Below are 68115 nucleotides of genomic sequence, written 5' to 3'. Positions count from 1 at the left end.
GATTTAAACAGTAAGGTCAGTAGGAACTGTATAATAATATACATCTGATTTAAACATCATTGACAAATACAAACAAGTGGCTGTGTATTTTTTGTAACATGAAGGTATATTGTAGAACGTTATAGCCTATCATCATTGGAGTTCACACAACGGAACGGTTCACATATATATAACATTCTGTATAAAAGAAAAGTAGCCTACAAAAAACAAACAAATAAAACACATCCTATAGGCTACAATGAGGATGCAATCAGGGGCTGCTTTGTAGGCCTATTATTTTATACGAGCGCGTCTCCTGGCATTCTTCTGCGCAAAGTCTTGTATAACAGTCTTTAAATCTATACTGCGCGCGCGTCGGCTCTCAATACTAAGGACTGCTAACCCAGACAGTCTCTCTTGCGACATTGTGCTCCTCAAATATGTCTTTATTAATTTAAGTTTTGAGAAAGATCTCTCAGCACTGGCAACAGTCACGGGTATAGTTAAAAACAATTTCAGTGCTGTGGCAACATCGGGGGTACTTGGCAAAATGGACTGATTTTCAATGAGCAGGGTTTGTGCAAGGTCTTTGATTGTTCCACGCTCAATTTTCTTTATGGTAGGCCTAAGAGCATTAGGGACAGGATCTGGAAAGCAAACTCGGCTGACAGGTCGTCTTTATACTGGCTTGATAAAGCACTTGCGGACTCAGACAAATCCTTGTCTGCTGCGCGCAAAAGTTCACGGGGAAGCAGAAAAGAAAATCGCTGTGCAACTTCGCTCATTCCAACAAATCGATTTTTGAGTTGGGCAACGACAATATCGATATTTGCGTAAAATATCGCCACTCTAAAATGCTCCCCTGTGTCTTGGAGCCGCTGGTCCTCGCAAAGCTCTGAAAAGTGCCTCTTTGTACGCCTTGCGCGTCTGTCTTTGAAGAGACTGTGGACACCCCATGAGGATGCCAGGTCTTGCGCTTGCGCTTTTAAGCCATCAAACTCTCCTCGGAGTTGGGCAAGTGTATCGGTTGCGTTACCAAGCATTGCTGTCGCCTGTAAGAGGTCCACGTCTTTGCGCTGGAGAGCTTGGGACACAATGTTGACTGTTTCAAGGACCTTGCCCTGTATTACAGTCATTAAAACAAACTCAAAGCTCTCCATGGCCTTTTTCAAGCCAGTCGCCTCTGCACGTTCCTCGCTTTTTTTGGAGAGCAAGTCTATCTTAGTTAGCGCTTGCATAATGTCAGCATAACGGAACCGCAATGATTGGACGGCGTCTTCTCTTGATGCCCATCGTGTCGGGCATAGTCTCTTCAGTGTAGGCTGGCCAGCCTTGGGCACTGAGAGGTGTGTTTCCAAAAGCTCCCATCGTTTGAAGCTTCCACTAAAGAATACATATAGCCTTTCAACAGTGTTGTAGAAGTCTTTTATCTCAGGTATATTTTGGCATGCGTCATTGAGTACAAGCAGTGGCGGCTGGTGGAAAATATTTTTGGTGGGGCTATGGAAATGGTGACAAAACCATACTAGGGCATTTAAAATCAGGAGACTAACTACGAACATTGTGTGTGTGTGTGTGTGTGTGTGTGTGTGTGTGTGTGTGTGTGTGTGTGTGTGTGTGTGTGTGTGAGATACTTGCCAACCCTCCCGATTTTCGCGGGACACCCCCGCATTTCTCCCGATTTCTGACTAAATCAGATTTACTCACCACTGTTTCCACTCGGACTTTAATAGAGCTACACCATTGTTTGGTTTCCATGGTAGCGCGTCTCTTTAGCAGCGCGCGCAACTCAAAGTCTGAGAGGGTGAGGAAGATGAAAACTGAACAAGAATCGACAACTCGAACCTCTGATCACTCCTTTCCTGTAAAATACAGGTCCAGCCCACACATATGCTCCATGGTGCCACAGGCATTGCCCTTACAACTACAATAAGCATGCAAATGTTAATCTACAGCTCCGGCGATCCACTAGCACCGGAGTCTACACCTGCAGAAGCAGCCATCCCTTACCGTCACCTTGGATACGAGTCTAAACAACTCACAGGTCAGGGCGCTGAAAGGGCGCCCTTTGAGCATCAGATCTGACGACGATGATTGGCTGAAATTATGTTTCGGCGGCATAGTTTACAGATAGCAACAGTCAGCTTGTTGGCTGCAACTGCTCTGGCTGAGGGCTCCTTTCTACCGCCCGGACGAGCGGCCAGGCAGGAAACATGTGACTTATCAGTAACTTTAGACATCGTAAAACAATTTTAAACGAAATTTTATTGTGGATTATACATTTTACTGATACCAACTATATCATATTTACCTTGTTCTTTAAAAATACAAGTACAAATAAAAAAAATATATTTTTTGGAAATATATATTTGTATTTATTTTTAATTTTTAATAACAATCAAACATGTGGCAAGACGGGGGGCGGCGCCCCTAGCGCCCCTATGGGCCGGCCGCCACTGAGTACAAGGTTTAAATTGTGCGCAGCACAATGAATGTACACTGCGTTGGGCTCTTTATCCCTTATGCGTTTTTGTACACCGGAGTAGACACCACTCATATTGCTAGCCCCGTCATATCCCTGTCCGCGGCACTTCCCAAGTAGTATCCCCTTTCTCTCCATCGATTCGAGAATTTCTCTCTCTAGACCTGCAGCAGTTTGGTCTGTGACTGCATGGAAGCCCAAAAATATTTCGTTTATTTTCACCTCTGTAGGGTTTCCATTTTCATAATTTGCTATAGTAACATATCTGAACACTTGACTCAGTTGGTCTACTTTTGAAATGTCCTGGGTAGTATCCATTATAATCGAATAGAATTCTGCATTCTGTATATCTGTAATGATTGTGTCCTGCACTTTTTTCGATAGCAATGAAATTATTTCGTTTTGAGTTTGAGGACTTAGGTAGTGCACCTTCTTTTTGCTTTCAATAAGCCTTTGCAGAACTGGATCATAACGCGCCATAAGTTCTATGGTAGATACAGTTGCGTTTTCTCCTGGAGGCCAAGGGAAGCCAGGCTTCCCCTGTTTTTTCGGATTGTAGTTATAATTTTAATAAATAAATGAAAGCACTTCGTTTAGTTTCGGAAATTCTTTGTTGTGTGTTGCTGCCGGCCCGTCTCTCCCCCATTCTCATTGAGTATTTTACAAAGAGTGAAACAGCGCCCCTCTAGATGTTACGGTGAAACAGTAGATTGCACTCTCTGTTGCGAGAGGAGGCCAGCCGAAATTTGCTTCCCTTGGTGAAAAAAAATGGACGGATTGACCAATCAGATGAGGCTTACGTCATGCCCCTGCCAACCTGTGATTGGTCAGGGCCATGCCAAGGGAAGCCAGAGGCGGCTGGCTTCCCTTGCCTCACAATCCAATCAAATCGCATCAATTTAGTGGTGCAGTGACGCGTCCCAAAAAGCGGAAGTAAGCTGCGCTCGGTTTCCCTCGATAAAATAGCAATGGGATTTCTCCATAGGATTTTGGAAAATAGCTCGAAAAAAGGTCAGTGGAAAACGAACCTGTTAGGTAAATGCACGTTTTGTTCAGTCGGATAATATCCACATGTCTACCCTACTTTTATAATTTTCGAATAATAAATCTAATCGATAGAAGATAGATAGCGTCACTGCACCACTCTCACTGCCGTTAGAAAGTAGCAAGCAACTGAAGCAAGTGCAATTATGGAGGGTGGAGATTTGGAGTATTTAATCACAAATAATTGTACTAAACTTCCGCTGCAGCAGCAACAACAAATACAATCTGATGACAGGCCAATGCCCAAACTGGAGCTGTGTACAGCGAGGAACAAAGGAGCGAACCGGACGTAAAACGTTAAAGGTCTCCTGATTTAGTTTGTGAATGAATGCTTATTAGAGTTTCGGCTGGAGAGTGCGTGCGGACCTGTCGGTTAGATAACAGGCTTGTGTAAGTCCTGCATCTGTATGATACAAATGTGTGTAAAATGATACCGGGCGCTGTAATCACTCATCTGGTTACGTTATTACAATGACCACCACACCCCCCCTACCCCAAAAGAAAGGACGTATTATTGGCTTCCCCTAATTTTTTCCCCACGCCACGCTACTGGGTAGATAAGAAATTACCATTATCTATATCACCTATTTTCTCTCTGTGACCCCGGAAAGCAGAGTTGCGAGAGGCCAGTGTTAGTGCAACATCAGTTATTCTGGTTAGGACCTCGGTCCAAAACCCCACCTCTCTCTTAAACTCAGATGATATTTGCGCGTCAATGGTCAGATTATTTTTCCACGTATCATACACGACACATGCTGCCAAATGAGAGCGAGAGAATTCGTGTTCCTTAATCTTTTTAGAGAGACCCTGCCAATCATTTATTCCTATTCTCCACGCTTGGTGGAGGTGATGGGCAGACGGTCTGTCACCGAACAGCCAGCACTGCTCACAGTACACCCGGTCCATAGATGGCGAGTAACATAGCCGCTTGCGCGGAATTCTACATCCAATTTTAGATGTTTTGTTATAGAACTCTTTTGAAAAGCACCTTCCCTTCCCATCCCTTTTGAATGGCCCTTCAGGCTTGCATGGCCCGTTATTCAGAATGTACCGTTTAACATCATCGTCTTCTAAATCTACAGGGAATTACCCCCTATCAGTAGGGTATTCAGTCACAGAGTTGTCGCTGGCCAACGTGTCCCTAGGGTGGGTGGGAGCTGCTATCACTGTCGGGGCACGGCTAGCTGGCTGGGCAAACTTGGCTATGTCTGAACTGGCCTCGGAGGGGGCACAGCTGACTTCTTGCTGACCTGCAAAAATGAACGGATTAGATTCCAATTCCAATGTAACCTGTAGCATACTCTTACTGGTTATGGCGAATAAAACGTTCTATTATTCTAATGTCTAACCTGTCTCGAAGCGCGAGCACGACTAGCTGGCTCGGCTGTAACGGGGCTGCTGGGCTGTCAGCCTGGACTCGGAGCTGACGGCCGGGGGTGGTTGCTAGCGGTCTATCTGCAGTAACGTTAGAGTCTACGTCTACCTTTGCTGCCTGCCGGAACAATGACGTTATTTTAGGTAGTTTTGCCCTCTCCTGTTCGGCTTTCGCTCTCATTTTGCTTTTCTGAGCACCGCTTGGGTAGTGGCGCTTCATTTTTCATGTTTACCGGCAACGCAACTAATGAACGTTATTTATATGAGCAATGCTTCCCGCTTTGTTTTGAACGCTGCCCAGCCTGCCAATGAACGTTAGTTATCAGCCGGCTAGCCCTATCGCAGGTCAGCAAATAAATATAATGATACACTGTTGTACTACTACAGGCAGCGTACACATGACGGGGACGGGGTGCCTAGCAACATAGCAGGGAGGGGGGGGGGGGCGCCCTTTGCGCCCTGTTCCCGGGTTATGAAATCTAAGAAGATAGCCTACATTGGGGGCGGGGCCCCCTAAGGTCCGGGGCTCCCCCGCACTGCGGGGGGTGCGGGGGCCTCCGCTACGACACCGGGCACGCCCCTCTAATTAGTTAACTTTCTTCAGCTGGTGGGCGACAGCAGAGTGTCATAATAATGGGGTGTAGGATCTGTGTTGTGCATTAGAACATGCCTCTACAGTGATTATAATTTATAATTCAGGGATGACCCTTCAGCACAGGGAAAACGTCCGCAGCCCCAGTGGTGGACTAAGAGACCAACACATTGGTGAGGACGTCCAACTGCTCTACTCCACAGAATGTATTCCAAAATATATCCCTACATGTCAGAAACTTGCCAGAGAATCAGCACATAGGCCTATCAAAGTTTTCTATCACAGTGATCCAGTGATAAGGAATAAGTACATCACAAACACCTTAAAACATCATGTTTTTCACAATGAGCTAATTGTGAAAATGTTTGTTTAATATAAAGAATGTACATGTAGAATACACTAAAGTTACATCATCTTAAAGAAAGTGAGGTCTGCATGGATTTAATATTCACTGAAAAATGGCTTTGACATATTTGTATTAGGTTAGTTGAAAGCAATAATATAAAAACAAATATTGTTGCTTTCAACTAACTTAATACCAATATGTGTAAGCTGTTTACAAAATACATTTAATTAAAGGTCCCATGTCATGCTTTCCCGGTTATTAATCGCCCCCTTGTGTGTTATAGCTTTTCCTGCATGTAAACGGTCTTCAAAGTCACAAACCCTCAAAGTACACCCTGTGGCATAGCCGTGGGAACATGTTTCAAATGGGGGGTGCTGTGGGGATGACACCAGGGCTGGTTCTGACCAATGTGCTGCCCTATAGGCAAGATTTTAGCTGGCAATGAAAAACCTCTGCAAAAGACCAATACACTACAAAAAGAGAAGCATATTGACATGGTGGACAGCTTATATAACAAGGCTTCAAATTTATTTAGTATTATAACATGTTTTAATTGGAGGGGTGGACTTCACATCCTCTAGGGGGGTCCGGGGGTTCCCCCGGGAAGATTTTTTTAACATTTTAAAGTAAAATGCTTCAATCTGGTGCACTTTGAGCGCCCAATTACTAGACTGATCTAGAGGGTACAACAGATCAGTTTGCATTTTATTAATCAAATAAGTATGTGAACATTTCCAATAACCTACCATAGCCAATAACAAATAAATGTAACTTATTTTATTTGTGTTGTTCATTCATATCTTATTTTACCAGTTAACATTTATTTATTTATGCATATTTTTAAATCTCTCCAGTTTTAAACGATATTTTTGGTTTACTGTCCTATAGTGTACATTGGAATGATTTCAAACCTGTTTTTATTTATCCTAATAATTATAAAGGTGTGCGTTGGAAATATTTTTTTACATAAATTGTGATCAAAACGTTTGAGACTCACTGAGATAGACTCACTGAGATAACGTATCCCCGCGGTATCCCCTCTCTCTATCTCTCTCACTTTGGCTGTGAGTTGCGGGCGCCTGCTAAGCCAACATCCCTCACTTTCATCACTATAGCGCCCATCATACAGGGCAAATGGAAAATGTAACCGGGTTGAAAAAAGGGTGTTATCTTTACTTAATTATGAATGTTGTTACATCGAGGCTGAAAATTCGTTTTTTTTGGTATTATATCTTGTGGAAGTGCAGATCCCCTGTCCTCCACCAGGGGGTGCTGCAGCACCCTCAGCACCCCTACTTCCCACGGCCCTGCCCTGTAGCGAGTAAAACTCTAACACAGAAAATACCTGTCTGCTGCCCCAGGACGCCTCGTTGGAGATTTCTCTGGTTATGGCTAGAAAGGATCCGTCTTGTGTAAAACTAGTGAGAGATTGCAAGTCACGTGGCTGAATTTTTACGTTTGGCAGGCAGCCTTTCAGTTACGATCGTTAACTAACATCAGTGGGCCACAGCAAATGATGGTGAGAAGCTAAACTATCTATTAATTATGTCAATTACAGGCAGTGTTGGGACAAACGCGTTACAAAGTAGTTGCGTTACTGTAACGCAACTACTTGTTGTGGTGACTATAGCGTTAATAGTGACCTATTCCCAATAGGTAACGCCGTTATAGTTACTGTGATTTAAATGGGTGCGTTACTGCGTTACATTATGTGATGGAACTGAACCGAATCTCCCTGCGGATGTAATTTACAGGCGAATACAGCGATGTCCTCTCACAGCACCATGGAAAACTGAACGTAACCAGAGAGGAGTGATGATTGGTTAACAAGGGGTAACATTTCAGGGTAAGCCAATCAGAGACAGAGTTGGGCGGGTCTTGCCTTATGGGGAAAATACACACACACGAACACTTGCTAATGCTGCTAACAGACACACACACACACACACACACACACACACACACACACACACACACACACACACACACACACACACACACACACACACACCACCAGCACAGCCACACACACACACAATGGCAGATGTATCATCGAGAGCAGCAGCGCATTTGCAACTTGGATATATAACCACTATTTTCAATTTGTGGGGATAAAGGACACAACAAATATTACGGTAAAATGTAAACTGTGTGCAGGACAGAAAGCGTTGTCCACCACATCGAATAACAGCAATGCCGAAGCACCTAAGTAATCCTACATGGGGCTATACAACTAGTCGCCAAAGACCCCACCGTCTCAACCACCGGCAGTGACCCAGATGGAGCAACACCATCTAAACAGCCAAAAAACGATGTCACATGTCACCCAGTCAACTAAACAGATTGATTGCCAGGTATGTTGTTGAGGACATGCCAAAAACTTGTATTTTTATTGTTATTATTTTTTAAGTAAAGTAAAGTAACGTGTTAATAGTTACTTTAACAATTTAGTAACTAATAAAGTAACTAGTTACTTTTGAGAGCAGTAACTATAACTATTACTAGTTACTTTTAAAAAGTAACTTGCCCATCACTGATTACAGGGAGTGTGATTGTTGAAATAGGGTGTTAGCGGTCTTGCTGTTCAAAGAAGAATGACAACACTGTAGATCACCAACACTATGGTTTATTTTTTATTCACAGGCAAGTCAACTTTGTCGCAGTGAAAGTCCCAAGATAGCTCCTGGTGCAATAAAATGTTCCCTTTCAGTGTTTCACTATTATGTCTGATGTTTCTCTATTAATATTGCTGCTGCATTAATGTGTATGTTGCATGTTACTGCTGTAGATGTGTTTCCGAGCCGCTCCGATTACAACGAGAATGTGACGTCATATTTACACAAGACGGATTCTTTCTAGCCATAACCTAACACCTAATAGTTCTTATTATACATCCATGAACCTAACCGATTTCTCTTTTTCCATTTTTTTCTTCCTGAATCGCAGTGACGTAACGGTTACGCGGATTGGTCTAAATCAGTTGTTCTCAAACTTTTTCTGTCATTCCCCACTTTGAACAGGAGGGCCTTTTCAAGCCCCACCTGTTCCTCATTGCTCCAATAAAATGGTAGGCCAAGCTTAAAATTGTCAAATGTATCGTTCTATAACAGGGGTCTCCAACCTTTTTTAGGATGAGGGCTACTTTTACTCCTCTTTTTTTGTTTTTTTGCAGTGTATATATTTAGCACATTTGAACATTATTATATGCTTACCATCAACCTTTGTGTGCTTTTTGGGTCTGTGGGACCCGTTTTCAATGTTTACTAAAAGAAAATGTATGCAATTTAATTATTTTAACCTGCTTTATTAGGTGGTGGACCTCACCTCCTCTCGGGGGTCTGGGGGCATACACCCCCGGGAAGATTTTTTTTTTAATGTTGAAGTGAAATGCCTCAATCTGGTGCGCTTTGAGCAAAAAAATAATTTATGGATACAGCTCTCACCACACTGAAAGGGAGCTGTATACTTTTCAATAATCCAAACATCTTTAGAATATGATCAAAACCAATAACAAATCATTTAAACTTGTTTATTCTTATCTTATGTTACCTAGTTAGCATTCTTTCTTTTTTATTTATGCATATTTTACTAATCACTCCCCTTTTAAACTTTTGAGGCTTCAGAGGCTGTGTGCTCCTCCGTGGCGATGACGGCTTGTGTTAAACATTTTTAATAAACATAGACCTATTTGTAAAGTGGGGGGACACAAATGGGATTTCGAAAAGTGTCACTGTTAAACTCCTTATGAAGTGGTGAGGTGCCACTCCACATTGCTTTTCTTCCCGACTGCAACGCTGTAAATGATTTTGGTTTCAGTTGTGTGTGTGTGAGCAGGCTCGGATTGGCCATCGGGAGATTCAGGACTTTTCCCGGTGGGCCGCTGCCTTTGGTGGGCCGCTGGCTCTGACATAGGTGGGCCGTGGACTTTCAAAGCGCCAGTGCGCCGGTACCGCACCCGCCGCCGCAAACACCGCCGTTGCGAGGCTCCGACGGATCCGGCGCTGTGAAAGTCCACCGCCGTTGCGAGTCTCCGGCAATAACAGTCCACTAACAGTCCGCGAGGACCCAGGTTCGATTCCGGCCTGAGGTCCAAAAAATGTATTAAATAACAAAAAACAAAACTCCCGTTCATCATGTCCATTTGCGACCCATCTATCACATCTCTGCGCCCCACCAGTGGGGCGCGCCCCACACTTTGAGAAACGCTGGTCTAAATGGACCAATCCGCAGACTTCCTCACACACACACACACTCATGTCAAGGAGGGGTAATAATTTATGGAGAGGGAAAGGGTTCTTTTAAATCAGGTAGAGCAAAACTGGGTAATCAAGGAGCCAAATACTACGTTTAAGATTTTAACACAATAATTTATTCAGGAGAACATAAAAACTTTACTAAGAAAACTAAAATCAGAGCTGCATGTCTAAAATATAATCTCAGTAAAAAGATAGTCTAAAGATATTTTAAAATACAATTAAACGCAGTTAAAACAATACAAAGAATTAAAATGTTAAAAGTCTTTTCTCAAAACCAGAGTCTTTCCAGGGCTGTAAAGGTGCTCCGTCGACACTCTCTTAATCCCTTGTTCGCCTGTGCCTCTGCTCCTGCTGTGTTCTGCTTCTGCTGTTTCCTTCAGTGTAAGCTGTTTACAAAATACATTTAATTAAAAAGGTCCCATGTCATGCTTTCCCGGTTATTAATCGCCCCCTTGTGTGTTATGTAGCTTTTTATGCATGTAAACGGTCTGCAAAGTCACAAACCCTCAAAGTACACCCTGTAGCGAGTACAACTCTAACACAGAAAATACCTATCTATATATATCTGCTGCCCCAGAACGCCTCGTTGGAGATTTCTCTGTTATGGCTAGAAAGGATCCGTCTTGTGTAAAACTCGCGTCCGCAGCCCCAGTGGTGGGCTTAGAGACCAACACATCAGTGAGGACGTCCAACTGCTCTACTCCACAGAATGTATTCCAAAATATATCCCTACATATCCGAAACTTGCCAGAGAATCAGCACATAGGCCTATCAAAGTTTTCTATCACAGTGATCCAGTGATAAGGAATAAGTACATCACAAACACCTTAAAACATCATGTTGTTATTATTATGCTGCGTTCTGCCTCTGTCTGCTGTCTCCTTCAGTTTCTCCCAGGTGTGGTCACTCATTGTCAATCGGGGGGGGGGGGGCAGGAGCTCCAATATGAGTGAATACACATACTATACAGAGATGCTGTGAGAAACCAATGTGAGTTTGGAACATTCAACAATGTAAATCTATTCTAGTAGACCTCAACAATGGAATTATGATCAGTAGAAATGGCCATGACATGGGAGTGTTTAGTAGGTGGATTTCTAACTTCACTTCCTGCTTTGTCTGATGCGTCATGTAAAGTATAACGCTTTATATTTTACCATAACTTGACATAGGAGGACGCAGTCAAACAGAGTACATAAATGTGTGATGTCCTACTCTAAAAAAATGTAATGTTTACTTCAATCGAATGTATTATGTCAACAGGTTCCACATAACTGTATTAAGTTATAAATAGTATAAAGTTGAACCTATTATTTTGTATTTAAACTTAATATCATTGCTTTCAACTAACCCTTACATAATACACTTATTTAAGTCAACGGTTCACTTTTTTTTCAGCATAATAAAACACAATATGATGTTCATACAGGTTTTTTACTGTAAAAGGACAAGGTAAGCACGTTTTGAATAACCCATTAGGATGTTATCCCTCCTATGGAAATATTACACATCATCGGGTAGATCGCTAAAATACCTTCAGTTCAGACTGGATATTAATAGCTTGTATTTTAATATTGTGTATCCAAAGATAAGAGGGCCATTGTGCAGTTCTGTGAAGCACAACACTATTTGTTTTTACGTGAGAGGAAGAGATCATGCGATGTAGCAGGTACATGAGCCTGCAGTAGTGCACTCTCACATCAATATCTATCCAGCCTTCTTTCTATCTTTCTCTCCTCCCTCCTTTTCTGTTTCTCTCTCTCTGAATACAAAAACTACAACCTCATTTTGAAATGCAAATGTTTCATGTGTCAGCTTCTCTAAGAGGCACATTCATATTTCACAGAGAGACAGCAGATCACTGATGTCATGACGCTTTTTTTTTTATAAATGTACCGTTAATATTTGATCTTGGTTTTAAACTATATTTAGGTGAAAAAAGCAGGACTGACATGATGAGGATATCACTGACATTTATCATCGTCTTAATGACAGGTAAATATGTTTTTCTGTTCTTCTTTGATGAATATGCAACATGTTTGGCAACAACCAGTGTACTGTTTGATGATGAAGTAACTTTATTTTTTATTGTCTGGTCTTTTAAAATAAGAAAAAAATCATACACCCACCAAACAAAAAAACAGACATGGAAAGTACATAAGTAAAATGTTGAGGGTATTGTACTTTACTTGAGGATTTGTATATTTTATACAACTTCTACTTCTGGAGCACATTTCAGAGGAAAATGCACGATTTACTTTAAAATGTCTTTGATTTACTCTTACGACCTTTTTATTACCTTGCAGTCTATGAATCTAAAAAACCATACAGTTCAGCTAGTGAGGAAAACGGAGACAAAGGAGAAGTCACAACAAAAACCCTGAAAGGTTGGTTATGTGCGCGCTGCCTTGTTGTCAATTTAAAAAACCTTTTGCTTATGGCATTGATTGTGGCTGCCACTGCAATGGGGCTATATTGTTTGCACCTATGTTTGGGACCTTGATGTGTTTTCATTTAGCTGTTTAAGTGGCAGTTTATTTGTATTCATGTAGCGTAATGCCTAGTGTACACTGGTTAATTCTTGTTACTCTACTCTGGAATGCATATTTTGATTATTTTTAAGGTGTAAGCCCCAGGCCTCCTCAAAATAAACAGATCTACATAAAATATATGCACATGGTTCTATTTCCAGTGATCAGCACCTCATCACAACCCTAAGTATTTTACATATTCCATCACTTGTTTCTTCGTACACTTTTTAACAAGTGATTTTTATTCTGTGTAAAATGTATTTTAAGTACGCTCACTTGTACTTGAGTACGATACTCTTGTAGATCTATTCTTTTGACCTCTGCTATGCACGCTACACTCTTTGGTTTAAGTTGTTCAGGGCTTCATCTCCACTTATAGGATTTTGTTTTGCTGTTTCATATAAGGGACATGTAATTAAACAAGCACTGACCACATGTGTCCATTTGCTAACAAACAGCCACTGCAAACAAATGCTGAAACAATGTTTGCCTCTATGCATGAATCTTGAACACAAATAAACTCTTCTGACAGCATGTATTATTAAACAGCTTCAACTGTTGTCTTTCAGTTTCAGACATAATTGGCATTGTGGTGGGCTGTCTTGCCTTACTGATACTTGTGCTTGTGTTGATACTGTGCAGACACAAACTCCCCTGGACAAAAGGTGAGGGGCAGAAATGTAGCATAAGAAACACGCCATAATCTCTATATGAATTTGTGGTTAAATATACATTATTCTTATCATATATTCAGTGTTTATTATTGGCAAAATAACCGGGGTGAAGTAATGTATTAATATATTTACTAACAAAACTGATCCTGTGATTTCAATGCTGAATAACAGAAGTAAACGGGCAAACATGAAAATGATTGTGATTCTGATGGCGAACAGATTAAAAAAGATATTGTTATTTACATCAATTAAAATTGTCTCTTTTCTCAGCGTTTTGTGCTGCGGAGGGATCATCAGAGCAAAGGACAACTGCTGAACACAATAGAGAAGTGTGTGTGTGTGTGTGTGTGTGTGTGTGTGTGTGTGTGTGTGTGTGTGTGTGTGTGTGTGTGTGTGTGTGTGTGTGTGTGTGTGTGTGTGTGTGTGTGTGTGTGTGTGTGTGTGTGTGTGTGTGTGTGTGTGTGTGTGTGTGTGTGTTTTTGTATTCATGAGTTTTCATATGAGTATGATCTGCATCTATCACACTGCTCCCCTTCATCTTCTGCAGGTACTTCATGAAGAACGACAGTATGAGGAAATACAGATGCCGAACCAGCAGGCAAGCTCAGGAAATGCCCTGACCTCCGTCTATGCCACCGTTCACCCTCCGGAAGACTCTCTCCACTATGCAAGTGTCAATTTTCAGGCGGATTCTGACTTGGCATTGACAGACAAGAATACTGACACAAATAAGAATGTCTCCTTGGCCAGCGACTACTCCTCTATAAGTCCATCTCAGGGTCTCACTCATCCTCCTCCATTGGCAGAGCAGAATGTTTACTCTACAGTCTCCAAGTCTAAGCAATGATGAGGCAGACTTTCACCCGTTACTGTTAAAGGGACATTTCACCCCAAAAACGAAATATATATATATCGGTTTCCCAATAGGCTACCTGTATTGCCATTTATCAATCAACACTTGGTTTGGTTTTGGAGGACACCATTACATCTCCCTCTGTCGTGAGCACCAGCCTCAAAGGAAGGCAGACATCTCTATTACATATTACGCCACCACACATCAACAAAAACATTGAGACGGTTAAATAGCACAACCAGATTTTTGTATTCTTATTTTGGGATGAGCTGTCCCTTTAACTCTGCTGCTAGAGGCAGCCTGCTGTGAGAGATTCACATTTGTGTTACACTCTATACAACCAGAACATAGAAAAGTTGTCTAGCTGGCAGCCTTTTTGAGAGATGGACAGTATCATCTGTTACAAAATAGAGATTAGCATCCCTCATGGCTTTGTAGTCATTTAATGAAACGTATGTGATTATTCATTTTAGTATGCTCTGAATGCTACTGATGAATAAAATTATGCTTAAGAATACTGCTGTTTGTTTCTGGTCATTTCACTCATTTTCTTTATTACATTGGTCATTTCCAAACTTATTCAAGCAACTTCCAAATCAACACTTCGGCCCCAGCTAAAATGCAATACCCAGCAAACCTGTTTTTCAACCTGTGTGTCTGTGTGATTATTATAATTTTTTTGTTTTGTTATTTTATCTCCCATTGTAAAGCGTCCTTGGGTTTCTTGAAAGGCGTGGTGTGAAAAACTCAGTTGCAACTATTTGCACTCAGAAACATCTTTACAATAACAAAAGTGCCATTTAAAAAAAGGTATTTAAAGGAAATAAAATAGAAAAAAAATAACAGGCCTTTTTTGTACTTAGCCAAAGTGCCATACAAACAAAAACAAAACACAAAACAACAGAATTTTATCCAGAAAACGTTTTTTAAACAGTGGCGTTTTGTGGCACTGTTGACCTCCCATAATACCAACATTACTTTAACTTGTTTTGCAGCGCCCTCTTCTGGTTGAGCAGGAGATCAGCAGGTGATTGTCTTGTGTTTCTCTATTGGTGTTCATGGGGATTCTTTAAAATGGACTAAAACTTAGTTACTTGTCTAACCGAGACTGACGCTGCCAATGAAAGTCTGTATAGATTATTGAAAGTGTTCATTTTGTCCTAAATCACTACAAACGGCCAATATGAATAGGACACATCAGTGGCATAACAAAGTTGTGATTGGCCCCGGTGCCAATATTGCCCCAAACATAAGCCTACGCTGATGCGCTCACACACACACGCACGGACACACACAACCACTCATAAGCGCCACATGTAGGCTACCAACCACAGCCTGCCCTGGCCTCAGACCACCACAGCCTGACAACGGCACAGCAAACTAATCACACAATCACTTTACAGAATTAATCGAGATTTGGAGGACGATGTATGACAAACAAAATCTAATTTCGTCAGTTTAGCCGTTACATCTCCTTGTTATCTCTTGTCCTTTCTCTTTTGAGCACTAATCTTGTTCTTTGGTTTGCTGTACATTATAAATGCAAGCTATTACATGTTTTATAATGCTGCAAAACTTCCTGCTGCTAGCTATAGTAGCCTACCTACCTATAACTTTGGAGGTTGATTAATGGTTCGCTCGTCAGGCAAGGTATCACATGACATGAAAGGGAGCAAGCTCATTGGACTGACAAATTACAAATTAATGTAGGTTGCTTGGTTACTTCGAAGTACTGCATCGTCGATAGGTACGCCACTGGGACACATTATTACAGAAAGCAAAACCTGATTCAGCGATGAAATGGGTTCATATGGCTTATTTTTGATAAAGCACAAATAAGTGAATTAATTCGCAAAACAGATGTGGTATTCTTGAATTTAATAACAACTGTTTGATTTCCTTAAGTGCACAATGGAGAGTTTTTTTTCCGCATAAGCACTCTTCAATGCATTCATACTTTTTTTTGTGACTACAATCACACTTTGTAATTCCCATGTTTCAAAGGGCAAGTCAAAAAACTTTATTGTAAAAAATTATGACGTATGTATGTACATTGACGGACGTTCCATCTGACCAATGACAGAGGAGAGTGAGGCTGTAGGCGGAGCCATAATCTCCAGTGGCGGCTGGGTGTCGCCTGACCGGATGATGACAGAAGTTTACAGTTAAATGTGTGTACTTTTATCATGCAATCATCCAGCTCTGTCTGCAGCTGGGACTTTTCACTCTAACCATCCTTGTGTTTTCATTGAATAAACTCACAGAAGCTTTGACAGACTGCGGTGCCGTCTGGGAACTTTTGTTTGGCTGGAAGAGTGACCCTTTGGCTCTTATTTGACCGGGGAGCAGAGCAGGATAGAGCCCGCTGGGCTGACCGAGGTGCCGCTATGGGAAACCGGGGGATGGAAGACCTAATTCCCCTCATCAACAAGCTCCAGGACGCCTTCAGCTCCATCGGCCAGTCCTGCAACTTGGATCTGCCGCAGATAGCTGTCGTCGGCGGCCAAAGCGCAGGGAAGAGCTCCGTGTTGGAAAATTTCGTCGGAAGGTTGTACCTTTTATATGAGTCTCTAGATTAATCTGACACTCTAAACGTGATTTGTTATTTTTGTCCATGTAGTTTGTGACTGTTGCTGTTATTTTACGCCAAACCTTTGCGTACAAATCGCCAACTAAGCACTTGGTTACACGCTCTTTGGTGCCTCCCAGTTTTTCCTAACGGATTTTTTTTCCTTTTTGGAACTGAGAAATACACAGTACACGAACAAAAACAGCTGTTCACAATAACCGAGGGGCAATTTGATTAAAAGTGTGTTTCTAATATATTTTAGGTTTGAACTCCATATCCTAAATCTTTCGAAACGTTACTTCCTCAACAGGAATATTAGCAGAAACTGCCTCTTCATACCAGGCCCATTCTGTCAAACATTTACAAAGGTTGTTTTTCTTTTAGGCTGAATGTTTGGGTTGTAAATACATCTTTATTATGCTTCACATTTCAAAGGTCAGGTCAATGTTTTACTTTTAAGGGTGAGGCATACACAATAGTTGCAGTTTAGATCAGGTAATGGTCAGATAGATTAATTATTGTAAGGGTCAGTACAAATTAAAATTCCTCCCAGCATGCCTGCACTGCTGATTTTCTTTGTGAGGTTGATGAATAAGTATAAAGGTATTTGAATGACTAGTTGATGGCAAATTGGAGCAAAACCAACAGTTACACTAAAATCATATGTTACTGCTCAGTTTATAAACTGTGTAGGAAAAAGTCAGACAGTTTGTTTTTCAGTTATAACATTGAGCCTTGAAGGAAAATCTGAGGAAAGGGAAGAGGAAGAAGACATGTCGTTGCAGCAGAGGCCTATCTACTGGAGATATCTGTTGCAGCTTTGTGTTTTTATCTCCAAATAAAAAGGTGCCCAGAGACGGGAACACTTCTACATCTCAGAACGATTTCACTTGTTTTCCAAGAGATTGGGAATGTTGATTAGGCAGCTAAGTCTCCTTTTTTTCCTGTCGCCTTTTGTCTCCGAGTCCCAAGTGGCTGGGCAGACAGTAGGGGCATTGATGAGTCTGTGTTGGGGTCATCAGTGATGTCACCAGCTGCACTGTCATGTGTATATGACACACTGGGTACCAAATACCCACAGAAGGCTACTTAGCTGTTTACGTTTGTTAATTAGCTATAGTGACATGCAGCCATTATCAACATTGGCTTGTTGATGTAAATTTGATATAGTTTATATAATGATTTTTAGTTAGTTAGCTGTTTTCAATATATCGTTTGCCAACATGTCGTAGGAACGCCTAAACAGGTCCAAGATGGAAAACATTGAACCTACATTTACGATTGTCTTCCTACTGTCTTAAATTGGTTATTGAAAAATCTCCAAAAGTAAAATCTTTGTCAGCTTGTGACGTGTCCTTAAACTGCAGAATGTTTCTTACCTCTTACCTCTGCTTTTATAATAATGATTGAATTTAATGAAAATGTAAAGCATGTGCCAGTTGATCCCAATTAGCAAAAGTAAACGCCGCAGCATTGGCCATAACAAGGCATAAGATTTGCTTTGCTGTGTGCACACAGAAACATTTAAAGAAAAGTAGGGAGAGTTAAGATGAAAATCTACAAACAAAAGTATAAAGAGGCTGGAGCATTCTCAAGCCCAAGCTAATTTGTAAAGCACTTTGGATTGCCTTGTGTTGAAATGTGCTATATAAATAAACTTGCCTTCCTGAAACAAATTCACAAGTTTAGAAGTGGAGGTTCTTCTGCAGGAAGTGAAAGTCAAACTCGCCGTGGATACCATGGTAGCATCAGTGTATAACACTATAAAAGATTCTTAATTTAAAAAAAAGTGTATGCCTTGTAGAACAACCCAAATTATTATTTCAAAAATATAGTATTATAAAGGAGAAAAATATAAAAATATAAAACACAATAACCAATTATTTTTGCAAGTACAAATCCCAAATAAGAAGCATTGGTAATTGTCAAAAATATTCACAAATACTGAATTTATTAGTTTAAGTGTAACTTTTGTCCGTAAGAATGGTCGGTGTATGTGGCACATTGTTTATTTCGATTTTTCCATATTGTTTCCTTTTGTTTGTAAAGTTTTGGATGGTTTTGCCATCAGGTCTCAGTTTTTGAGGGGACAAAACCTATATTAATCTGTCCATTTCAAAAACATGTCACCTTCACTTCAGTTTCTTTTTTTGTCCAATCAACATCCAAAATGAAAAGATGTTCTGTGTGCATTAAAATAAAAACAAACAAAGGCACCAAAGGAGAAGAAGCAGCTAAAACTAGAGAACATGTGTTAGTTTTAACTGAAACAATTAAATAAGACTTGCAGATTAGTTATCTTTCAATACATTTAACAACACATTTAAAAAGCCCAAATCCCCAAATTTACCCAAGAAATGTTTAAGGAACACATGGATAAAATATATATTAGGATTGAATTGATTATCTGTCTTGTTGTTGGTAATGGTATTATTCATGTTGCACTTCAAAAGTGACAGGAAGTGATGAGGAGGATGTTGTGTAACATCCTCACTGCACCATCAGCAGTGGACTGTGTGTGTGTGTGTGTGTGTGTGTGTGTGTGTGTGTGTGTGTGTGTGTGTGTGTGTGTGTGTGTGTGTGTGTGTGTGTGTGTGTGTGTGTGTGTGTGTGTGTGTGTGTGTGTGTGTGTGTGTGTGTGTGTGTGTGTGTGTGTGTGTGTGTGTGTGTGTGTGTGTGTGTGTGTGTGTGTGTGTGTGTGTGTGTGTGTGTGTGTGTGTGTGTGTGTGTGTGTGTGTGTGTGTGTGTGTGTGTGTGTGTGTGTGTGTGTGTGTGTGTGTGTGTGTGTGTGTGTGTGTGTGTGTGTGTGTGTGTGTGTGTGTGTGTGTGTGTGTGTGTGTGTGTGTGGCGCCTGCTTACCTTACGCTAAAACTCAGTCTTGCTGCTGACCTGGCAAACACACAAAGAGAAGAGCAGACAGACAGACATATTCTCATGGCCTGGAGAGTTTGGTAGTCAGTGACCTGGAAATGATCCCAATTATATTGAACACGAGTTTCCATTCAGATGAGCGTGTATGTAAGGCGAAATGGAAACAAAGAGACATGCTTCTTTCTCTATGCAGTATTTATGATGGATAGTGTTGTAAGGTAATCCTGCCATGTATAAATAATGCACACATGTACACGCGTAGACACTGAGGATTGATTTTTAGAGCTTGTAAGCTTTTCATTTGGGTAGAAGCTGACACATTCATTACTGACATGAGATGTTTGAAAACAAAATGCTTATTGGCAGTTTAGGTACTGAGGGAAAAGCATCATTGCTGAATAATGAATCAGGGATCAATAAGAGTGCAATCGATTGCTCTTGCTCTTTAACACTTTATTGTTGTGACACAGCCAAAACAGCCATTTGTCTGTCCTAAGTTATCAGTGTGTTTTAATTTGTATATCTCTCTCGACTTCAGGGACTTCTTACCCAGAGGATCTGGCATCGTCACCCGTCGTCCGCTCATCCTCCAGCTGGTTAACTCTAAAGTGGGCAAGTAAAGAGACCAACTGTTGGGAAAGGGTTTGCACTCTTAAATCCAGACTTTACAAAACATAGAGTCTGATGTGTGTAGTCAAAATGAACAGTACTAGCTCATAGAAAATGTATAGTTAAAATCAATATTTAATCAAATGCATTGCAAAACAGATGTGCAGAAAATGCACTGAGTTATAGAGAATTGACTTGTAAAACAACCCCAAAGCACACATGAGCGTTTTTTGTGAAACTGACAGGTTCACACAATCTTTTCTCAAAAATCCATAGTTCAAATAGCTTATACAACAAGTTTAATGAAACAAATACTGCACTCCCCATCTTTGTGGCATCTCTCTCTGTTGCACCATCGTAACGTTTCTGTATCTATGTTCATAACCTCAATCTATTAATTGCCCTCTTTCCTGTCTAAATCTCTAATTTTCTCCGTGTAGAGTATGCAGAGTTCCTGCACTGTAAGGGCCGTAAGTTTGTGGACTTTGATGAGGTCCGTCTGGAGATTGAAGCAGAGACTGAGAGGGTCACCGGATCCAACAAGGGCATCTCCACCGTCCCCATCAACCTCCGTGTCTACTCCCCTAATGGTAACACACACACAAATAACAACGTAGTCATTTTGATAAAGGTTTTCAGCCTCTAACCTCCTTCCTTCCTTATACCCTATCAACATCTCTCAGTGCTGAACCTGACCCTGATCGATCTGCCGGGGATGACCAAGGTTGCCGTGGGAGACCAGCCTGTGGACATCGAGCACCAGATCATGGAAATGCTGATGCAGTTCATCACCAAGGACAGCTGTCTGATCCTGGCTGTCACACCGGCTAACACTGACCTGGCCAACTCCGACGCCCTCAAGATTTCCAAGGAGGTGGACCCTCAGGGTAAGGGGACCTTGAGGAGTGTGTGTGTGTTCATGTATAGGATCATCTGAATGGCCTTGATAACTTTTCGCTGGATATTTTTATAAATTTGACCTATTTTGCTGTAATTTACAAAGCTAATTTCTATATCTTGCAGCCATAATCACTCTTCCTTCTATACATTTTAGCCTCAGTGCAAAAGCAGGCTGCAGGCGTAATTAACAGATACATTATTAAAATACATCCTGGCAGTATAGATGTATTACAGGAGATTAGTGTGGAGGATATTCTAATTCCCTTACAGAGAAACCGATAAATGATTCATGGTCAAGTTTGTCTTTTGTTATATTTTAATAAAGTAATAAAAAAGTCAATATACAATTGAAATCGATCTCAAATGCAGGAACAGGGCAACTTCATCCTGAGAGGAAAACATGGCTTTGCACCCAGAACACAGCTTACCGTCACACTATAGTAGAACGAAAATAGCCAACTGGTACTGCCCATAACTTCTCTTAGGCATTAGCTAAACATCGCCACCATTAAACCATAAAACCCCCCTGTCCTTAACCATTTGAAAAATCCAACTTTTGCCCTTCCTGAAATGTCAATCCCAGAGTTAGGACTAAAAATAGAATTTAACCAAGTAAAAGGCAATCATATTATAAGACATAATCTATATATATGATTTAAATTATTATATAATAATTTGACAGGACCATTAGTAGAGATATCATTAAATGTAATCATCCCAACCTTTCGTCTTCTTTTATTAAACCCAGACAAAGTTATTAAAGGTTCAGGCTTGTAATTATAGGACGAATGATAACTACAGCTTCTCCCTAACATTTCATTTAATGCCATCATCAGTTAAGACATTATAATTTGTCTAATACTTTATGACAAAATACCTGCAAAACAAATTGCATTCCCAACCATATTCAGCTGTAGCCTACTTTAGTGCTAATGCTAAACTGGTAATAAGCTAATGCTAAGGCAATGTTAGCATGCTTACAAACTTAATTAAGATGGACGACAAGACGGTAAATCTCTCCCCTGCTGAACATAAACGTGTTAGAATTGTCATTGTGACCATGTTAGCATGCTGATAGCAGTTAGCTCTACTGTGCCTAAGTAAAGATGGTAGACTGTATATGTAAAGTACAGAACCACAGCTAGCAAGGCTGTAGACATAGCCTATGTTATGGCTTAGTTTCGAGCAGTGTGGGCTGTAAAATACTGTTTATATACTGTTCTACTGAAGGTTATTAGAATTGAAATAGCTAAGTTATAACCTCCAATTATCTGTTTGAATCCTAAAATCCTATGTGTCAATATACAGTAAGAGCAATAGATTCAGTATTAGCATTGATGCTTTTGTCTTTAGGTCTACGGACCATCGGTGTGATCACCAAGCTGGACCTGATGGATGAAGGGACGGATGCACGAGACATCCTGGAAAACAAACTACTGCCGCTCCGCAGAGGTGAGATCCCCCCCCCCCCCAGGCACACATTTGATTAACTCCTAGATTGGAATCCAGCTATTACATTACAATATTTACAGACTTTATATACTACCCAAAATAGGGTGTCTTTTCTGTAGGGGTCAGCCAATCATCAATCTGCATTCTTTTCCCTGTAATTCCTGACATTGAAGTCAAACAATTACTATGGTGTTAAATTGACTAACAGCTTTGTTTGTATTGTTCCACATGTGAACAGCTCTCCAATTGTAGATGTTATAATAATGTAATATTTGGTCGCAAGTGCTTTGGAATCCACGTTTGTCTTTATACCATAACTCACATTGAACAACTGATAATTGTCTTTCTTTAGGTTACATCGGGGTGGTGAACCGCAGTCAGAAGGACATTGATGGAAAGAAAGACATCCGCGCTGCTTTGGCTGCTGAGAGGAAGTTCTTCCTGTCCCACCCGGGGTACAGGCACATTGCAGAACGCATGGGCACACCACACCTGCAGAAGACCCTCAATCAGGTGATACATACACGCACGCACGCACGCACGCACACACACACACACACACACACACACACACACACACACACACACACACACACACACACACACTCACACAGTTTGTATCCCATTTACTTCAAGCTGCATTCTAGAAAAAAGATCCAGGGTACCCTTTTGATTCACAATTCTTCCTTCCTACAATTCTTCCATAATAAAATTGATTAGACAAAACTGTTGTATAACACTATTTATTTCTTGTATGTCTTTGCAGCAACTGACCAACCACATCCGTGATACGTTGCCAGGGTTACGCAGTAAGCTGCAAAGCCAGGTGCTATCGCTGGAGAAAGAGGTGGAGGAGTACAAGAACTTCCGCCCCGACGACCCAACGCGCAAGACCAAGGCTTTGCTCCAGTCAGTACACACACACACACACATACACACACACACACACACACACACACACACGGTGGACCTCTGTCGCCTCACTTGCTTGTCAGCGCAACTTCAATGATGCCGTTTACAAACACATTAAGGGCGGTGCCGACCGTGAGCAGCCCTTGACGACCGGCCGTACTGTGATTCTCCAGATTCTAGGGGGTGCACCCCTACTTCCCGCGGCTATTCACACACACACACACACACGCACGCACGCACGCACACGCACACGCACACGCACACACACACATGTTTCCATAAGTATAGAAATGTAATGTATAATACTTATAATCGGTAGAATGGTGCAGCAGTTTGGTGTGGACTTTGAGAAGTGCATCGAGGGCTCTGGTGATCAGGTGGACACCTCCAACCTGTCAGGTGGAGCAAAGATCAACCGCATCTTCCACGAGCGATTTCCCTTCGAGCTCGTGAAGGTGAGCAGTGTTGTGAATTTGTTTTAATATATTTTGAATGCATTACATCTATTGATTTCAATTTCAGCTGTTTTTTTCTACCACTTCTGCATATTTCTCATTTAATTTGGCAAGGTATTGCTTTCTTTTATCATTCTGTTAATAAAAACAACTAAAGTATTGCTTTTTTCAGGGGTAAACAAGTGGCACTAGCATTGTAAAGTTGTTAATATGCTTTGCCTTCTTAACTGTTTTGTATTTACACTACGTATGTGGAAACCTTTTTAAATGTGGTTGTCATACTGTAGCTATGTTTCCTAAACTCTCTTTTAATCCAGCGCTAACAAACACAAACAAGCAGATTATCCCTCTTCTCCCCCATTGTCATTATATGCATGGCAATGGCATGGCAGTTTAAATGTTTTTTTTTTGCCCTGTGTCTTAGATGGAGTTTGATGAGAAGGAGCTGAGGAGAGAGATCAGTTACGCCATCAAGAACATCCACGGAGTCAGGCAAGTCTGCAAACAGCACACTGTGTTGCACACATTTGCTTTCTTTATGTCTTCCAGCCTTTTTTCCTTATATGTGTTCATTAGCTTTATAAAGACCCACTCTTTCTGTCTTCAAGTGTTTTGTAAGTGTCTCCATTAAGTGTGCTGTCTTTTCTGTCTGTCTTTGATTTCTTGTTTCTGTGAGTCGATTCTATTTAGTCTCCTTGGCTGCTTGTTAGCCTTATTGCTGTCTTCCACTTCACTTCACATTTTCTTTTTCGACTACACCTCATTTGGTCCTCCTCAGTGTCTTCCTCCAACCGTGTGCCTGTCTCACACTCTCCCTGTGTGTCTATCTACCCTCGTCTCTCCATGTCTGTCGTATCTGTATGTCCTTCAGGACAGGCCTGTTCACCCCAGACTTGGCGTTTGAGGCCATAGTGAAAAAGCAGATCATTAAGCTGAAAGAGCCCTGTCTGAAATGCATCGACCTGGTCATCCAGGAGCTCATCAACACAGTCAGACAGTGCACTAATAAGGTATCACTGCATGGTCTCCTGCCTGGCTGCCACACCTCTACACACACACCAGAGAGACCAGCCGACTGTAGAGTTGCCAGGTCCATTAAAGCAGCCAATTGAATCATTTTAGCTATTTGCTTTTGGACATAATTCCAGCATCCTGGATTAAAAAATAAAGTGAATGAACTCAATGGAAAGGTTCAGTTTTCACAGTCCTGATTTGAAGTTCACTTGCAGGAACATTGGTGGTTGTATTTGAATATCCTGGCTGTACTTCACTGGAGTGGTGTCTCTGAGAAGATGTGTGGTTACAGACTGGATGTGGCTTGTTGCTGAAAAGTATCATTACAAAACAAGCTGCTAGGTTTCAAGCTGCGGCTGAAAGATGTACAGCCATGCTAGCGGCTCTGTGAGGCTGAATTTAGGCACACATGGTGCTAACATTTGCTATTGTTAAAATAACTTACTGGACTAGTTGCAATTGTGCCTTGATGGTGGCACTAGAGGAAGTTTAGGTTATTAACAATACAATTTGGATTTGCAGTATGTGAATCATGAACGTCTGTACAAAATGTCCTGGCGATCCATCCAATAAATGTTAAAAGATATTGACTGACTGGCATTGAGATATATATATATATATATATATATATATATATATATATATATATATATATATATATATATATATATATAGCCATGCACCTGACATGGCCTAAAACCTGTGGCCTGACTCTCAACGTGCACATTAATAGGAAGCTGATGCAGCCATTAATACTTTTGAGAACCTGCAGCTTGTTTCTGTTCTGTAAATGAATTAGAACTAACTAAAATACCTTTTTCTCCCTCAATCTTCATTATCCTTTCCCTTTTTTGAACACTTCCTTTTTCCCCCAAACTATTCCATTCAACTTGGGATTTCACTTTATTTTTTGCCACCATTTCCCTTTTCCTCTTCATGCTACACTGCCTCCTTCCCTCACCTGCCATTAAACCTCAAACTCTCATGATGCCTCACCACCACAGGACAGGCCTGTTCACCCCAGACTTGGCGTTTGAGGCCATAGTGAAAAAGCAGGTCATTAAGCTGAAAGACCCCTGTCTGAAATGTGTCGACCTCGTTGTCACCGAGCTTGCCGCCCTGATCAGGAAGTGCACGGAAAAGGTAAACAGGAACAGTGGACAGACAGATTTAAAAATGATTCATTTAGAGAGCGAAAAAATGCAATCAGTCAGTGATAGAGAGCAGTCAAAAAAAGGAAAAGAGAGGAAAATGTAATCAACTAACTTATCCCTGTCTGTTATTGCTGATCAATTCCCCTTACCGCTGTTTGAAGGCTTCACGTCCCACCCGTCTACCCCTTGGTTCCCTCTTTAATGACGAATCTAACGAGCCCTTTCCCTGTCGAGACCCTGGACCTCTACCGGCACACTTACCCCATCCTCACTGTGATTGGTGATGTACATAACACCCCCTCACCTCACCTCACTTATCCACTCAGATGCCCACTCTCACACTAAGGAATTGGGCTGTTCCCCACCCTGTCTTGTCAATGGAAATGTTCATGTATTACTCCTGTGATACCCCCTTTACTGCACCATTGACACCAATAACACAACCTCCCAAACACACACACACACACACACACACACACACACACACACACACACACACACACACACACACACACACACACACACACACACACACACACACACACACACACACACACACACACACACACACACACACACACACACACATAACTCCATCAGACCCTCTCCAATCTTCATCTCTTTCTAAAATCTAACCTGATCTTTTTTTCTGCTACTTCCTCCCTGATTTGTTGAGACTTGCTATCAGCTTGAGATGATATTATGCTAATTAGAGTTGGGGTAAGCTCTTCCTGTAAGGATTGAGATTCTCATATTCTATTATTCATTATTTTTAATTATTGTTTTGTATTTATCTAACTGATAGACAGTATTCCTAAACACCAATTTGTTTTTATGTCCATCATTATTCAAAATTCACTTAACTTTGCCTTCTTGCGGAAATTTCCAACACCACCTTTATAAACCATCAATAGACTGGTGTAGATTATGAAATAAGCAGCCGTATATACTAAACTGAGAATCAATTTTGAATGATGAGATACCGGAAGATTTACCCCTTATGTTTACTGTTTTTGAACACTGGTAACAACTTCATAGCTTTTGCAACAGCTAAAGCTGACACGTAGTCTCCAGCTGATACAGATCTCTTTAGTGCATGCCTGCTCAGTGTTCATGTTGAATGCCCTGCCTCATATTTTGTGTTTATACTCTATATTTACTGTCAGTGATTGTTGGGAGTTACTGCTTATGAGGAAACAAAGTGTTGCAGTGTTGTGTAAGCCTGCACAAGTGTGTGTCCTGTAATCACGGTGCCTGCAGCAGTGCGTGTGTTTGTGTGTGGCTCTGCAGCTGGGATCGTACCCTCGACTGAGAGAAGAGACGGAGAGAATCGTCACCACCTACGTCAGAGAGAGAGACAGCAAGACCAAAGACCAGGTGTGTGTGTGTGTGTGTGTGTGTGTGTGTGTGTGTGTGTGTGTGTGTGTGTGTGTGTGTGTGTGTGTGTGTGTGTGTGTGTGTGTGTGTGTGTGTGTGTGTGTGTGTGTGTGTGTGTGTGTGTGTGTGTGTGTGTGTGTGTGTGTGTGTGTGTGTGTGTGTGTGTGTGTGTGTGTGTGTGTGTGTGTGTGTGTGTGTGTGTGTGTGTGTGTGTGTGTGTGTGTGTGTGTGTGTGTGTGTGTGTGTGTGTGTGGTTTCCTCTGTTTGTGTACATACCATGTAATGATTTTTCTCTCAGGTGCTGCTGTTGATCGACATTGAGCTCTCCTACATCAACACTAATCATGAGGACTTCATTGGATTTGCCAAGTAAGATACTTATTTATTATTACTTATTAATTCGTTTTTATTAGAAACAGGGGTCGGTAGGTTTTTTTCTTATTCTTTCCTGCAAAGATTTAAAGATTCTTCTTGGTATAGTGTATATGATACTAAATGTGTGTGCTTTGGACTGTTGACTGAATATTAAAAGCAACTTCCATATCAACTTGGGTGCTGGTAGAAAAATAATGGCAATATTTCACTATTTCCCAATATGACTGGACAAATGGTTAATGGATAAATCAATCAAATATAAAATAATTATGAATTGCTGCCTATATTCATTAAAATCCAAACAGTCAGTACACATGTTTAATCAAATCTGAAAAACCCTTATGCTTTCCATCTGAAATTATTAAAGAAAACATATAAAAAGAAAAGGAAAAAATAATATAATTTGATTAATATTCCAGAAATATCTTGTATGCATTTTGTTAGCATATCCCTCATCCTTCAATGTCTCTCCTGCAGTGCCCAGCAAAGGACGGCTGCTAACATCACCAAGAAGAGAGTCATGCCCAATCAGGTAACTCTGCTGTTTAAAACTCTGTAGCATCACAGCAGCTGCTTTCTCCTGCTGCTCCTTTATTTCCCGTTCTCTCTGTCGTTGTCTCAGCCCGTCTCTCCTGCCACATGTCCCTCTGTTGATTCACATTTACACACTCTTGTCTGTGCCCCTGTTGTCCTTTTTCTCCCTTTCCTCTTTCTCTTCTTCTGTTCCTCCTTCTCATGGCCCAGGGGGAGATTCTTGTAAGTACCGTGCCCACTGGCTGCACCTCCACTTGTCACTTCCTCTTTGGGTGGGTGGGGGAGTCGAGGAACCAGATTTGTGCTCCTTGATGAAGAAGAGGGAAGTGAAAGAGTTACACTCATGGATGTATCATCATGAGAACTGGATACCCTGTACCAAGAGTTTCTCACCCACTGAATAAGCTAAAGTTATTGTTTTCTCATTCTGTATTTTTCAGTATTGTTTTTTCCTGTGTGGGATATGATAAAACATAAGAAGCCTTTCTAGAGATCCCTATGTCTTATTCTTGCACCGCGGTGTGAACAAAAAAACAACAAGAGTTTGTGTCTATTTTTGTAAAACCATTGAGTTTATTTTTATTTATAAGAATGGATATCGACATCTTTAACATAATGCCTTTATTTTGAAATTCCCAAGGCATGACTGTGTCACCATTTTTGTCCAAGCAAACCACCGTCCTAAACATTGAAACAGTGCACGAGAGATGTGGCGCTTTAAAGTGAAACACTTTTGTAAAGCCTAGAAATATAATTACATGATTAATTATGTGAGTTGATATAAATATAACTGATGTTGTTAAATGGGCACATGATATCATCTCATAGCGCTTGCAGGCTTCCGAATTGAATCAATGAAAATTGTATCATGGCAGATTCATGATATCGCCAAACAATCGTATCGTTCTCTAAATGATTGATTTAGTGTTGTATCATGGTAAAAGTATTCACATGCTCAAAGTTTAGATTGTCTAAAATAAATGAAAGCGCCCCCTCGGTGGCCCTGAGCTCGTCTATGCTCAACCGCCTTGATCATAATAGAGATGTATGTAGAAAAGGCTTTTTAAGGCTGCAGGGGAATCCTTAGCTGAAGCACCACAGCTTGCAACTGGGACACACTGGTGCCCTTACTCTATAATACACTCATGGTTACACCACCACACAATCCATATGTGCTCTCATTATCCCTGTGTGTCTGTTCCCTTTGTCTCCTTGTCCGTCAGTCTGACAGAGAGAGAGAAACAGAGAAGGTGACTTTTTATTGGAGCCTGTCATTTATTCTCTGTCTCTGTGTTTGTTATGAATTTTCCGGTAAGACAGTTTGGCCTGATCCGACTGCATTGTGCATCTTTTACTTGCAAACCTGTTGCACTTGCATGTCTTTTCTGCTTTATTTTGCTGTCAATTATTTCTACACATGTATGTTTTTGTCTTTCATTCGTTTTCTATTATTCTATTTGATTTCTGTAGATACATATGGGGTGTGTGGTTTAGTCAACTTTTGGGCTCTCGTGTGCAGGTGATCCGCAGAGGCTGGCTCACCATCAACATCAGCATCATGAAGGGAGGATCCAAGGACTACTGGTTTGTCCTGACAGCTGAGTCTCTCTCCTGGTACAAAGATGAGGAGGTAAGGCTACTAAGGGGACAGTAAATGGACAAAATATCGCCTTATTTTCATGTGATAGGCAAGGCAAGTTTATTTATATAGCACCTTTCAACACAAGGCAATTCAAGTGATTTACAAACATGACTGACATTAAGAGCATGAAGAAACATTATAAAAGGGCATTTAAAGTCACTCATTTAAAAGCAAAGATAAAACATGAATAACAAATGAATACAAATTACCGTGCAGTGTGAGATACACACATCTCACATTTTTAGGTCTGACTCTCAATCATTGCAAACTTTTTTAGCAAAAACAGTTTTCTTTGACCTCACTTTCTTTCTGCTTTCTTTTTTAACTTATCCTTTAGTTATTTCAAGTGTTTCATGCTCAACGAACCCCTTTTGTATAATCCTGATCTGCGATCCAATATTTCGAAAATTCAACGGATCCTGGCCATATTTGTGTAGCATACAATTCATTTGCTCCCAGACATTCATTTGGCTTGCTAGTTTTGGACCCAATCTGTAGTCAAAAAGTCACCACCTAAGGTCCTTTCAGTATTTCTACTAATCAGTTAAGCATACAATAGTGACTTTTAACTTTCTGTTTGATAGGAGCGTCCTCCTACTTGCAAAGTACTTATACATGGGCACCTGGATAATAAAGCCCACTTGTTGTACCTTGAGATCACTTATTATAGGGAAGACACTGTTTATTTGTTATAGTATGACTTATTTTATTGTTTTCATATCATTTGTTTATCAGGAAAAAGAGAAGAAGTACATGCTACCTCTGGACAACCTGAAGCTGAGAGATGTGGAGAAGGGCTTCATGTCCAGCAAACAAGTCTTCGCCATCTTTAGCACTGAACAGAGGTGCGGCTGCTTTAATGCTCTAAAACAGTCATGTTTACGGTGTTAGTCCGTTCTAATCTTTGGTTAATGTCAACATGTGTGTCTTATAGGAATGTGTACAAAGACCTGCGTCAGATTGAGCTGGCGTGTGACGCTCAGGAGGACGTGGACAGCTGGAAGGCCTCGTTCCTCAGAGCTGGTGTTTACCCAGAGAAAGATCAGGTAAACCAGAGTGTAGTAACTTTTTTAATCTAGTTAGCGTTAAGTTAATTGTTCTTACAAAGGACTGCAGCTTAACTTTAAATGTGGCCTGAGGATTTCTAAAGATATAGTGATGTAAACCCAAAGGTAAAAAGTTAGTACAGCATGTCAGCGTTTCGGCTGATACACAGTAATTTGATATTTAAAGATAAAGTCAACTTTTTATTTTAATAAAATCATTAAATGTTTCTTCCACAACATGCATATGCTAATGTAATGTACTGCCCTGCTGCTCCAGGAAGCACACTGGGGATCCAAAATGTAGGTCATAGTTTACCTTGCGCTTTGTATAATCAGGTCAGGTCTAAAGAGAGCAATTCTATCAAGAGATGTTATTTGTGATCAATAATACTGATGTAGCCTGGATGAAAATACAAATGTGGATTAAACTGTATGAGCATTTATGTGTCCAATAATTTTGAGATGTGCACACTGTCATTTGAAAGCCTCTTACACAGCTTTAAATCTATTTGTATTTCTCTATAACAGTAAATATAGTATTTAAAGATAAAAAAAATCTAAGCTCCTATTTCAGATATTGCTTCTTGCGCAGACAAAAACACAAAAACCTATTTCTCGGATGAACCAAAGTGATGTCAAACATTGGCAGACGTATATTCATGTCGGAACCCAATGGCTTAGGTAGCAGTAATAGAAATCTGAAGGGGAGAACATATATTTGCAGGATCTTTACAGATCGCACTAACCCCCCCCCCCCCCTCCCTCACACCTCTCTATCTTGGTGTCTTTCAGCCTGCGAGTGAAGATGTGATGAATCCGAGCGACACCGTGTCCATGGACCCACAGCTGGAGCGGCAAGTGGAGACCATCCGCAACCTGGTGGACTCGTACATCGGCATCGTTAACAAGTCCATCAGAGACCTCATGCCCAAGACCATCATGCACCTCATGATCAACAGTGTACGTGTTCTGCTTTATCTCTTTTCCCATTAGTCATATTCAACATCTAGACAGGTATGAGAAATTGAAGTCATTTATCATTCTTGCAGTATTAAAGTATTTTTTGGTGTCCGATCTCCAGGCGAAGGACTTCATCCACTCCGAGCTGCTGGCCTACCTGTACTCGGCCGGGGACCAGGGCAGTATGATGGAGGAGTCCCCGGAGCAGGCCCAGAGGAGAGACGAGATGCTGAGGATGTACCATGCTCTGAAAGAGGCCCTCGTCCTCATAGGAGACATCAGCACGACTACCATTTCTGTCCCAGTGCCTCCACCTGTAGACGACAAATGGATTGCCAAGGACCCAAGGTAACACATATTTACAATCTAGATTTAAGCTGACCAATATATATTTTGGCCACCAGAGGCCACTGACGTGTTTCTCTACTGTACTGTACCTGTTCAAGATGTAAATTGGAACAGGACGCATTCCTAGTCATAGTTAAAAAAAGAAGAAGAAATCCAATATCGCTGTTTATGTTAAACAACAATCCCCAAGGGCTTAAACATTTCTAGAATCATTCTATAGAGGGAAAGCAGGATAATATGTCGCACTCATTATCATGCAGTCAACAGCTAGTAGACGCTCCACTCACACTTCCAAATAGCTTCAGTGTATTGCCACCTGGTGCAAATAAATGAAATAATATAAACTATAAAATCCACTTTAATAAATGTACTTGTATTTAATCATATCATCTTGAGTATAATCCTTATGTTTGCGTATTCTGCTAATACAAATATGCATATCATATCTTTATGAATACATGTAGAGTGCATTACATCAACATAATCTCCCAAAAAAAATTGACATTTGTAAACGTAACATCCTTGTCTCTCTGTGTCTCAGTCCTCCACCTGCGTCGCGCCCTGCCGCAGCAACAGCGCCCCCTCCCAGCAGACCCCCTGCAGTAAGGGGCCCCACCCCAGGCCCTCCGCCCCCTCTCAACCCCTCCCCAGCATTCGGGGGACCGCCCGTGCCGACTCGCCCACCGGGACAAACGGCCTACGCCGGGGATACCAACTCTGGATCTGTGCCTCTAGTTCCTTCCAGGCCGGCCCGCGTGCCTCCCGCTCTGCCGCCAGGGATTCCCAGGTAAAATCGTTCACACACACACACACACACACACACACACACACACACACACACACACACACACACACACACACACACACACACACACACACACACACACACACACACACACACACACACACACACACACACACACACACACACACACACACACACACATTCTGACTATTGCGGCTTTGGTTTTGGTGGAAGTGGCTGGGGCTGCTGGTGAAGGGTTGTACTGTATGTTCTGGCTTTTTGGTGTTTTGGGAATCTTTGCTGCATGATTATCTGATGATATTTTTCCTTGCATGTTTCCCCCTCCCCCCTCTTTCCCCCAAACCTCTCCTCCTCTCTCTTCCTGCAGCAGAAGACCCCCGGGTGCTCCCATCCGACCCACTGTCATACGTCCTTCAGAGCCCTCCCTGCTTGACTAGAAACACATGCACACAATTCTTGTTTACACGTTTATATTTCTGTAGAGCAGAGAGTCATCTTTTATTTCCCATGTGTATTCCTATATATACTACAAACCTACAGTAACCTACAGTAACCTGTCATCTGATGCTGTTTCAGTCTGTGCATTTCAGAAACATTATGTATGTACTTTAACTAAATGTGTAGGTAGAGGTTTTTTTTAAACAAAGAATATGATGACATTTCTGCATTATGTGTTATGAAAAGGGATACATGTGATGATTTTATTGACTTAAAGGCTACAAACCAGCAAGTCCTCTTGAATTTTTTGATTGTTTCATTTGAAATGTATCTTTAAAACAATATATATGACTCATAACTTTGATATAATGGTAAAAAAACGATTTTAGAAGTCATCTTTTGTGAGCTGTATACTTGCTAACGTTTTGTCAGTAATCTGACACACTAAGCACCTCGTTAAGAAAGCAGCACTTTTCCATTAAGTCTCTTTTCTCTTCCTTGATGGTGTATTTTCAAAGCCTTAAATTGAGCATAGTAAAATTAGACTCACTAATGGAATTTGTATTTTGGCGTCATTACAATATTTTTCAAGGATACATTAATTACGTTTTTTTGGGTTTCTCTTTTTTGGAACAATTGAAAAGTGACAGATACCTACCACCACTGCTCTCATTGTAGGTGATATTTGAATCAAGTGCCTTGAGCAAAATACAAATGACTCACTTATCACTTTTAAAAAGCCCAATAAAAGATAATCATCCAAGAGAAAGGGCCTGTCCGTCTGTCAGCAGGTGTATACAGAGATGTATTGAATAAAGGAATATAAGGTGTCGTGGCTGGTGCGTGTTACTGTTGTGTGTTTTCTTGAATTCTCATGCATCACCAGGCTCCTGTTTGTTTTGACAGTAAACATGTGGTGCGTCGTGTACTTCCTGTCACTGAGTGAGGCGATCAGCCTGCAGTTCAGAGTGTGTGTGTGATAGTCAATGCAGAGCACGAACGCTTCACTTTTCTGTGTGCAGCCTGGCATGAGCTCACTTCCTTTCTACCCTACTGTATGATGGAGCCGTGGGTTACCATGGTGACTGTGGTTGCCAGTGGCAACACACGGTAAAGACAGTGTTGCTCGTTGCTTTTGGGCAGGAATGAATACAAGGTATGCAATCCTTCGCCTGCTTTCAGAGATATCTTTCTTCTCCCATGCTTCTGTCAGCTGTCAGTGATCCGCTCATGACCTGAAACTGATCATAACATCTGCTCATGGTTTTCTCTCACAGGCGACCTCCACAAGTCCCCTCTCGTCCAAACCACTGGTGAAGGATCTCAGATTTCCTGCACTCCGACTTGTAGCCACCCAGCGTCTGACTTTATAACCTCCTATGTCCACATTCTGGAACTGGATATATAGTTTTTGTAAGGATTGAAATGATGCAGAATCATTTGTGTTGAGCTCGCCTCAGCTCACAACATAGCGTATAACCTCTGAACAGACAGGCGTGTTATGAAGCTGGCACTTAGCGTTTATTATTAGCGTCTGTTTCCTCTCAGTAAGTGCTGTTGAAATACTTGATATTTCTCTGACTTGATCAATTGGAGGGTGGATATGTCAACTTGGAAAAGGAAGAAAAATGTGTTTGACAAATTCAAGAAACAATCTTGAAACAAACCTGGCATAAATCCACAAAATGATATTCCAACAAGGTTATTTAAACTCCTGCTACATCTTTTGTTCTCATATGGCCAGATACTGTATAATTCAAATGTGTTAATGCCCACTATGATCTATAAATACGACTCTTCTCTGGCCGCCACATTTGTCAATGTGTGATTAAAGTAGAAGTAACTTTGGGAATGTCATCATTTTAACCCATCCAGTGTTGTTTCAGATATTACTCACTGACAAATGCCGTTAATTAACCTTATACCAACTTTAAGTTAATGTCAGGGGCGTTTTTGTTTAAAGTTTCAAGGTCAGACGTTAGGGGGAGCTACATCAGCGAACATAAGTGCTTCTTTGCCGTTTTGGTCTCAAGTGGCTCAAAGGGAAAACACTACAAACGACAAGCAGTGATGTTTAATAGACTATTTTGTATCAAATATCCCAAATGACCAGTAAATATGGTGCTGTATGCTGTCATTAGATCATGATATGCGCACTAAGGTCACATGATGTACCTTCACAATATGCAATTCCTAACAGAAAACATTTTTAAAAATTACTCTGTTACTATTTAAGTTATTTATCAAAGACAACTCACAACAAAACATGTATTTCCTGTGTAAAAAATGCATTTATTGATATCAATAATCCCCATGTAAACCTGAATTGTACTTATTCTTTTGAAATGTGTATTAAAAGCTTGTTCTTATAAAAAAAAAACACAGCGGCTGTCTGAGCAGAATCGAAACGTCACATTCTGTTGACACAAACATACATCTCAGAAAAGGAAAGTTGGATAGTCTAGAAAAGCAAACAGAGACACACATCTACCATTCAGTTTGTTGATAATCCTGATACATGTCTGAACCAACATAAAAACATACCTATTACATATTCATCTGGAAGCGTACTGACTATTGTACATTATTTGCAATCACGCTTAAAATCTTCTATGCATGGACTCGAGCTGTAAAAAAAGAAGTCAGTAACATCTCTATCAAAACGGCTGTAACCAAGGAAACACCTTGTCAGACGGACATATCTCTAAAATAAAGGAGAGATCGTAAACTGCCAGGAAGATCAAATACACCAACAACACTATTGCACATTGTTATCCCTTGTAAACCAGCAGACCAAGAGCTCTGTTGATCACTTGTAGAGTCGTGTAATTTAACATACCTTTAACCTTAAGCAAGGATTATCACCTTTAAAAAAAGATTCCAAAAACCTTTAACCAGTTTCAGAAGCATAGGACAGCATGCAACACTGACAGCTGTGTACTGTGCCTTTTAAAATGTATTTCCTCATTGGTTTGTGGAATCATTTGACATTAAAGGCACTGCATTAAATTAAAACAATCAACTTCCTCCTCTGGTTAACCTTCATGATCTGATAACATTGAATTATTGCTCAAAAACTGATATAAAAACAAGATTTGTATCGATGTTGAATTCTTCATGTAGACCAAAAGAAATACAGTATATTGGACAGTCTGAACGTCTTGTATTGGATTGTTCTCTTTCATAGGACTCCTTTCATCACTTCAAAAGAATCCCTCTATGAGCAGACCCTCCGCTTATCGTCGAACAGTTTACGGACGGTGTAGACCTGGAAGTGGAGAGAATATATTGTTTATATCCGATGCCAACTGAGAGACGATTCAAAGATGAATGTGATGTGGAGGTGTACAGAGACACTGATGTGTATCTGTTCAATTAACACAAGTATCCGTATTCGATAAAGACCAGACGTGTTTTATGGATATGTTAAAACTAGCAACTGTTGTATTTTCCAACCTTATATTCATTGTGCATTGTTTCTACTTTAGAGAATAATATTTATTTTATATTGACATCCTTATATATGAAATACATTCCAACACCCTAATACTCTTATTTATTCATTGTTTTATAAGGAAACTGAATTTCCCATTAAACCTATGGCTGTAGAACAATTTATAAAGAAGAATATATAAATATAAGAAATATTTGAATTTTTAGAATTGGTTTTATAAAATTGAGGAGATGAACACACAGCTAAAAGCTACAGATTGTAAGCTACATTTTGCTGCAGCCGTCAGACTGCTGCCTGCTGAACAGGAAGTTTGATCTTGTCTTGCCACAATGGCACGTGTAGATCTGAAGAAAAAGCTGATGCACAGACATCGTAATCATGTTTTTATCTTCCCCTAAACTAACAATATCAGGTAGAAGACAATCATTTATTTCGTTTTCCAGATGCGGCTACATCCCCAGTGGTTTATCAGCCCTCCATTTACCTGGGTAAGTGCCACACACAGCATCACCAGCACACTGGCGCAGGACCAGAAGGAGACCCTCCACAGGTTGTCCTCCAGGAGGTTTCGGTCCCGTGCCTCGAAAGCCCGCAACACCGTCTGCATCTGCCGGCTGCGCTCCAAGCGTTTGTGCAGAGAGTCCATGGACTCCTGGGGACATTTGGAGATAGGTTTTAGCGGTTTTAAAAAAGCGGTTGCTCCCATGAGGTATCAGAGACAGAGAACATTTGAAATTTTAAAAAGTACACAGAATTTTGTATTATTGTTGACACATTCTAAGTGGTAAACATGGCTGTTAATGGTTAATCATAAACCTTTGACAGACATGTTTGTGGTTGGGGCCTACCGTTCAGCCTGTCACCTGGCGAGTCACATTATTGGGTCATGTTACCATCACTGTGTCGCTCGCAGAGTAGCTAATGTTTCCAGCATTGTTGGGAGTCACAGGTTGAAGCTGACGTTATTCTATATTTTCCATCTTGTCAGCAGATTTACGATAAACCAAATGTTTCAACACTTTCCCACTTCCCCAGTCCGTCTGTGTTGCTCAGCCACAAGCTCAATTCGTTCCTTACTGAAGACGAAACGGAGAAAACTGACCAGAAATGTGTTGTTTTCAAATAGAAGAGGCTAAACCATTAATTGAAAAGCTGGTCGCTGTGTTTATAAGTTAACAATACCAAAACCAGGTTAAAAGGTGCATTTGGATGATGGCCCTTTTACCCAGGGAAACTGTGGTTTACGTATGTCCTTTTGTGGCCATGCATGTAACTGATCCAGTTGAGTGTTAGTTTTGATCTTTTTGACAATAATATATAATAATAATAGCCTTTTATTTTGAAAAGCCAATAGATATCTAGTCTTTTTTGGAGACAAGTACAACAGGAGCAATGGGATAGATCTTAACCTGAGGGAAGTTTTCCTACTATTTATATCCTGCTTATATTGTGTATTTGGTATTCACAGAAAATTGGCCCTTCAATAGTGTTTTTATTTGGCAGACAGTTTATAGATTTTTTTATCTTCACGGTCATCTGTATATCTTTCTGACTCTCTAATGCTGGTTTATTTCTATTTTGAGATGTTTCTATTTTTAAATTGTTTATTTCTACTCTTATAATGTGTTATTATGTGCAATACCTTGTTTTGTTGTATGCTGCTGCAACAAAAACAAATTCCCAAATTGGGATTAATAAAGTACATCTTATCTGAGCTTATTTTATCTTTATTCAAATGTGAAAAATCTGACCTCGGTTCAACCAAATGGTTACTCTACTCTCCTCTTATTCCCTGGACAGCTGAGGTTTATCTCAGGTCCAACTATATACCCTTTTCTGAATGCACTTCTAAAACATCTCACCCTGATGTCATCCAGCTTGTACTCCAGGAGACTTCCATCAGGCTCCTCCAGCCCCGGCCACTCTTCATCTCCAGTCACATCTCCTGCTTGACCCTCGATGATGATCTCAAAGAACACCATCTTCTCTGAGAAGTGACTGAAGCTGTTGTCAAAGCACATTTGGTAGTCTCCCTCCACCGTTGGCTCCACCCTGGAATATCAGGACACAAAGTCAAAGTCAAATGTTAAACAGACAGATCAGATGCCACGGAAATAATCATTTTTATAAGATCAAGAATTCAGGCCGATGTGAGGCAGCACTCACACGTGGACTCCGTCGGAGCGTCGAGACTCGAAGATGAGATGGACACCTTCTGGAGAGATGATGGTGAAATCGACATCCATACCCGCACCTGATATTACCTGCATGTGCACACACCAATACATACACACTCAGTAATAAGCTTGGTGTACAGCTGTCATGACACACAGCTAGTGGCAGAAACAAGGCGTACCAGGCCAACAGGATGCTAAAACAAACACTTCCAGGAGAGATTAGGCGTGCCTTTCAAGAGAGCGTATTGTCGCCTCTTAGATTGGGACTCTCCCACTAAACACACTGACTAATGGGACTTTACATTATAAGACATGTTGCTGTGTACATATTCTTTTTTTTAAGTGACCTTGGACAGCAGTATAGCTGCAATATTTAGATGAAGTATCAACTAGTAAGGTGATATAGTAAATATGCAACACATTGTAAAAAACGATTATTTTGTATGCAAAAAAGCCAGAAAATGCTGTTTCAGATTCAAATATTTAGATTTTCTGTTTTTTCAATTTAATATCATAACAATCTGTATGTCTTCTGGGTTTAGACAAACAAAGGGGATATGTAAAGACATCCCTTTTGATTTTTAAGAACTTGAATGGACATTGTGTACGCAGCATTAGACTGGAGTAGAGCTGCAAGTAACACTTACTGTCATTGTTCGTTAATCTGTCTAGTATGTTCTTGATTATAATGAATTATTCACATTTGAGAATCTAGAATCAGATCATTTTTTGTTTATTTTCAAAAAAAACAGTTCATCTTTGCAGCTCAAGACAGGAGAGTTCATCATGAATACTTCAGTTGCTCATAAGTTATTAACTTTGACAATGGGGCATACTGTAAATCAACACTTTGAAATGACTTGCATAAGATTGTGCTGTTGAACTTTGGATTGCTAAAACTATTGCCTGTTTAACAAAATCAATTTAATGTGATTCTATGTTGTTGTTTCTTAGCCGCTCTTTTCACACAAACTTCCTGTTTCTGGTTCCCTGGGCCAGGAGCTCCTACAGGATCAACCTGCTGGAGGATCAGAGGACACCAGGATCTGAAGCTGTCTCACATACGTGTACAGCTTATCATTAACACAGTGACTCATTCAATTTACTACGAGCAGTGTGTGAAGGCTTCAAATATATAATCTCATTTCCTGTGTAGTTATCACTGATCATTTTTAAGTAAAGCCTTTATGGTTGTCTCTTTCAGGAAGTATTTTTTATTGCAATCTTGCACAAAAGGTGCTAGATTCATGAAGTGTGATTTGACCTTAAGGCTTTACTTTTTTCAGGAAATGATTTAGCTACAGTACAGCAGTTGTAAAATGTGTCACGTTAACTTCATAGAGATTAATATAAGCAAACATTAGCGTGCAGCACCAGTGTTATGCTGGTTTATAGAAAATATGCAAATACAGTAGCAGCATGTCAGCTAGCTAAAGGAATGAGTAACGATTAGCCTTCCATCTGGTGTTCCTCTGAGGCTGCTATTAGCATTTTAGCTTTTCAAAGGGGGCATGTAAATGTAAACACACTGAGTGCTGGTATGTCTGCTGGCCAAACACACACACAGTTACCTGATATTCGACCTCCATCGTCCCATTCTTTATTGCTGTCTGAAAGAAACACTCGGACTTTCCGGCTTGCAGCAGAAACGTCAACTCGCTGTCTAGGTTTTGTCCGAAACAGCTCACAGACCCTAAACACCACCCAAACACTACTGCGAGCAGTACTCGTCCTCTGCTGCCCTCTTTCCTCCGAAGAAGGTCCATGGTGAAGATAATCTCAAACACAGGGCTATCTAAATTCAGCCATCTCCTTCGCATCCCTCTTCCGCAGCAGAACTTTGCAATGTCCTGATTGGACGGAGGCCACAGGACGACGACCGTGCAGACGACCAATCAGTGGGCGAAGAGTAGCAATCTTCCTCCAATCAGTGGACGAAGAGTAGCAATCTTCCTCCAATCAGTGCAGGGCTGAGGTTTTCACTCAGAGCTACTGTCTGACCCACTGCTGTCAAACCGTACCATGCTCCAGCACGGTGCCACTTTAATAAAAGCCTAATAATGGCTGCATTTAACCCTCCTATTGTCTTCGTTTCCCCCCCCTTACTTTGGTGTTCGTGGTCAAATTTGACCGGTCCTATTTTAACTTCTATTACATTAACACAAACAACATTAATCATCACCAAATTTAATTTAACACCCTTTCAAACTGTAAATATTGTATCAGACTACTGTTATACATGAAAAACTGCAGTAAATATACAAAGAATAGACACTGAACATGTATTGCGTGTGCCAGGTGTGAACCATGTGGGGGGATAGGCAGGCACATAAGAGCGGGAAATGTGTCAAATTGTTATGTGTGCGTGTGTGCTTGTGAGTGCCAGGTCACGTGTGATTAACATGGGGGGATTGGGCACATAAGGGGGGAGGACACATCTAGAGTGTGTGTGTGTGTGTGTGTGTGTGTGTGTGTGTGTGTGTGTGTGTGTGTGTGTGTGTGTGTGTGTGTGTGTGTGTGTGTGTGTGTGTGTGTGTGTGTGTGTGTGTGTGTGTGTGTGTGTGTGTGTGTGTGTGTGTGTGTGTGTGTGGTGTGTGTGTGTGTGTGTGTGTGTGTGTTTTATCTGATCTGGATGGTTACTAATTCCTTTTTCTTTATGGCGGTAATTTTTGACCGGGAACACCAGTGTTACAAAGTTGACTAAATCATCCAAAATTCAATGAAAGTGCTGATCAGCAATTTTATATGTTCAAATGTCTACTGTGAAGGATATCATAAAGCCTTAATGCAGCCGATTGTAAAACAAAGAAGCTATGAAAGTAGTAAATCGGTCAGATTTGACCCGAAGACAACAGGAGGGTTAGTTAAAGATGAATTAACTTACTTAAATAATTGTCAGATAAGTTGCAACTTTTGTTTAGCAAGGTTGTAAGAAAAACCTTTGTCTGCTGCAAACAAAGGCTGGAGATTCACTGTACAAAAATAATGAAAATAGTTGGATAAACTGGAGGGTGAACTTTCTATAGTGTTTGTCTATTAAGTGACATCATTGACATTTTCTGTTATATAACGGATATATATATATATATATATATCTCCCTTAAAGAACACAATGTTTCTGCACCCATTTATATGATTTTTAACTGCAGTTTTGAAAAGCGTGCTGTCAGAACTGAAAAGTGTATGAATGTATTTTTAGTAGGTGATTACACGATAGCTTTCAATACACATGAATTTTTTATTGTGGTTATTGTGACATGTTTGACTTCATGAATCACACGTCATAGTACCGTTCTGTATAATGCATTGCATAGTGATGAAGACGTGTATCATTTGTTCAGTCGGGTAAACTGCCTTTATCATCTTTATTGTTAGTGAAAATGAGAAATTAAAGATCTTCTCATATCATTTAGGTTCCCTATTTTTGACCTATCAGACCATTGTTTTCCCCAAGTTATGTGGGAAGTCTGTCCCTTGCTGACTCATTCACAGTGACCTATATACTACAGTAATCACTCACAATAACTTTTTCACAGCAGACATTTTAACTTCTTGTTGAAGGAAAAGAAAAGCTCTTAATTATAACAATTATCTCTGTTTCATTGAAGTGTCCAAGTAAGCCATGACAGTAAAGCAGCTAACTGTTATACAGGGCAAAAATACAAAAATATACTAAATAAAGTAAAAGTAATACGAATATTTTGTTTTGTTTTTCATTTGTATTTACTATTTTATATTCAGTTTAAACAATCAGTTACAGACAAATACTTCTGGGGTTTCACTCATGTCCAGTCCATTATTCCTTCCTCTCTATAACTGCAAATTCACAGCAGTCCACCACAAATGGAGACTTCCGCCTGTCCTCCCAACACTTTATCATCACTGAACACAGTGTCTGCATGTGTCTGCGTGTGTGCGCGCGTGTGTGTGTGTGTGTGTGTTTGTGTGTGTGTGTGTGTGTGTGTGTGTGTGTGTGTGTGTGTGTGTGTGTGTGTGTGTGTGTGTGTGTGTGTGTGTGTGTGTGTGTGTGTGTGTGTGTGTGTGTGTGTGTGTGTGTGTGTGTGTGTGTGTGTGTGTGTGTGCGGGGGTTGTGGCTTGGTAACATTTATGTAGTGTGGTTTCAACACGTTGAGTTTGTCAAGTCAAATAACCCCCTCCCACGACAATGGACAAAATAGATTGAATTTCACACTGAACAAGCCGTGAATCATCCCCTTCAAACCTTTTTAACATAATTGACACAGCATTTAAACAACAAATAAATAAAATATATCAGTATTCTCATACAGCACGTACGAAGGAGATGTTTGATAAAGTGAGGGAAAAGAAAGTATGCTCTACATGTTTTAGAGGTATGTAAAGGAAATGACGGAATAAGCGGAAGAACACAAATAAAATTTAACTAAAGCTGATTGCCCACACATTACTCAGCTGTCCACATGCATGCACAATAATGATATAAAAGAGTTTCAGGGAAGGGAGGAGAGCACAAGAATAACAAGTTAAGATCTCCTGAAAAAAACATGAAAAATAAAGTGTTACCACATGGGTCTTGCACACTTTTAGAAATAAGGATTCCAAAAGGGAACTTCGTAAAGGGCTGAGGTTCTACACAGAACCATTTGTTACTGAATAATCTTATTTTCAAGGGTTCTTTGTAAGAAAAGTGATATTTCTAAATGAACGTACTATCCTAACCCTGACTAGTACAAGTGCAGTGTGTGCATTTCAGCTGTGTAGCTTTGTCTCAAATCCATGGCGGCTGCTGAGTGATAATCACCACTGCTGAAAATGATGTTAACGAGAGATAACTATGCTAGCTAGCTATCTCACATAATTATTGGTAGCGGTAGCAAATCATTATAGACTGTGCTCTATTAACCTAACAAATATAAACACGAGAAACATTTACTTGCGGAGTGGTGTGTGTTGACCTGAACAACTGCAATCTTAGCTTGTCCTGAACGTAGTTTTGTTGTGAAGACCACCTTAACCGAGACCAAGTCATTGCTAAGACCGGAGTGCACACATGCACTGGCACACTCACACACACTCAGACTGAATAACAAACACTTTAGTGTACATATGCAAATATGCACTCTACTACTCACCAATAACCCGTGTCTGTATCAGCCGTGCACACATACATTTCAATCTTCAATCTTCAATCTTTGTTGGAAGCATGGCTGTTAAAAGATCCTCCCAACCGACCCCCTAAAACTCAAACATGAGTTGTATGTTATGTTGGGCCCCATGGTAGCAATGGCTGCATGCTAACATGTTACAGTGAGATCCACGTAATAGTTAAGAGTTACTTTTATTTGTGGTTCTTCATTTACCCCCAGAAGACATAAAGGTGATAAGTGAAGGATATTTTTATAGCCCCTGAGTTGGTTTCTAGACAAAACCCTTGGAATATAAAAGGGTTCCCTGAAGAACCCAATGGTTGGGTTCTTGTGAGGACCCTTGGGGGGAAAGGCACCTGATTGAATCCCCAGTGAAACCTGTTTATATTGGTTTCTAGGAAAGTAGAACACTCTGAAAGGCTTCCTGTTGACACCTTTATCAAAGTTCAGCCAAAACAGCCTTATATGGTAATAGTTATCACATCTTATTGATGAGTGTATATCAAAATCCTATGCATGTCCTCTGTACATCATAAATCATCTTTAATCACCAGTTGCCAACAACAATAAAACAAACATTTGCTCAAAGACTGAGAAGTTTGAAAAAGCAAATAAGTGAGAAAGCATTAAACTGGCCGTCTTGCAGGAGGCTTTGTAAACGTCAGCTCATTGTATGGTGAGCTTCAAAGCACAGATACATTAGACTGTGGGTGAGAAAAACTGTGGTAGCAGCAGTGGGTATAGCGGTCAAAGTACAGATGTGAAATTAGAAACTTTACTCCTCTGAGCTCAGCCTCCACATCAAACTCTGCTGTTTTAAAGTCAACTGATCAACTGTACCATCACACTGTATGGTTCAATAGTATACAACATGTTCCAAATGCAAGACTTAGCTGAAGAGAGCAAATTGTGCAAGTTTCTTAGAAACTTAACAGAAATAGCTACAGAGAGTAAGAGCAACAAACCAAAAGTGTTAAAGAGCATATATATGACACGCAAGGCGAGAGAAATTGAAGAAAAGGAAGTGTCAGCTGAGAGACGATAACTTTATTTGAAGGGAGTGCCCCACGCGCTTACACACTCTCTTTCTGTCTTTTTCTTCCCAGTGTCATCTTCATTTCCTCCTTACATGAGCTTGCTTGAAGAGCAATATTCTTGATAGTTGACAGCAGGCGAGCAAACACAGTAGGGGAGAAAGCTGAGAAATCTATACTTGCAGTGGACAGAGGATTTTCCTCTTCTTAAAGGGTGAGACATCTATAAGCCAATTTAATATTATTGTTTGAAGAGTTTAATAAGGGGTTTTAGAGGAGGGTTTAAAAGTTTGTTGTGCTGCTGGATGGTTGACTAAGCTGAAGGGGAACATCTGGTGCACACTTTATACCAAGGTGATCTTCATTTAAAGTACTTCAACAGAATGAAAGAATATAACTTTTTTTTAAATTATTGATGTGTTGAAACTTACTTGGCACAAGAAGTAAGTTTAAACACATCAATAATTCAACAAAAAAAGTAGTAAGGCTATGTAGAAATCACAGTTCCCATAAGCTGGTTGCATCGTGTCTACTAACTGTAACTCCATGTCTGTTTTGGTCTATTTTCAGTACTTTTTCAGTACTGCCTTTCTGTTCCCAGTTAAACTAACCCTTACCCTGTCTCTTTTAGGATCCCTTCCTCACCACAACGTTTTAACCTTAAGCCCTAACGTCCCAGCTGGAGTGTGATCTGGTGGGATGGCAGAGGGCGATGTGGATCCGTACCCTCAGGTGTTTGTGGTTGACAGCCAAGCCAACTACGTCTCCATGCCTGGCGAGAAGAGGCCACGTTGGGTGAGATCAGGACAAAAGTTTATTCTCCTGCTGGTAGGACTCGCCCTGTTGGGACTTGTTGTCGAGGGGTATTTTATCTACAGTCTATACAAAAAAACCGAGGTGAGATTGATCTCTATTTTATGTCTGTGTGGGTGAAGGGAGACTCCAGAGTCTTGGAGCTTTGGGCTCTTGGAAAGTCCTATTGTTTAGAATTTCCCTCTTTTCCTTTACGTCATAACCAGACACGCACTGTAGTGGATTAACACGTGTGCGTGAGCTGTCATTATTTCGCCTTTTAATTTACTGGTCTGCAATGACAAATCTGGCAGATGGACTTGTTCTCTAGTTCTACTTCCCTTTTTTCTCTCTTAAGTGCAAACCAACAATATTGCTTCACTTTTCTAAACAGTTTCATAATGACACTTATTACAATACACACCTGCCTATATTATGTTGTGCACTTGTGCATGTTATGTAATATGCACTACAGTTTACAAATCTAACCTTTAAGACTGTACAATGTCAAAACTTAGATACTCAAGACCAAAAAATGGCAGGTGACCTTTTGCCTATTTATCATATTGCATTAAAATGCTATTCAAATACTCCAGCGTTAACAAAACACAAAACTGGTCAAGTTACATTTTTATACATGTATATATTACATTTAATTAAATGAAAAACGACCTCAATGTTTTATATACTTCAAGATTTTGTTATGTTTTTTTGTGTAAATATGCCTTTTGTTGTCTGTACATTTCTGTTAGTTTCTTTGTTGCAAGACACTTCCTGTTCTTACACGCTTTTGAACTTTTGACATCTGAAAAACACACACTGATTTTGTTACACATGCTATATTTCTCAGCCCCTCCTCTTCCCCTTTCTGCAGGAATTGTCCGACAAACTGACCAATCCTCCAACATCTGGCGGGCAGGTAGGTGTGGGTGCTGAATCACAGGTTATACTGTCGCACCGCCGGATGTGTGTCGGAGTTTTCTGCTTTAACACCTTTTTCTGTTTCAGGGTGGCACCATATTGAGCCAAGTGGCTTCCAAAGGTAATGAGTTATTCTCTGTTCTGTGATGATGATGAGCCACAAATATGTGATGTGTGATTTACTCCAGCCCATGCAAACCTCACGTGTCAATTCAGATATAAGGTTCGACATTGTTTGATTGATCTGAACATGCGTTATCAAACAGATTCCAATGAGATTCCCACAGTACGACCACATCTGGAAGACATCCAACAGAGACCCTTTGCTCAGCTTATAGGTAGGAACCCTCTGAACACTCAAACCAGGTGACTGTATCTTTTTATTTCAGCTATTCTCCTTAATTGTCTTTGATCATAACAACTATTTTGTATTTCCTATCTCATCTTAACGCCAGGTTCAGACTCTTATATCGGAGTGAACAATGAGGTGCTGTGGGAAGATAAAAATGGCGAAACTGTAACCCACAACATGGGCTTTGAAAAAGGCCGGTTGATGGTCAAGGAGAATGGCTACTACTACATTTACTCTAAAGTGACATTAAATGTCGCAGAGGAGTGTACGCTTATCCAGCACAAGATCATAAGAGCCACCAGTGCCTACGGCGAGGATATTGAACTTTTGAGATCCAAAAGGTAAGTCAGTGTGCCTCTCTTCCCTCCCTCTGATGCTGCACATGTGCTTACAATTGCTTTCTTGGGTTCAACCAATGTGTACCTTTGCTTCTGTGTCTATGAAGAGGTTAATTTTCTAAGATTTTGGGCCATTTTGCTTCAGTAACATGTCTTCTTCCATAGTGGAAAGAAAACATCGAAAATACAATTTATTATTTTTCTAAATATGTCAATTTGCGTCCGTAGGGTTGACTTAAATATACTAAAAGTTCGCATTAGATAATGCCAAATTAGCATATTAAACTAAAGGAAAAAATAAAAAATTCAGAAATATGCATTCATGCAATGTAAATAACTGGTTGAGTTTCATGATAGCATCTATTTCTTACATTACAATGACCCCACTCACTGGTAGTGTCTTCAAAGATTTATGGAAATACACAAAACATCTAAAAAAACTTTAAAGGCTATTATCTCTACATAACAAAAAAAACGGCCTGCATGCACCATCTTTTCAGTTGAATTCCTATCTATTTTATGAAGTTTTTTATAGAGGGGTTTGTTGAAATATCATTTACAGACTGATTTAGAGAAAATATTCATCTCAAATAATGTCTTTTGGGCTGTTGATCATGATTTCTGTTTTATGCATTCTCCTTTGACTCAAAAATCTAAAATGAAACAAGAATTTAAACCTGGCTTCATCCAATGTTTAGAAATCTGTCCCAGAAAGTGTTCACATTAGCCCCTAGTTTAATTGGATAATGCCTAATATGCATACCTAAACATAACATTCCAGAAAACGTATTTATGAGATGTTGCTGTAATATCAGTAAATAAGTGCTGGTTGTATCGTGTTGCTTTATATTTGTCTTCTGCAGTTACCGCTGCTTCAATCCTACACGCTCCCCGATTACTCACAAGGAGGATATCCGGAACAGTTTTCTGGCTGGGATCTTCCACCTGGAGAGTGGGGATACCATTTTCGTCACATTGGAAAATAGCCCAAAGATGTTTCCGAGACATACTGAATATCTCATGGGGGCATTTATGATATATCCAGGTGGATTGCTGCAGGAATAATATCATCTGTCCCACATTGTGAACAGATTCTATTTCTCTGTGTTATGAACGTACACCATATGTTGTGGTGAATGTTATGTATCTAATATATAGGCCTATATCATCTAAATTATACTATATGTAATTGAATCCCTTATGAAACAGCAACTAATGGTTTTGAGATCATAAAAAAGTATCTGACATTCAGGTAATATAATCCTACTTGTTGATTTGTTGCATTTTTTGTTTTTTGTTAATAAAATGCATTCATTCATTCAGGTTGTATCAGTTACTGATTAGGTTTTATGTTAGACAGATCAATGAGAAAAAACTTTTAATATTTATTTGTGCGGTAAAGTAAGAATAGATTTTATTTGATGTGACCTAATAGCTTGAGCAACCTGAGACAAATCACGCAGTTGCAGATTTATAGATGCAGAACACACACAGCGCCTGTATGAGTGAGGAGCAGGATGTGGTTGGGTAAGGATGCTCTGAGGAGAGGATGGAGGGGAAGGGTGGCTGAGGTGCAGAGGTTGGTGTGGCTGACTCAGCTCTTCTCACACTGTGCAGGGGAAAGTTTTACAGACATTGCAGCAGCAGTGTCACATGGAAAAAAAGACATATGGATGTACAGAAAAGTTAAGTTAAGGAGTGTTCAGCAACCAATGAAGAAATTCCACCAAGAAACCAGGGTGTAAAGAATGTTCGGGATTATGGGAAACAGTATTTCGATCTATCTGTCTGTACACACAAATTGGAAGATTGGCATTAAAGTTGACTTTGACTTTGACTATGCAAGATGCGAAGTGTTACAAACAGTAACAATGAATGATGACAGGAAACCATGCAGACAGGTAAAAAAATGTATGTGAGTGGAAAGACTGACCTCAGAAGCATCTGAGGTATATGGGTCACTTCCTGCTCAAAGATGCAGTTGAAGATACTGTGTATCTGAGTGAGGTCAGTACACAACAGTATAATACTTGTGCTGCGTGAGCATACAATCTATTTTTCATTGCTTGGAGTATAATTTCTCACGTGATGTACTTATGTAGAATTTCGAGGTACTTGTAATTTACTTCATTGTTTCTGTCTTTGCCTTTCTTCATACCTCTACCCTAGTTCAGAAAAAACACTGTACATTTTGTTCTATTAGATTAATTTGACGGTTGTAGTTATTACTAACATTGAAGATTACAATTTTGCACATTGGATATATTAATCTTAGAGAATACAATGCATTATACAATAAATTACCATAGCGGACAGACAAATGGTTTGCATTACGGGAAAACGCCAACAAATACATATAAGAACAAGAAAAATGTGGCTTTGCAAATGTTTCATGCACCTTTAACCATAGAAAATACTTTTTTAAAGATGGAAGGTGAAACGTTCGTACAAAAAGCAACTATAATGCCCTTCGTTGGGTTGTTGCAGAACATTTTTTGTAAACTGACTTTCAGGATTAAGAGATATATAATTATTATCAACCTAATGGATGTACATTTAAAATTCTCTCTCTTTAGCGCTCATTTGGACTTTACCAGCTCCTGAAAATAAATGTTGGGTCTTAAGATGCTTAATGCTCTGCAATGCTCACCAGCTTGTTGCTATGTGCAAACTATAAAGCTTGAAAGCAGAGCTGCAGATTTGAGTACAAATCATTTAGCGCAATGGTGTTGCCAAAGATTGACAGGGTTTGCACACATCGGCGATCAACACAGAGTTTTGTGGACGTTTCGGCATTTGATTTTGAAAATACAAAATGTATTACAACCACTTCAAGTAAAGGACATACATTCATCTTGAGCCACAGATGAGCAGCTTTGAACACAAACATTGCATTTTCCTTAGTTTAGTCTGTGCTCCTCAGTCTGGGAATCACTAATATGAGTGAGATGCCATAAAGAAATTAATGGAGGAGAAAAAGTACAAAATTCACAAGTAGTAGCTATTGAGAATTAATATTTAATTTTAGACGCAATAATTGGAGCATGCCCTTTGCTTCTTGTGTGAGTGTGACTTATATATCATAATAGAAGGGAATATTTGTTACATCTTGTGTCAATATCAGACAGGAGGTGTCATTTAGGTTTGTTGACTGCCATGTATAGAGGTTTTTTTCAAACCACACTGTTTGGTAAATAAACAGGAAGTGATGTACATCCAGTTCCCGGCATAGGCTGCGTAACAGTAGGGAACTTTCCCTCACACAGGAACGTTTCATTTATTCCGCTTGAAATGATGACGCAATCACTTTCACACTACTTTTTTTTTCAGGGCAAAATATCCAAGTTTAATATGGATACATTGAAATAAATTCAACAATGTGCAAATTGTCCATAGGACTTACATGTCTTTCAAAAACAAAACATTTTCTTATTCATGAGTACACATATTAAAGATACTTTAGTAATGTGGTCATGATTTCATCACAGAGACACTTCTCATAGGACCTCCACTTAACCTCACTAGATCTAAATGAGATCCCTGAGGAGCTTGTTGGGGTTTCCGAGCAGAATTATCATCTTGTATTTTATTATAACACTCAACTTTATGCACTGAGTAATTTATATATGAAAAAAACAGAGCAAAACAGAAGTAATATAAACCAATATAGGCTTATTAAACTAGCAGTGTATTGTACATCGACACTAATGTAGTGATATCTACTTCATAATACATTTCTATTAAAACAAAAAGTATAAATATAGATACATAAATAGTTTCATCATCAAATAAATATATCATATACATATTTATACAAAATTAGGCAATTGTGTTTCCCAGATGCAGTTTGCATAAAAAAATGCAACTTCTCCTTAAAATCCTGCTTAGCTTCATGGCCTTAGTTTGCAAGAAATCTGGATAAAGCTTTGAAATGAGCACCGGAGCAGACCCATTTTCATTTAGTTGGACACTTAGAAAACACAGTTATGACCCAAAGGTCACACACGTGCAGGCAGATCGGCGTCTACATTAGTCCATGAGGAACATCCCAAGTCCTGAGGTGTTCAGCTCCAGCCTCCAGTTCTGCAGTCCCTCCTTTGATACGGTCATCTGAGTGAACAGTTTCTGCCCGTCCAATCGGCTCACTGTCCAGCACTTCCTGCTTACAGGCGTTGTATCCGCCAGAGCCGGAAGCTCCACCTCGCAGGTGAGTTTATCGCCCAACCTCACACTGAGGAGTCCCGCGCTACATTCGTAGGTGCAGGTGAGGTTGAGATTGATGTATATGAAGTAGTACCCCACCTGTTTGGCCTTCAACGAATGCGTACCTTCCTCAAACTGGAAGTTGCTTCCCACGGACAGCCCAGCACCATATTTGATTTGAGACAATTCCATGGTGGAGTTCTGCAGCTTGCCTATAGGAGGAGACAAATACAACTCATTTAGATGATGTTTACAAAGGGCAACAACAGGCTTCATAACACTGTAGCATTATTTTCTGGTGTTTTTTTTAGTAAAGACTGACATGATTTGGAAAAGCTAAGAAATCATCTGTGAAATCTTTATAGTGTGATTTAGTGATGCAAATAAACGATATTTAAAGTTTGGATATTACACTGTCATGACGAGGAGAACGTGTATTTAGAATATGGCTTTCCTTTAATAATTAATCATCATTAGCATAATTCCAACTCAGAATTTTTTTTTTTGTACGGTTGTGTGAATCTGTTCCTTATATGTACGAGAGATTAAATAAATTTGACTTACTTGAGACGGCTTCCAGATAGGCAAAGTTCTGCATCTGTTGACAAAATAAAATAAATATTGATTAAAATGTGCATAGGACATATAAGTCAAACTCCAAAAAAGAAGGAAACAATAGGTAACTTTTACATTTCATGAGCAGAAGTCTTTTGTTTACCTTGTATACTGACAGTGTGTCTCCTGTCAGCCTTGATGTCCCGGGATCAGATGAAAGACGCGGGGTCTTCAGCTCGGACCGCAGCTCCATCACCACCATCACTCCGCCGGCGGCCAGAGCTGCCACCGCCACAAGCAGAAAAATGGTGGACACAACGAGGAAAACGTCCAGGCAGCTTCCACGGCGGCGGCCGCTCTTCTGAAGAGACTCAACGTCCATTGCTTTATCTTGGTGTCTCTTTAGTCTGTTGTAGGATGCTTGAGCTTCAGGGTCCACAGCGTCTGGTTAACTTAGAGAATAAAAGGGTCCAGGGGCTCGATGGTTTACTGCCAAAAAGATAGTCCTCTTGATATCCAGAGTTCACTCGGCGTCTTGATGTGATAGCTGTGAGCATGCTTTTTATACTGCACTCTTAAACTCATGTGCAGTTTCATACACAGAGGAAAAACGCGGAAGTCATGGGTTTCCCTCTCGGCTCATCACACACACGCCCCCTCCTGAGCAGCGTGTAGTTGAAGTGAGAAAACGAGACTTTTCCGCGGCTCTCCCTGATTGAGCAAGAGCTGCCCAGAGGTAGCGCGCGCGATGGAAAACGAAAGGGAAGGAAACCTGCTCATTCTCCAGTCTCACTACACAGACTCTACATTCCGACACAGTCAAATACAGGCTTTCACTCTCAACGTTCAACCTCACAGCGCTGGCGAAAGTGGCACAATGGAGATAATGCAAACATAATGGGAATTTGGCCTTGAAAGCCTAAATGGAAAAGTATTTGGGGCAAAGGGAATGGTGTGTGTGTGCGAAATGCAATGAGATAGGTTCGGGTTTTCCTCGAGTGTGTATTTCATCAGCGAAAGGAAACTCAAACTGGTATTACTGCAGGTGTGTTTACCTTGCGTAATGTTGGGCCGTACTGTGTGAGTGTGTGTGTGTGTGTGTGTGTGTGTGAGTTTCATCACCAAGAAAAGCTCACAGTCACACCTCCATGTTTGTATACCTGGCGTAATTTAGGCAAAACCACAGTGTGTGTGTGTGTGTGTGTTTGTACGTGTGTGTGTGTGTGTATGTGTCTGTGTGCGCGTGTGCGTGTGTGTGTGTCCGGAAACATTATAGGAGTTACAAGGATGACTAAACCACTCTACATTTTATGAAAGTGTTGATCAACAACTGTATGTTCAAATACCTACTGTGGAAAATAGCATAAGGCCTTGAGGCAATCAAATGTAAAACACAATATTTATGATTGATGAAACACAACAGGAGGGTGAATAAATAGTACCATGGAAGGATAAGCCTCAATAGTTTTTATTGGAACTGTCTTCTGAAGAAAGACTTACTTTGAAAACAGTTGAGAGTTAACAAGTTAATTTGCTCGTCATTTGAGTTTTAAGCGATTCTGTATCTCTTCATTATGTCTAGGTACAGTTAGACACAGCTCCGTGACTCTTGCTAATAAATTCATAAATAAGCATGTGCTTCTGTTAATTATAAACGGAAAAAATACACCTGAAACAGCTGAAGCTGACAAAAGGTATGAGAAGTAGAGCTTATCTCTGACCCATGTTTGGGTATACTGTAAGTGTATACTTTTATTCTACTTTTACATTTTGAACTACTTATACTTATATTTCCATCACACATTTATATATGTACAGTAAAAATAATCCTATTTTTATATATTTATTAGTAGTAGTAGTAGGTTCTATTGTATATGGTTGTTGTTTATTTGTGTTTTTTCTTCACTTAAAGGTGGGGTATCTAATTTATTTCAGAAACACTTTTTGTTATATTCAATGGAATGCTCTATTAACATCCCGATAGCAATGAATATATTAAATGCTTTGACAATAAATACATAAAAAATGTCATTTGTGGAAGCCATGGCGCTGTAAAAAGCACGACCAATCAATTTAGCCGGTCCGGCTAAAATAACTGGATGGCCTACCTGCCTGTCAGCCTTCCATCTGTGCACAAACTTATCTCGTGCCCTCATTGGTCATGTACGCGTTCATGTGCGTTGGAGGAGGGGCTCTGTAAGGAAGTGGCAGATTTTTTCCGGCTGTGTATTTTAAAATTCTAGCGCACTCGAGCCGGTTTCTCCAAAATTACCTACCTTTAAGCATGTATTTTTTTCGAACGGGAGCCTCCTGGACGCTGCAATCATGTTGCGCGCACCATCCGTGCTGAGTGTGCTGACTTTTCGTACAATGTCCCACTGTCTAGCTACCTGCATAATACACGTAAGGTCTCTCTCTCGCTCGCGCCACACATACACACACCCTCCCGGTCCTCCCGATGGCCAGTCCGGGCCTGCCGGTGAGCGTGGAAGTGTGGTCTGCCGCAAGCGGGCGGCAGGAGCAGGACTGTCAGCATCAGTTTATAGATGGTATTTTAAACTCGATGCGCTCTGAAACTATGGGGCGGCCGAGCACAAAAAATACACATGCGTTAATCGCGTTAAAATAATTAGTGGCGTTAAAATTTGTTTGCGTTAACGCGTTAATAACTTGACAGCCCTAATACAAATATATAAAAAACATGTCTATTAAGTGTTTTGCTCAAAATACCAAACAGATCACCCATTCTAGCCATGCCTCATATCCCTCTATTTCACTTCTATTTCAATAATCTGAAATAACAACTCATAGTTCTCGCATCAAATGATATCAAAACGCATTTTAATGGCCAAACTAACCTTGAAATAGGCATTTTCCACCGAGAATAAAACAAAGGTCGGCCATGTATTTTTTTTCTGCAGGGAGAAATTTGAAGATCATGTGACATAGACGCCAGCCATTGGAAATTAATGGTGAAAAAATGAATAACAACTTTTTTTTTACTGTTATATAGTATTTAATACCTGTTTTTTATTTATTCTCTTCTTTTTTTATAACTCTAATGATCATATAAAGGTGTGCCTTTACCTCACTGAGCTGAGGTTATTTGAGCCTCTCAGTCTGTAAGAGAGAGAGCTTTCTTCCACCTGGTTGTAGAAAAAGCTCCTTACATTCGTTAGCATAGCTAGCTAACCAGATGCTAATAACAACGATCCCCGGTACCACTCTCTCTCTCTCGCTCGCTCAAACAAAATGCGCTCATGCCACACACACAGAGACGAGTTTGAATGACACACAAATAATCTACTCAGTGGTGCAGTGGGGATTTTTCTACTGGGTGGACGCAATGTCGACGCTCGTGAACTGAACTGTCAACGAGGGGGTGCACTGTGGACCTCTGTCGCCTGACAAAATCAGATTTACTCAGGACTGTTTCCACTCGGACTTTAATACAGCTAAACCATTGTTTGGTTTCCATGGTAACAGGTCTCTTTAGTAGCGCGCGCAACTCAAAGTCTGAGAGGGTGAGGCAGATTGTCACAGAAAACAGAACAAGAATCGACAACTCCACCATCTGCTCACTCCTTTCCTGTAAAATACAGGTCCAGCCCACACATATGCTCCAACAAGAGGATGGTGCTACAGGCCGCAAGGCATTGCACTTAGAACGACAGAAGACATCTCCAATTGCCCGTATATTTAAATACACAAATTAAATAGGTTTACTTTTCTTTCATGTCGTTTACTATTTGGGTGAGTACATTTAAAAACGACTCCAGCTGATACCGTTGTAGCCGTTGATGGGACGTTACAAGCCTTATATTTTTTTAAAAACTCATTCGTCACAGTCACCCGTTGCATCCTGGGATATGGTACACCGCGGAGTGTACATCAGATGTATCCTCTAAATAGGGGGAAAGAAGGCTGCATTTGCGGGCCGCATTCGGAGGAGTCTTTTCTTTTTTTTGACAGCCTTCGGACAGCTTTCGGACAGCCTTCGTTTGGCGGAAGTGACGTATGCGTTCTCCGAATGCATCCTCAGGAGGATGCGGCCGCTGAATTGCAGAGTTTAGGCTAGTTAGCTAGAAGGTTTATTGTTTTGGGTGCAGTCGCTTTTGTACGGAGCCCCTAAAGGGTCATGAAAAAAAAAAAAAAAAAACAGAGAGAAAAAAAAAAGTCAGGATAACGGGTTAGTATCTTGTGCGCACGAGATACTTTTTCGTGCGCACAAGATTTTTTTGGAGAGAAAGTTACCGGTGCGCCAAGGAGGAAGTGAAGCGCACAGGACACAACCATTTCATTGCAGACTGTTATGTTTACGTGGGGAAATGACAGTGCATTATTTGAGATATATTTCGTACTCAGACTTCACTTTAAGGACATTTCGGCCAGGGGTGTGTGGTCACTCCAGGAGGCAGCGGGACGTGCAACTCAGAGAAGAGCGGCACCAGCGCTCAAAGAGCTTTTACGCACCGCCTTCTGTGTTTACCTTCATTGAACAGCTATAAAGAGTGACCACAGGCTTTTACGTTTTAACCACACACACCTCTACACACACACCGAACTGCCCGATTACTCCCCCTTTTATTATTTTTATGGAGGAGATCGCCGGTCATCAGGACGCATGATGGGCGGACTGGGACTAAAAATCAGCCCGGGAATCTCACCCTGCCCAGCCGACGTAAACTGTCAACGGGGGAGGGGGGGGGGGGGCAATCCGCCACTGGCTCTGAGTGTTTGTTTCCCTATAAAAAAGCTGCAGGGGAAGCAGGTACTCTGCGAGTCACGGACATTAATTCATAGATCAAAGCAGACTGGTTTATAGACTCTCCTGTTTTGCCAATCCGGTGCTTAAACCAATTGCTCTACACCCCTGGCCGAAATGTCCATAAAATTAAGTCTGACTTCAAAATATAGTCTATCTCAAATAATGTATGCTCTGTCATTTCCCCACGTAAACATAACAGTCTGCAATGAAATGGTTGTCTAATGTGTGTTCCACTTCCTCCTTGGTGCATCGGTAACTTTCTCATAAAAAATAAAGTCAGGAAAATGTTTTCCTGACTTCATTTTTTTTCTCTCTCCATTTTTTTTTTTTCCATGTCCCTTTAGGGGCTCCGTACTTTTGCCTCCACTTGCTGTTCAAATAAATGTTGAAAGAAAAAGTAAATCTGTTTACAGTTCTGTTTCATATGGGTGTTGAGAGATGTATCCATAGATTTAGTCCCTAATTTTGTTCTCAAAGTGCACGAGATTGATTAACTTCAACATTTAAAAAAAAACTTCCCGGGGGAGCAAGCCCCTGGACCCCCCTAGAGGAGGTGAGGTCCACAACCTGCCCGCACCCTGTTCAATTGTCTCAACCACATTAAGGATGCTTCCCACGCCCATGTTTTATTCCATGCGTCAAGTCAGGCAAATTGGGTCCAAATGTTATTGCATCAAGGATCTGTTAACATTAAAATCAATAAATATATGCTATTTTGCTCTAGGCAACTCAAGGGCTCAGGTAATGTGATTACTATATGAATAATTGTCCAAAATAACATAAAATGAATAGGGTTTTTTGTTAAGAAACATACTTTCGTCGCCGGCCGGCCGATACATGCCGCGCATTAAGTGGGCCTGTCTGTCAATTAATCCCCGGGCCACTTTTTCCTCCCAGTCCGCCCCTGCCTGGACCCAATTTACAACAACAGCCCTGCCTATAAATTGAAGGAGAAGAGCAGCAGAGGACAGACTGAGACAGGGAGAAACTGAAGGAGACAGCAGAGGCAGAACGCAGCAGGAGCGGAGGCACAGGCGAACAAGGGATTAGGCTTGTTTGAGACAAGCGAGACCTGCGCAATTGCGATCAACATCTTGCTAGTGCATTGCATGATGGTTAGTCATTTTGTCCGACTTGCTCTGGAGGCTCGCCTACATGAGACGTTGAAACCTCGCGGGACAAAGACGCCCGTAGACTTGAGAGCGATGCGCGGCGACGCGGCGCAGTTCCTCTCCATGGGCTGCGGAGGCGAAATGCTTGATGGGAAACGACTCGCTGGTATCTCGAGCTGAGCGCTCATTGGTGGTTTTTACCCCGTGCTGCTGATGAAACTCTCCAATTGGCTCGGCAAAAGTTTGCTGTTGTTTTGTGTCAGTTTTACGTCGCCACTTCCATTCACATTTTTCATCATTGTTCCACAATGTTTATCATCATGAAATTAATATCTATATACTTTATACTATACTTTCACTGCTTACCGTTTTCTTACTTTATATATCTTAGCATATTCATACACACTGTTCATACTGCTCACAGGCTGCTGTGTATACAGTTGCAAGAAAAAGTATGTGAACCCTTTGGAATTACCTGGATTTCTGCATAAGTTGGTCATAAAATGGAGGAAGCCACTGCTGTCCAGAAAAGACATTGCTGCACGTTTGAAGTTTGCAAAAGAGCACCCAAAATATTTTGTGGACAGATGAAACCAAAGTTGAGTTGTTTGGAAGGAACACACAACGCTATCTGTGGAGAAAAAAAGGCACAGCACACCAACATCAAAACCTCATCCCAACTGTGAAGTATGGTGGAGGGAGCATCATGGTTTGGGGCTGCTTTGCTGCCTCAGGGCCTGGACAGATTGCCATCATCGACGGAAAAATGAATTCTCAAGTTTATCAAGACATTTGGCTGGAGAACTTAAGGCCATCCGTCCACCAATTGAAGCTCAACAGAAAATGGGTGATGCAACAGGACAACGACCCAAAGCACAGAAGTAAATCAACAACAGAATGGCTTCAACAGAAGAAAGACGCCTTCTGGAGTGGCCCAGTCACAGCTCTGACCTCAACCCAATTGAGATGCTGTGGCATGACCTCAAGAGAGCGATTCACACCAGACATCCCAAGAATATTGCTGAACTGAAATAGTTTTGTAAAGAGGAATGGTCCAAAATTCCTCCTGACCGTTGTGCAGGTCTGATATGCAACTATAGGAAACGTTTGGTTGAGGTTATTGCTGCCAAAGAAGGGTCAACCAGTTATTAAATCCAAGGGTTCACATACTTTTTCCACCCTGCACTGTGAATGTTTACATGGTGTGTTCAATAAAAACATATAATTGTTTGTGTAGTTTTAGCTTAAGCAGACTGTTTGTCTATTGTTGTGACTTAGATGAAGATTAGAACACATTTTATGACCAATTTATGCAGAAATCCAGGTAGTTCCAAAGGGTTCACATACTTTTTCTTGCAACTGTATCTAGTGTATTCATACCCCTCACTATTTATTCATCATTCAATTCATTTTATATTTTATTCTGTAGATTGTGTACATTACTTTTCGCTTTACTGCTTTTTGCACTCCTGGTTAGAAGCTAAACTGCATTTCGTTGTCTCAGTACCTGTAATATGTGCAATAACAATAAAGTAGAATCTAATCTTGAGCAGGAACAAATGTATTTACTTAGTACATATGACATTAACGATTAAACACATGTGTGCATTCTTTATAATGCAAACCGAGTCAAGTCGACTCCGGAGGTGGCGGTATGCACCTTAAAGTTGTTTGCAATCCGGCAAAAAACCGAGAGAAGAAGAAGAAGCCGACTCCGAGCTGTCCGACTTCAGGCGAGCTTTTTGAGACCTCCCCCGGCTGTAGTATAGCTTTTAGATGGTATTTTAAGCACATTTTAGTTTTTAACCATGACGATGCCTGTGTATCCCGGTGCCCCTTGGCTCCCTAAATTCAATGGGTCAGGTGATGACTTAAAATACAAAGATTGGAAGGCACAAATGCAAGGTTTGTTGGGCTCACAAGAATTAGCTGAAGCTAGTAAAGTTGGTGTTGTGTTGGGAGCGCTTGCTGGGGAAGCTAAACGCCAGGTGAGTGTCCTTGAGGACAATGAGAAGAATGAGGTCCGCCAGATATTTTGTTATTTAGATTCCCTTTATGGCGATAGAACTCCTACCCCAGTGTTGAGATCACAATTATTTAGCTCTTCACAGAAACCAGATGAGACGGTGCCATCCTTTATTCTAAGGTTGAGAGAACTATGTTGCAGGCTGCGGCGGCACAACCCACGTGACGCCCCCTCCGATGTTGCCCTTCGGGACCATCTCTTGCTCAGGCTGTGTGAAGGCCTTCTAGCCCCTGAAGGTATATGCCCGGCGAAAACCTGATGAGGGCTTTGCTGCAATACGCCAGGAAGCGCTACTACTGGAGGCTGAATATGGCAGATCTCAACCAGAGGGAAAATGCCATTTGGTTAGTGGCTCACATGTCCCCCCTAACCAGCCGCAGGCAGAAGGCTGGGAAGAGACACTGAAGAGAGAGATCATGAATGACGTGAAATCCCAGATGAAAGGACTCGCACAGGAACTGATGAAGGAAATCAAACCACGTCTTCAACCAGTCACTGCTGCACCCCCACCACCAACTCAGCCTTGGCGAGGGCGTCAACAACCAACATCACACTCTAACAACTGGGATGAGCAAGGTAGGCCTATCTGCCGTCAATGCAAACAGTCCGGGCACATTGCAAGGTTTTGTAGGAGGCCACCCAGCTAGCGGTGAACGTTCTCACAACTTTGGCTAACGTTACCTATTGGTTCCAACAAGGTTTTAAAGAAACGTTTTAATCTGATGTTCAAAGAACCTTTTTAGGATGTTTATTTTTTCAAATAATGTTCCTATAAGGTTTAAGGTTAACTAAGACATAACGTTTTAACTGCAACATTCAGAGGATGTTTTGAGGATGTTATTGAGGCCTGAGATGATAGAACGTTTTTTTATAAAATGCTCCTTTAATGTGATATGTTAACAAAAGTGGAACGTTTTGCCTGCAACCTTCTAAGGACGTGTTTTGGACGTTGTTGGGTAACACATTAAAGATGTTCTTTATAAAGCGTTCCCTCAATGTTACATGATAACTTTTACAACCCGGCTCCTGGGCTGCAACAAAAAGCAGGGAGGCGAGACGAAGGGTAAGAAATATAACAATTGTTTATTTCTCTTATAAACAATGTAACGAACAGAACCAGCAACAGGTCCCTGAAGCTGGCCCGGGGTCAGTGCCCAAAGGAGTGAGAGTGACGTAACCGCTGGGCTCCTCCTATATCCTTTCCCCAGGTGCAGCTCGTCAGACAGCTGCAGCTCGTCAGACAGCTGCAGTTGGAACCTGCAATCACAAAAAAACACACACAACCAGACGGCACCCCACGTGGTGTGGAGGGGTCATCACACTCCCCCCCCATAAGAAAGGAGTTCCCCTAGGAACACCGTTAAGTACCCAAATAGCTAGGAGCTCTTCTCTGATATTCCGGCGTGGAAAGAAGACCACTCTGGCCAGTCCCTTGACCCTGCACCTGGAAGAACCCGGAATGTCCCTCCAGAAACCGCAACCTAGCCCCCGGCAACAAACCCAAGACCTGACTCCCAGGTCGCTGCCGAACTGCCCCACCCGTCTGACACGCGTGACATGATCCAACATGCCAAGACACATCTCTCCTCAAGCAAGGCCAAAAGAAATACCGCAACAGGTAACCACATGTTTTACGGACACCCAGATATCCCGACTGCCCATGCGCTTTTCTGAGGACCTCCTCACGAAACCTGACACGAACCACAATCTGATACACTGGCCCACCAATGAAGCCTTTCCCACGTGACCACCACTTTCTGACCAGCAATCCCCCTTGCAGCTGACAACCCCTGGTGACACCATTTCCGCCCTCGGTGGAGAGAACCGCCTCAAAAAACGGACTGAGGCAGACATCCGCTTTCTGCTCCATCACCAACTTACTGCGGGATACCGACAACAACAAGTCAGGAATAACCACAGAATCTCTCGCACTGACCTCTTCACCCTGCTCAGATTCCTCCTGTGCACGGCTCAACAGCCTGTGTCACAGAACAAGCCACAAACACTGCAGGAGAGCACTTGACCTTCTCCTCTCCCTTAACAATCACAGTAGGTGAAGATGACTTCATGGTAGGCGGTGGACCCTCAGCCCACACACGGCTGCCAGCCAGGCCGTTACCCAGGATAACATCCACACCACCAATTGGCCTTACAGTACGGACCCCCATGGCGACCTCACCCGGCACCAGACCTGAGTTAAGCACAAAAGAATGCAGAGGAACAGGCACAACATCCATTCCCATACCTCGCATCCGGACAAAATCTCCAGTTCCAGATTTGTCCGAAAATGGTAACACAGAGCTCAGAATGTATGAGTCATATGATGCAGTGTCTCTCAAAATCTTTACCGGCACGCTGATATCACTTCCCACCAATCACACGTATCCGGTTGACACAAATGCAGAAAACAGTGGGTCCTTCCACCCGCATCGCTCATTCATCTGCTGACAGGGAGAGATGACAGGTAACGGCACCACAGACACAGCACAAGCAGCAGAGTTAAACTGGCCTACACAGTTCCCCCTTTTAGCCTTAGCTTTTGGACAGTCAACCTTCCAGTGCCCTCTCTCCCTGCAGAAATGACAGAATTCCGAATCACCCTGTGGCTGACCTCGCATCTCACGCTCACCCCAGTGCGGATTAGCGTTCTCTTCCCATCTACCTCCTGCACGATACATACCAGCTCTATCCTGGAACCTGACGTCGTGACCGCCCCTGCGCGTTAGCACATAATCATCAGCCAGAGCAGCAGCCTCTGCAGCAGTTTTCACCTTACGCTCGCTGATGTAAACCGCAATGTGGCTGGGCACAGCAATTTTTAAATTGCTCCAACACCATCAACTCACATAATGCGACATACGTATCCACTTTCAACGAGTTACACCACCTACCGAAAGAGGTAACCAGATCCCTGGCCAACTCAACATGTGTCTGCCTGTCAGACATCTCCCAGGACCGAAACCTCTGTCGATAAGCCTCAGGGACCAACTCGTAAGCCTTCAACACAGCAGTTTTAACCATCAGATACACTTTGCTGTCCGCCACCGTTAAAGCAGAATAAGCTTCCTGGGCCCTACCTGTTAGCACACACTGCAGCAATAAGGTGCTATTAGCATCTGACCACTCTCTGCTCTCAGCCACACGCTCAAACATGGAGAAAAATGTATCTGGATCTCGTTCATTAAACTGAGGCACAATCCGCAGATTACCGGCAACGTCAAATGGAGTAGCTCTACCAGGGAAATTATAGGCCTGGGGCCGTATTCACAAAGCATTTTATCTTACCGCTAGGAGTGCTCCTAACTCGCGCTAAAACATTTTACGTAGGAGTTTTTTCTTAAAAGTTATTCACAAAGCCGCTGAGACCTACTCATACTAAGGATAAATCACTAAGAGTGAACTAAGAGTGAACTAAGAGTGACGCGCCGTTGCTATGGATTACGTCGATTCTCGTGCATGAGTTTAGAAGCGGTCAGTCCGGTGATTGGTTGTTCAGAGCAGGCGGTCTCGGTGAAACTCATCCGCAACATCCCACAAACGAGCCCACTAAAACAAGGAAATAGCCTAGGCTAGAAATGTATTCCTATCAAATAGTTATGGACAGTGCAGTTAGCAGAATACACGCATGATGACAAGTTTGTGCAGACCACGATAATGACGTTGTATATGCACGTTAAAGAGAGAGAGAGCAAACAATAAAAATACGTAAATTGCATTAAATCAAGGAGGCAATTAAAAGCACCCTGCAAACTATTATCCAATGAGCATATTTCCAGCACTTAAACACTTTCAATAACAGCCCATACCGCCGTTAAAGCCCCCCTATCATGATGAATGAAAACAATCTGCGTGTTGATGGAATGTACTTTCTTTTTATTGACGAACACGTCCTCATCTTTTGATGGCGCAATTATTTTTATGTGCGTCCCGTCAATAGCACCGACCGCACCGGGCATACCTGCAATTGCCATGAAGTTGGCTTTGATCCTGTGTAGTTGTTGATTGTCCAAAGGAAACCGGATAAACTGTTGGATGATATGTGGTCTAGAGAGCGCGTTGATGGTTTGGTTTATGGCACGGCTGACTGATGGTTGCGATATTCCTAAATCGTCGGCATTGTAAAGTTGCATTTTCCCTGTTGCTAAATATCGTAGTGTTGCCAAACATTTTATTTCCGGACTTATCGGGTTATTCCTGTTAGTCGGGGATGTTATTGCATCCTGCACTAATTCCACAACAAGTTTGATACCCTCACGATTTTGCCTATATCTCTTGATCAATTCACAGTCTTCCATTGTCTCCAAGACATTTCGTCTCGCAGCCATTTTCAGATTCTTTGTGAATAGGTCTTACTGAGTTAGGAGTCCTCTCGAGGACTTTTAAGCTCTCCTAAACTTAGGTGCTACTTTTAGGCCTAACATACTTTGTGAATTGCTCTTAGTGAATACAATTAGGAGTCCTAAATTTAAGACTGACACGCCCATTATGTTTAGGAGTTTCTCCTAAATTCGCCAGTTAGGAGCTACTTTTAGCCCTAAGATCCTTTGTGAATACGGCCCCTGACCTGCAGCCCCAGCAGGTAAACCCAACCTCCGCTCCTCTATCTCAAGCCTTTTAATGTCTACCTGCAACATTAACAGTCTCTCTCTCTGTTCAAACGTCAGGTCTGTATACGGCAGCCAGACACGTTGACACTGTCTCTGCCAGAATCAACAGTAATTGTTCCCCCTTTGAAAACACCTACCTCGAACTAGGGGTTTCACAACTACCAATATTTACTAGTCGACACGTTTTTCAAAATAGCAGTCGACTAGTCGACTAGTCGTAACGTCATAATAAAGACACGCAAAGAGACACAACTGTATTTTATATTGGAACTCATACAGTAACATTAAACACTGCATTTTAATTTGTGTTACATGGCTGAGTAAATAACAAACAGTAACTGGACTCACCAAAATCGACAGCAAAAAACTCTTGTTTACATAAATGCCACGTAAATCCAGTGCGCAACAGCGCAACACTTTATTCGCTGTCCCCCACGATAACGTCCACCTTTCCATATTTTTGGTTTGGTTTGAACACCAACGCATCGACATGTGAGGGAAGGAGGCTTGACTGCTTTCGGGTGACAGTGTTGCCTGCCAGGGAAAAAACCCTCTCACTCGGGGTGCTTGGCTGGAATAGCCAGGTAGCTCCTCGAAAGCGGGGGAAGCGGTGCACGTTTTCTGCCCACCACTCCAGTGGATTATCCATTGTGGGGATATGCGGTGTCCGCTGGCAGTAATCCCATAGCTCATCATCCGCATCACTGTTGACCCGTGTTTTCTTGCTGTTCGTTTGCCTCTGTTCAGTGCTGACGCCGGTCCGTTGCTCACTGGTGCTAGCATTACTGCTACTGCTAGCTGTCGGCAGCGGGTGTCTCATCTTCAGATGGTTGCGCATAGCAGATGCATTTGTATTGTACTTCAGTACAGCTGTACACAACTGACACTTCACTGTGGAGTTGGTTACATCTTCGTTGAAGTACTGCCATACATAAGAATGTCGGACGTGTTTTGGAGCATTTTGCAGCACCTCGTTTACCTCCATTTTTTTCACGACTAGTTGACTAGGGCCTACAGCGCCGACCAGTGGTGAAGGTAGTCGACTAGTCGACTAGTCGATTAGTTGGTGAAACCCCTACCTCGAACAGATTTGCTCTAACAATCCCTCTTATGTTTTCCTTCATCCTCTTATCCCCAACATCCAAGCGGAAATGTTCAGCAACAGAGATCAGCTGCTCACGTGAGAAGCCCTCCAGTAGCGCCTCTGTAGGCGCTCTCACAAACTCCTCCACACTCTCCATCCTATAACACTGAGTGCACGCTCACGCTACTACACAGCCTACACGCTACCGTGGCCCGTCCCTCTAACTGCCGACAGAAACTAGCTAAACTCCCCGCTAGTCTTCAGGTGCTAGTTATGGCGGGTACTTATGCACTTAATACCGTAAGCTCGGCGAAGCGACCAGCAAACCGGCAACTCCACCCGCAGCCTCGGCGTGCTCCCGAGCTAATAGCTCTAACCACTTTCACACCGCACTAACAGCACCCCCTACGAGCTCCAAGGAAGACCGTACTAGATCTAACAGGGACAGATACCACGGTAACTAACGATACTGTGCTCGTACTCGCTGCCACACCATCGCTGTGCATTAGAACTGCAAAACACTCACCCCCGTAACACTACTCCCAAACAACCAGCCGCACACAGTAGGCTTGTTTGAGACAAGCGAGACCTGCGCAGACCTGCGCAATTTCGATCAACGTCTTGCTCGTGCGTTGCATGATGGTTAGTCATTTTGTCCGACTTGCTCTGGAGGCTCGCTCACATGAGACGTTGAAATCTCGCGGGACAAAGACGCCCGCAGCCTTGAGAGCGAGGTGCGGCGAGGCGCCGCAGTTCCTCTCCACGGGCTGCGGAGGCGAATGCTTGATGGGAAACGACTCGCTGGTATCTCGAGCTGAGCGCTCATTGGTAGTTTTTACCCCGTGCTGCTGATGAAGCTCTCCATTGGCTCGGCAAAAGTTTGTTGTTGTTTTGTGTCAGTTTTACGTCACCACTTCCATTCACATATTTTTTTACACGCTACCGTGGCCCGTCCCTCTAACTGCCTACAGAAACAAGCTAAACTCCCCGCTAGTCTTCAGGTGCTAGTTATGGCGGGTACTTATGCACTTAATACCGTAAGCTCTCCGAAGCGACCAGCAAACCGGCAACTCCACCCACAGCTTTGGAGTGCTCCCGAGCTAATAGCTCTAACCACTTTCACACCGCACTAACAGCCCCCCCTACGAGCTCCAAGGAAGACCGTACTAGATCTAACAGGGACAGATACCACGGTAACTAACGATACTGTGCTCGTACTCGCTTCCACACCATCGCTGTGCATTAGAACTGCAAAACACTCACCCCCGTAACACTACTCCCAAACAACCAGCCGCACACAGTAGGCTTGTTTGAGACAAGCGAGACCTGCGCAATTTCGATCAACGTCTTGCTCGTGCGTTGCATGATGGTTAGTAATTTTGTCCGACTTGCTCTGGAGGCTCGCTCACATGAGACGTTGAAATCTCGCGGGACAAAGACGCCTGCAGCCTTGAGAGCGAGGCGCGGCGAGGCGCCGCAGTTCCTCTCCACGGGCTGCGGAGGCGAAATGCTTGATGGGAAACGACTCGCTGGTATCTCGAGCTGAGCGCTCATTGGTGGTTTTTACCCCGTGCTGCTGATGAAGCTCTCCATTGGCTCGGCAAAAGTTTGTTGTTGTTTTGTGTCAGTTTTACGTCGCCACTTCCATTCACATTTTTCATCATTGTTCCACAATGTTTATCATCATGAAATTAATATCTATATATGTTATACTATACTTGCACTGCTTACCGTTTTCATACTTTATATATCTTAGCATATTCATACACACTGTTCATACTGCTCACAGGCTGCTGTGTATATCTAGTGTATTCATACCCCTCACTGTTTATTCATCATTCAATTCATTCTATATTTTATTCTGTAGATTGTGTACACTACTTTTCACTTTACTGCTTGTTGCACTCCTGCTTGGAAGCTACACTGCATTTCGTTGTCTCAGTACCTGTAATATGCGCAATAACAATAAAGTTGAATCTAATCTTGAGCAGGAACAAATGTATTTACTTCGTA

General features: G+C 41.5%; 5 protein-coding genes across 15 annotated transcripts; 3 read left to right on the top strand and 2 right to left on the bottom strand.

The window, feature by feature from the left end:
* The first annotated feature begins 11054 nt into the window (after window positions 1-11054).
* Window positions 11055-14648, top strand: LOC307032574 (uncharacterized protein). Its single transcript, XM_079670656.1, has 7 exons — window positions 11055-11063; window positions 11662-11742; window positions 12006-12068; window positions 12380-12460; window positions 13174-13269; window positions 13549-13607; window positions 13826-14648. The coding sequence occupies exons 3-7, from the start codon at window positions 12026-12028 to the stop codon at window positions 14123-14125; spliced, it is 579 nt and encodes a 192-aa protein (XP_079526782.1). The 5' UTR covers window positions 11055-11063; window positions 11662-11742; window positions 12006-12025; the 3' UTR covers window positions 14126-14648.
* A 1575-nt stretch (window positions 14649-16223) lies between these two features.
* Window positions 16224-35419, top strand: dnm2b (dynamin 2b). 9 transcript variants are annotated; one of them, XM_079664595.1, is made up of 22 exons: window positions 16224-16302; window positions 16396-16679; window positions 20110-20183; window positions 20621-20770; window positions 20864-21067; window positions 22434-22532; window positions 22885-23045; window positions 23299-23441; window positions 23764-23899; window positions 24324-24391; window positions 24771-24909; window positions 27358-27444; window positions 27743-27813; window positions 28297-28351; window positions 29577-29603; window positions 29873-29983; window positions 30731-30840; window positions 30930-31041; window positions 31834-32001; window positions 32123-32349; window positions 32891-33136; window positions 33483-34384. In XM_079664595.1, exons 2-22 carry the CDS (start codon window positions 16519-16521, stop codon window positions 33550-33552), a joined length of 2619 nt encoding a protein of 872 aa, XP_079520721.1. In that variant the 5' UTR covers window positions 16224-16302; window positions 16396-16518; the 3' UTR covers window positions 33553-34384. The 9 variants fall into 9 exon arrangements, with proteins under 9 accessions (XP_079520721.1, XP_079520729.1, XP_079520722.1 ...); XM_079664596.1 differs by lacking the exon at window positions 24771-24909 and adding an exon at window positions 25918-26056 and having other exon boundaries at window positions 16259-16679; XM_079664602.1 differs by lacking the exon at window positions 33483-34384 and adding an exon at window positions 34831-35419 and having other exon boundaries at window positions 16260-16679.
* A 405-nt stretch (window positions 35420-35824) lies between these two features.
* Window positions 35825-41035, bottom strand: tmed1b (transmembrane p24 trafficking protein 1b). The gene is made up of 5 exons (XM_079664681.1): window positions 40756-41035; window positions 39174-39271; window positions 38870-39059; window positions 37492-37659; window positions 35825-36821 (listed from the first exon to the last, which is right to left on the bottom strand). The coding sequence occupies exons 1-5, from the start codon at window positions 41002-41004 to the stop codon at window positions 36771-36773; spliced, it is 756 nt and encodes a 251-aa protein (XP_079520807.1). The 5' UTR covers window positions 41005-41035; the 3' UTR covers window positions 35825-36770.
* A 4384-nt stretch (window positions 41036-45419) lies between these two features.
* On the top strand, window positions 45420-49065 carry LOC307047615 (tumor necrosis factor ligand superfamily member 14-like). 3 transcript variants are annotated; one of them, XM_079694640.1, is made up of 7 exons: window positions 45420-45558; window positions 45976-46139; window positions 47011-47055; window positions 47145-47178; window positions 47324-47395; window positions 47513-47750; window positions 48611-49065. In XM_079694640.1, the coding sequence occupies exons 2-7, from the start codon at window positions 46044-46046 to the stop codon at window positions 48810-48812; spliced, it is 687 nt and encodes a 228-aa protein (XP_079550766.1). In that variant the 5' UTR covers window positions 45420-45558; window positions 45976-46043; the 3' UTR covers window positions 48813-49065. The 3 variants fall into 3 exon arrangements, with proteins under 3 accessions (XP_079550766.1, XP_079550764.1, XP_079550765.1); XM_079694638.1 differs by having other exon boundaries at window positions 45976-46241; XM_079694639.1 differs by lacking the exon at window positions 45420-45558 and adding an exon at window positions 45561-45698 and having other exon boundaries at window positions 45976-46241.
* Window positions 49066-51080: 2015 nt separating this feature from the next.
* On the bottom strand, window positions 51081-53367 carry LOC307015891 (uncharacterized protein). Its single transcript, XM_079644841.1, has 3 exons — window positions 52669-53367; window positions 52515-52548; window positions 51081-52162 (listed from the first exon to the last, which is right to left on the bottom strand). Exons 1-3 carry the CDS (start codon window positions 52885-52887, stop codon window positions 51777-51779), a joined length of 639 nt encoding a protein of 212 aa, XP_079500967.1. The 5' UTR covers window positions 52888-53367; the 3' UTR covers window positions 51081-51776.
* Between the last annotated feature and the right edge of the window lie 14748 nt (window positions 53368-68115).

This window comes from Notothenia rossii (assembly GCF_949606895.1).
Source record: "Notothenia rossii genome assembly, chromosome: 1".
Lineage (NCBI taxonomy): Eukaryota > Metazoa > Chordata > Actinopteri > Perciformes > Nototheniidae > Notothenia > Notothenia rossii.
The sequence above is the reverse complement of the archived record's forward strand: the minus strand, read 5'-3'. Positions and strand labels throughout refer to the sequence as shown.

Bases quoted from the DNA above. Each gene is read 5' to 3' on its own strand.
- tmed1b (XM_079664681.1), bottom strand. From the start codon at position 41,004: ATGCGAAGGAGATGGCTGAATTTAGATAGCCCTGTGTTTGAGATTATC. The intron at 39,272-40,755 runs GTAACTGTGTGT...GTGCACATGCAG, and splicing joins CGATGGAGGTCGAATATCAG to GTAATATCAGGTGCGGGTAT. The intron at 37,660-38,869 runs GTGAGATGTTTT...AAATGTCCCCAG, and splicing joins ACAAGCTGGATGACATCAGG to GAGTCCATGGACTCTCTGCA.
- LOC307015891 (XM_079644841.1), bottom strand. From the start codon at position 52,887: ATGGACGTTGAGTCTCTTCAGAAGAGCGGCCGCCGCCGTGGAAGCTGC. The intron at 52,549-52,668 runs GTAAACAAAAGA...TTTTGTCAACAG, and splicing joins ACACACTGTCAGTATACAAG to ATGCAGAACTTTGCCTATCT. The intron at 52,163-52,514 runs GTAAGTCAAATT...CTCCTCCTATAG, and splicing joins CTATCTGGAAGCCGTCTCAA to GCAAGCTGCAGAACTCCACC.
- dnm2b (XM_079664595.1), top strand. From the start codon at position 16,519: ATGGGAAACCGGGGGATGGAAGACCTAATTCCCCTCATCAACAAGCTC. The intron at 21,068-22,433 runs GTAAGGGGACCT...TTTTGTCTTTAG, and splicing joins CAAGGAGGTGGACCCTCAGG to GTCTACGGACCATCGGTGTG. The intron at 23,900-24,323 runs GTGAGCAGTGTT...CCTGTGTCTTAG, and splicing joins TTCCCTTCGAGCTCGTGAAG to ATGGAGTTTGATGAGAAGGA.
- LOC307032574 (XM_079670656.1), top strand. From the start codon at position 12,026: ATGATGAGGATATCACTGACATTTATCATCGTCTTAATGACAG. The intron at 12,069-12,379 runs GTAAATATGTTT...ATTACCTTGCAG, and splicing joins TATCATCGTCTTAATGACAG to TCTATGAATCTAAAAAACCA. The intron at 13,608-13,825 runs GTGTGTGTGTGT...CATCTTCTGCAG, and splicing joins CTGCTGAACACAATAGAGAA to GTACTTCATGAAGAACGACA.
- LOC307047615 (XM_079694638.1), top strand. From the start codon at position 46,044: ATGGCAGAGGGCGATGTGGATCCGTACCCTCAGGTGTTTGTGGTTGAC. The intron at 47,056-47,144 runs GTAGGTGTGGGT...TTTCTGTTTCAG, and splicing joins CTCCAACATCTGGCGGGCAG to GGTGGCACCATATTGAGCCA. The intron at 47,751-48,610 runs GTAAGTCAGTGT...TGTCTTCTGCAG, and splicing joins GAACTTTTGAGATCCAAAAG to TTACCGCTGCTTCAATCCTA.